The sequence below is a fragment of the Micromys minutus genome (assembly GCF_963924665.1).
Source record: "Micromys minutus genome assembly, chromosome: 3".
Taxonomy (NCBI): Eukaryota; Metazoa; Chordata; class Mammalia; order Rodentia; family Muridae; genus Micromys; species Micromys minutus.
Genome location: NC_137972.1, coordinates 79,649,375 through 79,720,566, shown reverse-complemented (window position 1 = coordinate 79,720,566; position 71,192 = coordinate 79,649,375). Strand labels below are relative to the sequence as shown.

Genomic DNA, 71,192 nt, shown 5'->3' with positions numbered 1-71,192 from the left:
TCTTATAGCACCAGAACCACAAGCCCAGAGGTAGCATTGCCCACAGTGATCTGGGCCCTCCCACATCAAGACAATTCATCCGAGCTTGCTATCTGGCCAGTCTGGCGCGGGCATTTTCTCAACTCTAGGTCCTAAATGACTTTGGCTTATGTTCTACCCAGCACACTATGACAAGGATCACAAGGTGAGGTTTATCATATTTTCCAAACCTTCCTGATCCCAATAACCCAGAGACATTAAATAGTTCTATTCTAATGCTTGTTTTGAAAAAGTGAATTTGTTCCAATACAACTGTGATAGGACACAATTTCAGAAAGTGAATGTCACCTTTTGTTTCTGTGTAATTTACACCCGACTAAGTGCTGCACGAATGCAGGAAACTGCTGACAGCTAAACAGAACCTGGAGCACACAGTACACATCTCCACCATCTGCCGGCAACTGTTTCGTTTGCCTGGGCGCTGAGCCACACCAGTCTAAAACAGTGTCAGATCCAGAAACTCTGCTCCCCTTCCCACCGCTGCGTCCTCCTGCCCTTCCTTCCACAAGCCAACTCAGGCCTTTCCTCATCATGGCTCTGATTTCTGTAATCATTGCCCTTCCCAACCATAGGCAAAAACAGTGCCAGTTTTCATTCGGTCTCTCTTTTCTGTGGCAGCACCAAATCTTTTGAGTGTTGTACCTAAACACCATTTCCTTATAAAAAGCCCTGTGGCATAAAGCAGGTGCGGAGGGCCAGGAGTCAGCACACAGATGAGCAGGGGCAGAGACCTGAAGACGGGACTGCAAGCCTTTCAGGGTTCCTCTTACCAGCAGCAGGAATGGTTCTGTTGCTATTATCCCACAGGTGACTAATTAACCTTGAGGCCTATTTATAGGGCATACTTGCTTAACCATGATTTTTAGATAACCATGGCAGAACCCTAGAAATCTAGGGGAACAGATCTTCATGGAAGACCCAGGGGGCAAGGCTTTTAGTCCATTTATATGGCTTCTGCTGTTTCCTATAGCCAAACCCTAATATACAGGGGAATCCCAACTACTGGTCATTTTTCCAAGCACTGAAGAACCACAAGGAGATGGAACAAGACGGTAGGCAGTGTATGAATTCTGAACATTCTGTAAGTTACCATGCCCTTCCCTGTCATATGACCTTCCTACAAGCAGCCCCTCGTCTCCCAGCTGGCAACCCTTCAGAGTAGCAGCACCTGATTTATGTTAACCTATTCTCCGGAAAAGGAACCGCATGTTTGGAGAATTACAGGGACCTCTGAAGATCCTTCACTCCCCAGTCACAAAATGTGCCTAACACCAGGGCTTCTCCCAACAACTGTCATTCAGGCCAAAGAAGACCCAGGGTCCTTACCTCCTTCTGGGCCATCTGAAAGGGGATAGCCTTGTGCATGTGCTGGCGGGTAATGCCACTCCAGCGGGTTCGATAGTCCACAATGGGCATTTCAGGCCGGATGTACTTGTCATAGAGAACATCACCACTGTAACTCACCACAGAGCAGCGGGCCAGCTCGCTCACCCGCCCTTTGGGGCCTGTACCCACCATCTCACAGTCAATGGCCACACACTTGCTGGGCCCAGACCTCGGGGCTTCTCTGGAGACAGGCCTTTTGCTGCACAGGCCGTTGCTCCCAGACTTGGCCTTGGGACGTTGCCTCCTGTTGCCTGCAGCTTCTGTGCCTGCTGGCGTCTGTGATGGGGAGGGCAGAGGGCAGAGTGGTGGCCCTGGTACCATGCTCAACAGCTCCTGCTCCTGAAGCAAGGCCTTGCGGGCCATGAACCGTTCGTGCTGCCGGCTTCTCCTCTTGTGTCTTCTCCGAACCACATCCTTGGCATTCAGGCTGGTGAGAGATGGACACTGAGAAGACTCAGCGACTTCCCCTGGCACCATGCCAGCAGCTCACAGGCAGGGGTAGAAGCTCTGGAGGCTGTCTGCCAACCAGGCAGTGTGCTGAAGAGAGAGCACATAGGAAGAGGGGCTGGGGGGAGGAAGCCAGGATGCCCTGCCTCTCATCCCCAAGCACCTGACTGAAACTCAGACACCTCTACCAAGAACTGCACTCAAACACTGCACATGCCATCCACGCCTCCTGAGAATCCCTTCAGCAAGTGTTACAACAAGCATATTCCACCTCCCACCGACACCACAAAGTACCATCGTTACCCTTACTGTATAGAGAAGGAGGCCCAGAAGGTGAGTAGCCCCACTGTGCTTGCTGTCCCTCTCTCATAGTAGACTTGCTTCAGAAGCCCAAGCTGGGCCTCTCAGTGGCAGGCCTGGAAGGCACTACAGAGCTCAAGGTCTTCCTAACCACAGACCACAGGACTAATAGGAAGGGAACTCAAGAACCTGGGCAATCACCAGGAAGAAGCACGAGTTGGGGAGAGCCTGGCAAGAGGAGATGCTGCAGGATTGGCCACCAAGCCCAGGCTGGGGGAGTGTCCAGAAAAGAGAAACCTGACAGGCACAGAGCTAAGAACTTGGTGCAGCCAGTGAACAGCTAGGTTGCAAGGGGGGCGTGGAGACAGGTGGGATGGAATGAAGGATGCTGAGTCACTGGAGGACTCCAGGGGACATCACAATTACCTCATCAGAGGATGAGGTCAGACTAGGAGGCCAGCAATATTACAGGGGTTGATGTTTGCATAGGCTTGGCCCAGGGAGTGGCACTATTGGGAGGTGTGGCCTTGTATGTCACAGTGGGCCTGGGCTTTAAGACCCTCATCCTAGCTGCCTGGAAGCTAGTCTTCCGTCTGCCTTTGGATGAAGGTGTAGAACTCTCAGCAACTTGAGCCCCACATCTGCCTGGGCACTACCATGTTCCTACCTTGATGATAATAGACTGAACCTTTGAACCTGTAAGGCAGCCCTAATTAAATGTTGTCCTTATAAGAGTAGCCTTGGTCATGGTGTCTGCTGACAGCAGTAAAACCCTAACTAAGACACAGGGGTAAGCAGCAGTAGGAAAGGAGGAAAGAACAGTGTTGGTGAGCATGTGTATAAGGAGGCCAGGGGAGGCTCAGTGACCTGTGGCGACTCAACCACTCTCAGCTTGCTCATTAGCTCTCCAGGTAGTACCCCCTCCTTTAAAAAGAGGTTGTCAGCAACTTCCTCATTTCCACAAACCACATCTCACAACTGACAAATCCGGAACCTCAATCTGCCTTAGCCCAGCAAAGGGAGAAAACCTGGCCTAGAAGACCTGTGCTAGCCCTGCTGATCAAAGACTTTTGGGGTGAATTGGGGGCAGGAGGATGGACTTTCCTATCTCTGCCGGCAAGGTTTTAAAGAAGCCAAAATTAGGTTCCCTTGAGAACAAGCTTCTGTATTTTTGGATTTGTCTGAAGAGATAAAAGCAGCCATTTCTTATAGTCCCTGAACCTGTGGACATCTCAGAACCAACAATTATCAAGAGAACACTTCCACAGTCTGCAGCCCTGAACAATGCCCAGTTTAGCTGGAGAGAAGTATTCTGAGGACACAGACTTTTCAGGAAGGCCACGTACAAATATTCCACATCTTAACTCTGGTCAGGATGGCTGGCACTTGGCCTTTTTGTGAGACCCAAGAAGATTACAGATGAGAAGGCTCCAAAGAAACTGCAAAGCCAGAATCGTCACTGGCATAAGGGCCCCACTTGCCATGCTGGTAGACCAGGTCTGTCAGTAGCCTGTCTAGACCCGGTTCTAGCACGAAATAACCATATGACATCAGAAAGTCACTGTCCCTTAACCATCAACCACCCTGGGTAGAAGGCAAAGTTTGGGGACAGGACCCGAGACCCCACCCTTCAAGTCACGTTTGTGATAATCACCCGGCTTGAGAAAGGCTGGCGCAATAAGGTCCCCGACACTACCCAAAAGCTTACCAGACTAAAAAAAAAAAGTATGGGACAGCCCGCTCCTCACCAGCTGAGGAGTGTAATGGACGCTCAACGTCCGCGCTGTCCCCTGAGGCCCACCGGCTCGGCGTCCGGAGGAACCGCGTGAGGTCGCGCTCGGGCCTGGCTGCACTCCACCCCGTCCCGAGAGGCACGTGCGTCTGGCGACAGGAACTGGGGTCCGGGACTCCTGTGCCTGTCCCCTAGCTCACCTGAAGACCCGGTCGCACGTTCCAGGCCTTCACGTGGAACCCTTGCCGGCACCGGCAGCAGCTTGCCCAGACAAGCCCCGCTTCGGCTGCCTGTCTATTGGTTCGCTGGGGCGTAGCGCCCGCCCAAGGCCTCTTCTTATTGGTTGATCCTGCTTCTCCTCGAGGAAGCGTGCCAGCCAGAAGGGATGGGGCTACCGAAGAAGAAGGGCGTGGTCTGTGCCGGGAGAGGGCGGTGTTTAGGAGGTCAGTAAAAAGCTGAATGGACCGTTCGGCTTCTGACCAGACGCCTTGTGAATGTCAGCCTTCAAAGACTTAAGGCCACAAGGATATGCCTAGAAGGAACAGTAACCCCTCCAGCCTTGGGGGATCTGAGTACCCGGTGAAATAATGCAGTATTCGTAAAACTTGGGGAAAAAAAAACAGGTTTGCTTCCTCTGCACTACTTTTTCCTTTTTAAAATTTCTTTAAAAGATTTATTTATTTTATTTATATGAATACACTGTAGCTGTCTTCAGACATGCCAGAGAGGATGTCAGATCCCATTACAGATGGTTGTGAGCCACCTTGTGATGCTGGGATTTGAACTCAGGACCTTTGGAAGAGCAGTCAGTGCTCTTAACCACTGAACTGTCTCCCCAGCCCTGCATTGCTTTTTCAATATTTATTTAATCTGGGTTTTTGTTTATCTTTTGTTTTTGTTTTTCGATATAAGATCTCCTGTAGCCCAAGCTGTCTCGTTTTCTTTTCTTTTTTTTCTCCCCAGTGTCAAGTTCACATAATGTCCTCCTGTTTTCTGTGTGGCTGAGAATGAACTGGAACTAATCCTCTTGCCTCTGACATCCTAGTGCTGGGATTGCAGCGTTTTGCCACCATACCCATCTTAAGTATTCCTTAGTAATATATACTCATATACTCATTTCCCTATGAAAAGTTTTTTAAAAGGAGTGGGAAAGCTGACTCAGGGGGTAAAAAGGTGAATGAACTTGAATTTGATCCCTGAACCCTCTTAGAAAGCTGATGCAGCTGGGCATGGTTGCGCACGCCTTTAATCCCAGCATTTAGGTAGACGCAGGTAGATCTCTGAATTCCAGGCCAGCCTGGTCTACAGAGCAAGTTCCAAGATAGCCAGCAGAGGAGAGAGAGGGGGAGAGGGAAAGACTGAGGGAGGGAGGGCAGGCAATGTTGGGATTCTGTAAGCCCCACCCCACAGTGCTGCCAGGTGTGCTCTGCCCCAGTTACCTGACACTCTCTCCTGTGTCCCTGCTCTTTGCTCTCCCTTCCTTGCCCCTCCTCACTCCATTCCCTCCCCCATCTCTCTCCACGTGCTCATGGCTGGCCTCTGCTTCTCTACTCCTCTCTTTTTCTCTGCCCCTACTACCTCTTAACTCCCCTCCCCATGCCCCAATAAACTCTGTTCTGTACTATACCATCATGTGGCTGGGCTCTCAGGGGGAAGGGATTCCCAACATGGGTCCCCCAGAGGCATCTCCCTTGCTCCCAAGCCTCACCGTACCTCCATGGGGCATATTCCCCCTACTCTATTCATCTTTTCCCTAACGTTCTCTTTTCTTTCAGGTGAGTCGGATGCAGTAGCAATGTATCTGTGATCCTAGAATGCCTGTGGTGAGATGGTATACAGAGACGGAAAAATTAACTGAAGCTCTCGGGCCAGCTAGGGTAGGCAGAAACAAGATATGCCAATCAACAAGGAACTCCCTGAAGTTGTCCTCTAACCTGCATGGTGTGCTTACCTTCCAACCCCCACCCCATTCCTCAACACACACACACTTACACACCCCTACATGCACACACACACACACACACACACACACACACACTAGGTTTTTTAAAATAAATTTAAAAAGAGAAAGCTAGAGGAGCTCATAGGCCCCAGAATCAAATTTACTACTCTTTTGCTAAACAGTGTGAGACTGCCCTTAAATCTGTATACTCATACATTCGGTTGGTGCAACCCCGGACCACATTAGAGAAGATTCTTTGTGCCGTGGGCAGCCCTCAACACAGATGCTGCAACTGGTCAAGCTGCAAGTGAGCAATGTTCAGCCATAGAGGAGAGATCTATGGCCCACCAAGGCTCAAGACCATCTTGGAAGACTGGGCAGAAAGACTAAGAGCTGGAGGAAGAGGAGGACTGGGGTCATGTCCATGTCTCCTGGACAAGGCTGAATGGCTGCACTCTTAACTTCATAGCAGCTGGGGCTCCCTGTGCAGGATCAACAATCACCGTTTCAACAGCATGGAGCCTGGACTGACTCAGGAGCCCTCCCCATCCTTGGCTACCGATAGTTGATGGTTGCTAGGGGCGGGAAGAGTCGGCTTTCCTGGATGGATCAACAGGATGTGACTGTTGATAGGTCGACCAACCGTGCTCCAGTGGGTAGCTCCACATCCGTGCACCAACTGGAATCAGTGGGTTGTAAAAGAAAAACAACCTGAGATTGGAAGGGAGAGGGTGGCAGATCTGGGAAGAATGGGAATGAGTATTGTACTGGTTGGTCTTGTGTCAACTTGACACAAGCTGGAGTTATCACAGAGAAAGGAGCCTCAGTTGAGAAAATGCCTCCATGAGATCCAGCTGTAAGGCATTTTCTCAACTAGTGATCAAGGGGGAGGGCCCATCCCATTGTGGGTGGTGCCATCCCTGGGCTGGTAGACCTGGGTTCTATAAGAAAGCAGGCTGAGCAAGCCAAGGGAAGCAAGCCAGTAAGTGACATCCCTCCATGGCCTCTGCATCAGCTTCTGCTTCCTGACCTGCTTGGGTTCCAGTCCTGACTTCCTTTGGTGATGAACAGCGATATGGAAGTGTGAGCTGAATAAACCCTTTCCTCCCCAATTTGCTTCTTGGTCATGTTGTTTGTGCAGGAATAGAAACCCTGACTAAGACACATATGTTTAAAACACATTAAATGTTTATATGTTTAATTCTCAAAACATTAAAATATATGAAAAAATTAAGTTAGGAATGGGAAGATGGCTCTGCTCAGCCATAAAAGGCAAGGCTCACAACCAAAGGGACAGAATAGAAAATAAAAATTTAAAGGAAAGCTAAGTTAACTCATATCATTTGTACAAAGCAGGGGGCTTTGTCGATGTGTTCTTACCTGTGCACAATATACTTAGATCCTGCTCCACTGTGTCTTTACCCTCCCTCAGCAACCCATGGCATCCCCTTCTTTCACATAAAACCCTCATAGATATGCCTTTTCTTTTCCAAAAGAAGTGAACAGGTGTTGTATGAATAGAACATAAGTATGGGTACCCATGGCTCTGGGCCCTATAAGTCAGCAGACCAAGGGGCATTTTTCCTTCCCGAGTCAACCTACTCCCCAGGCTGTTGGGAAGAAATCTAAGCTGCCCAAGTTGAGGATGGGCCTAAATTCTGAGACCTTAGAGAGGACAAACCAAATTTTAACTAACAAGCCATTTGTTCCAGTAGATCTATGGGACAAGGCAGCAGGTTGCCAAGGTATCAAAGAATGTAAATGTGGACAGTTCTTCTTCTGTCAGAGGCCAGAGTGGGAGATCCATGAGTTTTAGCTCATTGTATGGGAAGGAACGATTCTTTATTTCCAGAACTCCAAATGGTGGGAGAAGTTCTTAACCAGCGTAATTTTCTTACTGTGGGAAGGTAAAAGTCAACAGAGTCTGTTCGAAGAAGTCTTTCCGTGTACTTTTAAAAGGTGACAATGTGGTGGGCATGGTAACCAGCCAGAGCTACGCAGGGAGCCACTGTCTGAAGAAAAGAAGAAAAGATGCCAGTGCTAGATAGCAGTGGCTGGCACACGTGCCTGTAGCCCCAACACTTGAGAGGTGAGGGGTACAGTCGTAACCTAAAAAAAAAAAAAAAAAAATCAGTGGGTAAAGTTGGAATCAAAATGGCTCTGCTATGGGGATTTGGTTCTGCTCATTTGGCAGTTAGGTTGTGTTGATTTGGGAATGTTTGGGGCCTTTTGTTTCTGGATTCATTTATTCTGTATGTGTGCAGGTACGAACATGCTACACAGTGGGTGGAGTCGGGACAGCTTATGGAAGTTGCTTCTCTCCTTCTTCCATGTGGGTCTGGGGATGGAACGCGTGCCATCAGCCATGGCAGCAAGCACTTTTACCTCCTGAACCATCCACTGTATCTTTAAGAGTCTCATGTAGCCCAGGTTGGCCTCCAACTTGCTATGCAGCCAAGGGTGACCTTGGACTTTTTATCTCCATCTTCCAAATGTTAAGGTTATAGACATGTACCATACCCAGTGTATTAGGCACAGAGGATGGAATTCATGGTGTCCTGCATGTAAGCACAAAGTGTGTCTTCAGCACAAAGTGGTGTGTGTGTGTGTGTGTGTGTGTGTGTGTGTGTGTGTGTGTAAGGCAACTCAAAGGAGTTTTTCTCTCTTTCTACCATGGCCCTGGATGTTCAACTCGGGCTTATTAAGAAAGGAAGCAAGCACATTCACTAGCTGAACCATCTCACTGGCCTAAAAGAAACATTTGGGATGTCAACATTTCTGGAACATCTTTTGTGACTACTTGGATTATGACGGAATATTAGCAAACAACAGCAAAAAAGGAGGTCCCAGTCACTGGTGACAGATGGCACTTTGATGGTTTGATGCCAGGGACCATGTTCACTTTGTAAGGGGAGACACTGGGCTCACTTTCCTAACCCTGGAGTCAGACCCTGAGGGATTGGAGGGATTGGAGCTTTTCCATAACAGAAACTCCATGGGCTTGGGACCCTGACTGAACCCCACCTCTAGGGACCCCTTCCTCTCCATCTTCTCAGTCTGTAACCTCGATTTGATTCCCAGCACCACCTAAACCAGGTGAGTTTGGAGTGCTGTTGGGAGGGGCTGTGTGAGTAAAGTCATTAAATGATTTAGTCCCTCAGACCCTCTCACAGCAGATCTTGAACTTGGTTCTGGATCAAGTCTTCTCGACCGCTGCTGTCACAGCACTTGGGAGGGAGGTGGAGGCAGGAGGATCAGAATTTCAATTTTACCATGAGCTGCACAGCAAGTGGGAGAGTGAGAAAGGAAGCATTTGGGACGAGAGACTTGATGTTTTGCTTTGGCAAATGAATGTGCACAATGTGTAATCCTCCCTGCCCTGTGGACCCTTTCTGAGAACACCAGGGGATGTCCCCGATGCTAGACTGGGTGCAGATCAGAAAGGGATGTTCATCTATTTGGCTTTCAGAATAATGGTTCTTTATAAGTCAGGGCCGTAGGCATCACCAGAATGGACTCACTGAAAAACGAGGTGGGACGGAGCAACATGTGTGTGTTGCTGGGGATAGAAAACACACCCAGTCAATCAATATGTCTACAGGCCAACACGATGTTTACCAGTGCTCCAGGACCGAGGTAGGGGGACTGAAGGGACACATACAAATCATTTAATTGCCTTACTCACACAGCTGCCCCTTCCAACAGCACTCCAAACTCAACAGTGGCTGGACTTTGAACCTAGATATTTGAGGTATCATTATACTTCTCCCAACTCCTGAGAGGTTAGTATCACACTTTTTTTTTTTTAATCATGGACCACTGGATAGGTGCACCGCCAGGGTAATCTGGAGAATTTTATTCTCCCCGTTGCTTGTTCTGTTCTGAGGCACGTCTTTTTCACGTATCAAACCAAACCTTAAATCAGTGGTCCTCAGTTTCGACTGATCCGGAAGAGCCTGAAACACTACCAAAACACTTGGGTCACAGCCCTAGAGGCTGATTTTCCAAGGTTTGGATTGGTTCTTGGACCCATCCTACAACCGTTAGAGAACAGCCGTTAAAGAACGGGAACCCTAAAGAACCAGCAGAGGGCGCCATGGCCCTGCGTATTACGGAAACCGTGCTGCTAAGCGCTCTTACCAGCGCAAAGGTCGGCGGCCAGACACTGGGAAGAGGTTGATGGAGTTAGAGAGATGATCCTTGAGTGAAAGGCTCCTTTGTGTCCTAGCGCTCCTAGAACGTTGCCTTACTTTAGAAGGAAGGTAAAGAACTGACCATTTTGCCAAGGAATTTAGAAGCAAGTTGCAACCACTCTAAGCCTTGATTTGTCTTTAAATGAGGAGAGGTTTGGCCAATCTTTTTTTTTTTTTTCTTAATTGTATATTGATTGACTTGAAATAACCATGGTGCTGCTCAGGAAAGGGGAGGATTAATATTTAAATGGACTGATAGAACTGCATGTAAAGAGAGGCTCATAGTTCTCACTTATTCTGACGTCAAAGCAATGACTTGGGCTGCCTGGTGGCCAGGGAAACTGACCAGAGACCCTAAAGCCTTCCTGTGTTCTGATTCCTCCCCTTGCCTAATTATCATAGCACAGCACAGTTGAGACAGCTGAAGCTCAGAGAGGCAAGTGCCTGGTTCGAAGTCACACAGGGACGAAAGCGTGAAAGGGTGGCTTGAAACCGAGGTGTTTGATTTCGGAGGCAGGACTGCTCCCCACACACAGATATCTTACCCAGCTCTCAGATAAGACTCCCTTCCCTCCGCCTTCCTACTTGTTTGCTTCATGAATACAACTACCCCAGGCCACCCCTGGATGTTGAGGGCAGCTGGGGAGAGAGATGAGTACTCCTCTCCTCTTGTGAGCTCTGGGCACCCTCCCTGCCCCCCCTCCACTCCAGGGTAAGTGCAAGTTCGCACTGCCACTTGCAGGTCCAACACCTGCTGAGTGACCCAATTTATAGACTTCTCACGTGTGGATGAGATTTTCAATAGGACAGGCTGCCTACTGGCAGGGTTGGAGCAAGGAGAAACTTGAAGAAGCTGCAAACCGGAAGGGGCCATGTGCGGGAGAAGAGGTGATGGACGGATGAAATGATCTGGTTCAGAGAGGAGAGGCTAAGCCCTTTGCCCGACGGTTGCACAGCTTCCAAGGGTTCGTTACTGAACTTAGTCAAAGATTACAGTTTCGTGTTCTCTAAAAGCCCATGGCTCCCGAGCCAATCTAAGTGTCAGACTCTGTACCGTGCTCTGCTTCATGGGTTGGGGATGACGGTGGGACTCAGCTTGGAAAGAAACAGAGGAGGCACTTGAGTTTATTGCTCAGAAATTTATTTCTACCAAGGATGTCAACATTAGGACTTGGTGGCCACCTTATGGCAAGGTGACCTCCAGACAGGGCAAGATTACCGCACTTGCTTAGCATGTGTAAGGCCCTATGTTCTATCTCTAGTACTACAAAAAAAAATGAAAAGTAAGTTAGGAAAAAAAGAGGGAAGGAGGGAGGGAGGGAGGAAGGGAGAGAGGAGGGAGGGGAGACAGAGAGTGGTAGAAGAGGGGAGTAAAAGAGGAAGCAAAGGAGCGGAAGGGCTCAGTACGCGCCTGCTTCTCTTGTGTGAAGCCTTAGGTTTGTTTCCCAATTACGGTTGTGCATATGCATGTAATTCCAGCGCTGGGTATGGAAGCTGGAGGATCAGGAGTTTAAGACCACCCTCAGATACATTGGGAACTCAAGGCCAGACTGGGCTACATGACACCCAGAAAAAGGATGGGACAGGCTGTGTGTGTGTGCTTGCGCGCACACTCGTGCACGCACTAGGAAGTGTTCTCTCTTTCTTCCACTTTGAGACAGAGGTTGTGGGGAACTGGCTACTTCTGCCATCAAGGTGACCTCCGAGCACAGGCTGGGGACAGGGTTTCTGAAATTCTGTTTATTTGGTGATTGAGAAGTTGTACCCATGACCTTCCTTCCCACAGGCAGGCACAGACACTTTAGGATCCCGTGCCCCCCTTGCACCTGGACCCTAAGGTTAGGAGCACACACTCCCATGCTGGTCCTCACTGCCGTCTGTGGTGGCCTTGTGTGGTGGCCTCTCACGAAGGTTATGGGATGAATGAGGGTCTGCAGGCGCAGAGCAGCCCACTGCTCCCTGAGGACAGGAATCCTGTCCCCCGGGGACCACTCCAGAGCCCATTCCCTTGTTTCTGGAGAAGTCCCTCTGAGGTGTCCCCAAATGAGGTGTGAGAGAGATGGATATTCTGCTCATTTCTGGAGGTTTGCTAGGAACTGTAGAAGGCAGGAAAAAAATATATCCAGAAATGGGGCTCCCCGCACCCCCGCAGCCGCTGAAGTGACCCAACACCGTGCGGCAGACTGGGACTTGTTGTTGGACACAGAGACACAACAACAAAATCACTAGTCTTCCAGACGGGGCTGGCCTGTCCCTGGCCTTGCTGGCCACCTCCTCCAGGCCTCGGCGCACCACCTGCCACCAGCCGGACACTCCTGCAGGGAAGGCCAGCTTTTGTGCCCACTCCCACTCCCACTACGTTGTCCATGTTCTCATTGCACCCTGCTTGCCCCTGATCATACACCTAAGCATTCCCTGGAGTCTCTGCTCAAAATTGGGGCACCCCCACCCCCGGGGTGTTCCATTTTCCACCCCGAACACAATTCCTTTAACCAGAGGGAAATCTTATTCCTCACAGGAAGCAGCTGGGTAGCTCGTTTCTCTATATCATCTTCACGAATTATAAAAGCCTGCACTGTCACAGAGAAAAGATTTAAAAAAAAAAAAAAAGCAAGCCAGGTAGTGCCCATCCTGGCCTCTTCACCCCTTCCCAAGGGTCCCCGGGGCCCAAGATGAACATCCTCACAGGGCTCATGAGTCACAATTCAAAGTCAAGTGGGAGAGTGGGCAGGGGATGTAGGCTGCACAGCTAATCTCCCTTTCACTATGCTGATAGAAGGTAGGTGAGGCCCACACTGCCTGGGCCAGACTCTAATTGCATGGGCAGGGCACATCCGCTCCTTAATTAGGAAAAGCCACAATATCCTGGCAGCTCCAAGAGCCGCATGGCCCTAATTGTATTTCTGCGGCAGCTGAAAGATAATTACTCTTCCCGATTGGTGCTTTTAATTCTTTTGCTTTTTAATTGCTTGCTCTTCCTCTTTGCTCCACCCCTCCCCCACCCTTTGATGCATTCTGTTCATCTAGACTGGGGAAGAGATTGCCCAGACATGAAGATATTCAGAGACAGATGAGGTGGGGATGTTTGGAGAAGGTCCAGTCCCTTCAGAGCCCATAGCCTGGGTTTGGGCTCAGTTCTTCATGGGCCTGACTGAACTCTGAGTTCTTTGAAGATGATGTAAGGGACTGTGTCACTCGACCATCTGAACCCAGGACCACTCTGAGGTTCAAAGTCTGCCTCCGTGCATACTACAGAACAAGTCTGGCTGAGCTGCTGTGTGTGAGTGTGTGGTAGGAGAGGCTGATACTTACAGTATTTCTGGGAGAAATGGGACTTTCTTGGGAACCTTCAGGTGATAAGAGACATACTTGAGGACATGACAGAAGACTTCGGAGAGCATCTCAGAAGGTCTAGATTTGAGCACCCCTGACTCAAAAGCTGCCAACTGAGTCACTGCCCAATGCTAAGCTCCCTGAGCCAGTGGGCGTTCTTACTAACTAGTCTGGCAAGACAGTGGCAAAGAGGCCGAGTCCAGAGACAGAGCAGCAATACATGGGGTGATTGGGACCAATCCATTCCCATTGGTTTTCTCCTTATAGATCTAGTGACAATGGTTTTGGCCTGAGAATGGGTGATTCGGAGTCTCTGGAATTCTTAAGCTCCGGCTTCTCTCTGAGTTGGAGAAAGATGCCCAGATCAGATGATAGAATTTTGGAAAAGTGACCTGCCCTTGAGCCCCCACTAAGTGTCACTCCCCACTTCTCATTTCTATCCTCTGAATTTAGTGCTGTCCCCTTAGCAACCCTGGTTTCCATGGTTTCCTCCATGACAACCATCCCCAAACCCCTCCTCTCTTTTACTTCATGACAGTAATGGGTGATAGGAATCCTCAGTATGGCCACTCCATGTAACCATGGAAACAATTAATTGAGCCTTCGTGTATCCTTTTGTGAAGCAGGCTGGAGAATATGAAGCTTTAGATATGGAGGAAGAGTCTGAGGTGGGGGTGGGTACTGAACTGTCGTGCTCACAGAGAAGTTAGGGGGCTTTTCCAGATACACTCCAGGAAGGTTGAGTCTTGAGCGTCTGTTTCTAACCTCTGGGGAATCAGAGTCCCTAATACAGAGGTGTAGTACAGTCTCTCATTGGAACCTGGGGTCCCAGTTGAATTCAGCAGAGGGTGGGAGGTGGGAAAAGGAGGTGACCCTTCATGTTAACATCCTGCACCTTTGGTGTCTGTGGACTCCCAAGAACTAAGGGGAGACAAACCAAGGAGTCTATACTCACATTCAGGCTCCTGCAGGCTGTCATCAGAATGTGTGTCCAAGATGAAGAGGATCTTCAGTGGGCTCCCCTGTCCCCTCTTTGCCCTGAGGAGTGGAAATATACATCAGCATTTCAGGGCTTAGAGCAGAGAGAAAGGAAATAAACCGCAACAGGAAAGAAGAGCAGTCCAAGTACAGTTCCATGGACTCAACTTGGCACCTACCTGCCCGCACCCTTCCTAGGAAGTGATCCGTCTGCTCCTCTCCTGTGTTAGGGTCCTTGTCTCTGGCGGTCCTTGGCAGCTGCCAAGACTCAACGTTTGCAAGAGCAAAACCTCCTCAGTGTTCCAAGGCTGGACGGAGTGAGTCCAAAACACTGAGCTGCTTGCTCCTTGCAGGTGAGGGGGTACTTCCATCTTCTACTTCTCCATCCCACCCCTGCCAAAGTTCCCCAAGCCCCTCGCACTAAAAGACCAAGTCTGTATCTCTAGAGATCTCAGAACCCTGCACCCCCTGATGTACTGATCCCCGAGAATAACCTGTGCTGGCTTGGAAATAGATTTAGGATGCACCAGAAAATGGGAAAAGAAAGAACAATGTAGGCTGCGGTTATGCTCAAGTGAGCCACAGAAAAGTTGGTTCATGGAAATCTAGTGCGATCTCAACTGGCTAAAGCAAACCCTCATCCTGGGGTCCAGAATTCAGAACCTGTCCTTTGCTCCTGGACAAAACTAAGGCAGAGTCAATCATTCTGGGCACCCTGCTCTCGCAGCTAGTCAGGAAAGGATAAATGGCATCCTCTTATTGGTTGACGAGCTAATACATACCAACCAATGAGAGACTGGCTTTTCCTTCCTGGCCAATAAGGTCTCAGTTATCTTCTTGAAAGGAAAGTAAACCCTTTGTCCATAAAGAAATGAGGGGGGGGGGAAGGAATAATAAATTTTTAAAAGAAAAAAACGACTGTTGTTGCTATGGCGCATTACGGATGTGATCAATGATAGCTGGCCCGAGAATCAATAAAGGAGGGCCTTTCTCTGAGTAGAAAACTCGAGTAGACCTGCTGTCTGGTTTGGTGTAAATGAAGTTTCTATAGTAACATGTAAAGGAAAGACATTTTGATATAAGTGCCTATATTAATATATTTAAACAGGCTTTTAGGGAAATGAGAACTTAAACATAGACTGAATACATTAGCACTATGTGGAGAGAAGGAATTGTTGGTGTGAGGCATCTTCACAGTTACCGCCTGAAACAGGTTTCCCCTGTGTCGGCAGGTGTCTGACATGTGGAGGTAGCAGACTGTTGCTCTCAGCGAGAGCTATTCTAGATGGTAGATGTATAAAACAGGTTGATCTGGTAACCCCTGGTCTTTTCTCTCCTCCATCCAAAAGAAGGCTACAGTCACCTTTGACAATGTGTGGGTGCAGTGATTTCCCACCCGTGTGTTACAGACGAATACAAACAAGAGAGGTTGACGTGGTAAGAAGTAGTCAGCGCTTGTCAATCCCGGGAAGGGGGAAAGGCCCGAGGACCTGAACCTTCAAGTGCTGGTTTCATAAGACGGCCAGTGCAGAGGAGGAAGAATAGATAAGCATTTGGAGAATCTAATGCTGTAGGGTAATTAATTTCATTTTCTGTAAAGTCCCAGTGGTGAGGAAATCCAGAATCGAGACCCGTCTCTCAATGTAAAGAATGGGAGGGGCTGCTGAACCAATGGAATCTATAGCAGACATGCTTGAAAAATATCCTCTGGTCTCTCTTGTTCATCATTTAAGGGAGAGAGAATGTGGGGGTGGGGGTGGAGGGAACAAAGTAGAGGAGATCAGCTCCACATATAAAGAGATAAATTAAAGGACCCCATACTGCAAATCCCAAGAAAGTGACTGGGCAGGTTATGATTCCATCTCAAATGGGCTGCGCTATGGTTGGGAAAGATTTCAGGGGTCTCATTTCCTTGACTTAGGGAAAAATCACCTTGTCCTCGAGTATTACGTGAGCATGGCAGTGACTCCCACGCAGCCAGGACTGAGACAGGGGCTGCCAGGAGATATTTAATTTAGAGAATCAAGGTACTCACAGATAAACAGCAGCCAAAGCCCCTCCATTCACTGTTACCAAGGCAACAGGAAGCAGGGGCTGCGGGTGGTTGCTTGGTAACCACACTAGAGCTGGCGTCCTGTCCGCTCTGCTCTCCTCCTCCCCCACCTCCATTAGCCCTTTTGTGACAGCTCTCCCCCCTCCCCCGGCTTTTTCCTTCCTGCCAAAACAATTATCTGTGCTCCTCTACAAAGGCTTTTAGGGCTTCTTCAGATTAAAATGTGTGTGTGTGTGTGTGTGTGTGTGTGTGTGTGTACCTGGATGCTCATTTTGAGTAGACCTCATCTACACCCAAAGGTGCGGAACCCAGACACAATGTACTACTTTTTACCACAGCCTCGGCATCTTTCTCTCCAGCCTCATGTTCTTTTTCGTCCGTTTACCTCCAGTAAGGTTTGGGGAGAAAACAGACTCAAATGTGGCGATTCCCCTACGGTTTTAGGTAGTGAAGGTGACATAGAATGCCCTAGACACCAGAACCCCTGGAGAAATGAGAAAACCGACCCTCCTCCCCGGACCTCCCTCCCACCCCATTTTTCTACAAACCGCATCGCACCTCCTAGCCATTGAAATGGAGCCTGGGATTCTGAGGGTCCGGTGCTGTCCAGCTTCTGGTGCTGAATGGATGGCGCTGAAGCTGTATGGACCTTAAAGTTGCCGGATCCTAAAATCCTGAGATCCTGACCAGTGGAAAGGCAAGGCTGGATTTATCTGCCCCCTTTGCACCTTTTCATCAGTCAATTCCCCAGCCCTCACGGTCCCTTGAGGCTCGCTCTCTCTCTCTTCCCTTCCCCCTGGTAGCTGGGCCACCAACTAATGTCGCAAAGGGTTGGTTGTCCTGGGATGGTTACCCGCTGATTTCCCCAGCACTGTGTTTTCCTCCCGTGGGCGCTGGACTCTGCGGGTGCTCGCCAGCAGGATCGCGGCTGACTTCAAAGCGGACTCCTGGCGCTTTCATCTTGTGGGACGCGTTTCCGCAGGCAACAGGTCGGCTAAACCTAGAGTCTGGGCGAAAAGCATCGGGAGACCCGGGGGCAGCGCCGGGCTTTGCTCGCGTGCAACCCCTATTACTCCAGCTGGCAGGAGAGCCCGGTGCCAGCCCCAGAGCGGCGCGGCTTTCCCAACCACCACCACCACACGCCTCCCCTCCCACCTCTAGTTTGGAGAAAGGGAGACTTCGCACCTGTGGCTGACCAGCTCCTTTCCCTTTCCTCCAGGGTATCCAGGGATTTGATCTCGTGAATCCTGTTGAGACTTGGTGTTGGCAGCCCTTCCAAAAAACGAGCCCTTGACCAGGGGAAGGGACGCGGCGCGGGGGGGGGGGGGGGCACTAACTGAGATTCTTTTTTTTACCAACTAAAGCTTGAAGCAGCCGAGGAGGAAAGTCTCTCCTCTGCTTCTTTCTGGAAGAAATCCCTTGCCCCAAGTGAGAGCGTGGGTGCGGGGACTGGGTGGGTGTAGAGGATGCTCTGTGGTGAAATCCTCCGTGGGTACCTGGGTACCTGCCTGCCTCCGGTCGTCTGTCCTGTCCACTGCAGCGTTCACGCCGAGAGAAGGTAGGAAGGTCTGGAGTCCCGGCACACTCCCAAACGTGGACACAGTGGCCACCCGTCGGACTTCGAGGGGACAGGGGCACAGCTGCTTTAAAGCCGAGATCAGCCTGCAGGTGGCCTGTCAGGGACGCGGACGTCTGTGACGTCATCCTGAAAGCGAGTGGGGTGGGGAGAAAGAGGAGGGGGTCATCGCGCTTCGCATCAAAAGTCCCCAGTGACCATGGCAACAGCTTCGGAAGAGAGGCGGAGGGGTCCAGCACCCGCCTGAACACACACTCTCTCTCTCTCTCTCTCTCTCTCTCTCTCTCTCTCTCTCTCTCTCTCTCTCTCTCTCTCTCTCTCTCTCTCTCCTCTCTCTCGTCTCTCTGTCTCTGTCTGTCTGCCTGTCTGTCTCTCTTGTCTCTCTGTCTCCCTCCCCCCTCTCCCTCCCTCCCTCCCCTCCTCTCCGCTTTCTCTCTCTCTCTGCCTTTTCTCTCTCTGCTCCCCCCCTTCTGCGGTTGTCCCCCCTCTTTCTCTCTCCTCCCCCAACCTCCTTCGTGCGTTGTTGCTACAAAAGTCCTAAATCTAACCTTGCTGTTACCTGGAGCGAGGCAACCGTGTAGGGTCCTCCTGGCTATCTTTTCCCAGGTTGGTGAGATTTGAGATTGGCTTGCCCTTTAGGCTCCCTGAGGGCGACCTTGCAGAATCCTGCATTTCACGAGGATTCTAGCCTCCCACCCCATCCCTATGCAACCGGTGAGGTCCAGTTCACCTGACCACACACAGACTCGTTTTTTTCTTGAATTCAAGGACTTGAAAGCTCAAGGCTCCTACTCCTTGTCTACAGACCCGCGCCTGAGCTCCCCCCTCCCCACGAGGCGGCGCCCACGCAGAGACACCTGTGTCATTCCTCATATCTGTCTTGGAAGCTCCCCCAGGACTCCAGAAACATCCAACCAACCCAGGAAATAGCAAGCCCTCCCAGGATCTCTGCCTTCAAACTCGTGACAGACAACTCCATAGTCTAGAGCATTTGCTTGCCAGAAAGAACGGAGAAAAAATCTTCTGAAAAGCTGGGCTTTCCTCTTCAATGAAGGGGTTGATGTGCTGCACGCTTCCCTTTCTGACAGTGCGGGGGCTCAAGGCTGCCTCTCCTGTTTGTCAGGGTCTCCAAGGCTAGTTTATCACATGCATCTCCCCTTAAAGGAAAGGGGAAGAGACTTTTGTCCTCACCTGTCTCACTTCATGGATGTTTCTGGTGGGGTCTTGTATGCATGTGGATTTTCTGTCCCACGCTGCTCAGAAGCTCATGGTAGCTTCCCTCAGGAGCAATTCCCATTTCACACTTGGGAAGTGCCTGCAGGCCCAAAGTTAGACCAAAACATAGGTATCCCAGCTGCCTCCACCCTGACTTCCAAATCAGCAGGATGTGTGTGTGTGTGTGTGTGTGTGTGTGTGTGTGTGTGTGTGTGTGTTTGTGTGTGTGTGTGTGTGTGTGTGTGTAGATGGGATTATTTCCTTTTTCCTTTTTTTCCCCACTATATCATTAACCAGGCATGGTTGTATCTGTCTATTGTCCTAGGTTCAGGGTATGGAGTGGGTAGGACCATAATAAATTCAAAGTCAAAATATCCAGGTGCTTGGGAACACTTTAAAAATTATGTTTTTCATTTATCAGGGAGGCATTTGGTCAAAAGAACATTCTTCTGTATTGTTGGGGACTGAAACCAGTCTTAAGAAAGAACATTCTTTGCATTGTTTAGAAAATAATCTCTTTCATAAATAGGTGGGCAGAAAAAAGAAAAACAATTCTGCACTAGATCATCCCAGTGTGGAGTCTTTGCAGTTTGTCCTTCTCAGATGGACCTTCCTAATTCTCTTGTAGTAAGTAGAATCTACCAGCTCTTTTATTTTGTTTGCTTTGTCCCTTAACACAACACCAGTTTCTTGGAGGCACTGTACCTGTGAACCTAAGGGCTCACATGTCCATGTTAATCCACTTCAGTATCTTGGGGCACTAGATAGTTTACCAACATTTCCAGTGTCTGGTGGACAGGTCACCAATATTTTCAGTGTCTGGTGGGACACCTCACCCACATTTTCACGGTATCTGGCTGTTCGCTCTGTATATGAAAAGGCAGAGCAGTCTGTCATCTACAGTTACTGAAGCTCTTTTTACTAAAAAGACCCTGTTGTCACCTGTATGAGTTATGGAATCATTTATTAAATAAGGATGTGGGCTGGGATTTAGCTCAGTGGTTAGGATATGAAACAGGCAACCCACAAACAAACAAACAAGCTTTCCAAAACAGCAGCAAACTCCCAAACCCTGCTTTATTTAAAATTGGAATTCTGGGTCTGGAGAGATGGCTCAGTGGTTTAGAGCACTGACTGCTCTTCCAGAGGTTCTGAGTTCAATTCCCAGCAACCACATGGTGGCTCACAACCATCTGTAATGGGATCTGATGCCCTCTTCTGGTGTGTCTGATGAAAACAATAGTGTTCTCACATAAAACAAACAAACAAACAAATGTTTAGGGGTTGGGGATTTAGCTCAGTGGTAGAGCGCTTGCCTAGCAAGCTCGAGGCTCTGGGTTCGGTCTTCAGCTCTGAAAAAAAAAGACAAACAAACAAACAAATGTTTAAAATAGGAATTCTCACATACTGAATTTAAATATCTGTTTAATTTAATGAAGGCATGGTAAAATGAAGATTTAACCCTTATGAAGGTTGTAAATTGGTTAGTTGATTTATTGGAAAATAAATTTACAATTTGCATAAAAACTATTAATTCATTCACACCCTTTGGGTTAGTTCTGAATATTCTGGTAATGCAATGTTAAATTCATGGAATGATAAATACACAAAAGAGCATGTGTTAGTTGCTGTGAGGAAGTGTCTGACAAAAGCCTCTTTAAAAAAAAAAATTATATAGAAGTACACTGTCGCTGTCTTCAGACACACCAGAAGAGGGCATCAGATCTCATTACAGATGGTTGTGAGCCACCATGTGGTTGCTGGGATTTGAACTCAGGACCTCTGGAAGAGCAGTCAGTACTCTTAACCATTGAACCATCTCTCCAGCCTGACAAAAGCTTTTTAAGGAGGAGGGATTTGTTTGGCTTACAGTTCAAGCATATCGGTTCAAGCATATTGGTCTGTCATGGTAGGGAAGGCAGGGCAGCAGGAACCTGAGGCAGCATCTCCCAGCGCATCCACAGCTAGGAATCCAGGAGAGATGGATGCTGGTGCTCAGATCACTCCCGATTCAGTTCAGAAGCTGTCAGTGGAAGGCTGCTACCCACTTTCAGGATGCATCTACCCACCTCAATGAACCCAACCTAGAATCCCTCGCTGATATGCCCAGAGATCAGCCTCCTTAGTTTTCCAGGTTTAAAATCAATATTAACCATCACACTGTGCTTGGTAGCATTGCTTAATGACTTTAAAATGGAAACAAGTGCAAATGTCCAACGCTCAGTGATACAACATCAGGGGTTGGATGGATGGAGTACTGTATCGAGTCTAAAATCGATGTTTAGGCCTGGCAAGTTGGCTCAGTGGGTAAAGGTAGTTGCTGCCAAGCCTGGGAACCCGAGTTTCATCCCCATGTGGTGGACAGAGAGAACCAAGGCTTCTGATCTTAGCCTTTGTGCTGTGGGATGAACACATCTCCCTTCTCGGCACCTTCCCCACCAAGTAAACAAGCAACATGTGATGCATTTAGGTTTATATTGAAATAACTAAATACAATATTTATGCTAGAATGTTATGGAAGGAAATGAATGGAATGCAGACTTTCTGGCTCAGCAATAAAGTTCTTCTGGTTTGCTTGTGAGATGCCAGGAATATTAAACTCATTGCACTTGCTAGGTAAATGTTCTACCTCTGACCCACAAGTGAAGCCTAGGTCATAGTGAGAGGATGTCATTAAACTGCACACACGGGGCTGCTTGATGTTTGCCCCGTGGGTTCTAGCTGCAGCATTTTAAAAACAGCACGCAGTCCTAAAACTCTAGAAAAGGGGCACATGACAATGTGGCCGTTTATATTACAGGAACCACAGCGATAGCAGGGACTTTTACTTTTTTTTTTTCTTTTTATCCTGTTTCCCAAACTTTCTAAATCGAGATCATGTAGTTTCTATAGTGAAAATTTGCCATGGCAAAAATGGGGGAGGGAGTGGGACTGATTCATTATGAAGCCACCTTGCCCCGTTCCAGATGGCGTAAGTGGGACAGATGTGGAGGTTGCTTCAGATCTTGCCTGGGCTGTTCAGTGTCCATGACATAGGTTGCCTTTGTCAGCAAAAAGGCTGATAAGGCCCAGTTGGTCGCTAGTTAACTAAGATATGCCATCTGCCCAGTTGACTTTAGCCTTTTTTCCAAAAAGCTTCTCTTTGTTTCTGACCACACTTCCCTCCAGACCTGAAAAAAAATGAGTCTGTGGTGACAAGGGCCTGTCCCTTGCTGGTTTTGGAAACAGGGCATGTTAGATACTTTTCTCCCTGTCAGAGGCAAAACATCAAACTTTCGGAAGGGAATACAAGAGAAAACCTAGAGAAAATGACTTTTAAAAATTTGTGTTTGTGGGGCTAGAGAGATGGCTCAAAGGTTAAGAGCACCGACTGCTCTTCCAGAGGTCCTGAGTTCAATTCCCAGCAACCGCATGGTGGCTCACAACCATCTGTAATGGGATCTGATGCTCTCTTCTGGTGTGTCTGAAGACATGCTACAGTGTACTCACATATATAAAATAAATAAATCTTAAAAAAATTGTGTGTGTGTGTGTGTGTGTGTGTGTGTGTGTGTGTGATATGTTCACACTGCTATGGTGAGCACATGGAAGCCAGGGAACAACTTTTGGGTGAGACCTGGGGATGAACTTTAGGCCATCAGACTTGCTCAGGGAATGCCATCAGACTTTCTCAGGGAGACCTTTAACTGCTGAGCTAGGTCACTGGCCTGGTGCTGGCTTTTAAAATACAACACAAAAGGCTCACTCAATTCATGCAAAACAAATATCACTGATAAACTAGACCTACTCAAAAATTATAAGCTTCTGCACTATCTAACCATGGGAAGAGAAAGAGACAAGAAGCCATACATTGGGAGGCATACTCACTCGATTTTGTGGGTATGTAATAGAGATCTGTTGTCCAAAAAACTTACAATGAACTCTTAAACCCCAACAAGAAGAAAACTGCCTGATTCAGCACCGAGACAAAGACCTGAAGAGACACCTCTCCAAAGCGGAGATCTGTAAAATCAACAACCTTCATATCATGTTCTTAGGTGAATGTCATTTAGGACAACAGGATACCACAGCATGCCTATTCAAATGCCAACATTTGGAACAGTGGTGACACTGTGTGCTGGTGAGGGTAAGGTCCAGAAGCAGCTTGTTACTGATAGAAAAGTGGGATGACACAGTTCGGAGGGAGGCCCATCATTTTCCACAGGACTAAACACTTCCCCTCTATTTCTTCTTTCCTTGCTGAGACATGGGACTGAGGAAGGTAGCTTAAGATGGGAGGAGTTGGTCTGGGCTTACCATTTGGGGGTGCAGTCCATCCTGGTGGCAGGAGAGTCACAGTTGGTCACATTGCTTTGCAGTCAGGAGATATCTGAGATGTGTGTAGCTGACCAGCTAGCTTTCTCTTCTGTTTCAGGCAGGACCCCAGCCTGGGGCTTAATGTCTTCTGCATTCAGAGTGGCTTTCTCTTTCTCAAATATTTCTGGAATCACCTCTCAGACATATCCAGAGGTGTGCATTCATGATGATTCTAAATCCAGTCAAACGAACAAGCCTATACCTACCACACTTGCATATGACCTTGTAGCCGTGTTCCTGAGTCCACCCAGAACCTGTACCCATGTTTATAGCAGACTTAGTTCCTCAGAAGTGCACTTAGCGTCTGGAGCAATGAGTCATGTTTTACAGATAGGGAATGTTATTTCAGAGTGAAATCCTGGCCAGGGCTGCCGGGGTTGTGGGACACCTCCCAACAAAGAGAAGGGTTCCTGGAACACTCAACCAATCTCTCCTTGAAGATGGGAAATGTTGCTTTTACTGAGATTTGCCCTGGCCCAGGGACCTATCTTCCAGACAGGCTGAGGACATCTGATAAATTCTTAGGACCTGAAGCAGTAGTGGGGTGTGGGTACGGGACCTCTCTGTTACCTTCAGAAAGGCAGGCAACACTGAGCTGCTTCGAGGGGATTCCTGTGGCTTCCCTGTCTCAGGAAGGTCAACGGCTCACCCTCATCCTTTCTAGAATGATTTACCTCAGCATAACTCCTAGCAGCCGCCTTGGGTGGCTTCCTCTGTAGGTCTCTAGGAAAAGGTTCGGTGATGGGCGGTGCCATGGAGTGCTGGTACTGATGATGTGGGCCCTCCTCCCTGGGCAGGCAGCTTTTATCTGCACTATTGGAACACCCTGGGGAGCACAAAGGGAGATTAAGTTCCTACTCCATAACCTAATTCAAAATTGGAATGATTGTGGGTATAAATCTCAGACTGACTTGTCTGCTCGTTATGGTTTTGCCATTTCATTTCATGAGATAACAGTAATCATGCATTAGGCAGAACTTATGGTCTTCCACGTGTGCTACCTCCATCTCTCGCTCCCTCCTCCCTCCTCTGCTCTCTCTCTCCTACCCTCCCTTCTTCCCTCCCTTTTTTTCTTTCTGCTCTCTCTTTTCTCTGCTCTCTCTCCTCTCCTTTCTTCTTTCTGCTTTCTTTCCTCTCTGATCTCTCTCTCATCTCTCTCCTCCCTATCTCTCTCCTTTCTGTTCTCCCTCCCTCCTTCTCTCTCTTTCTCTCTCTTCTCTTTCCTCTCTCATTTCTCTCTCCTCTTTATCCTCTCCTCTCTCTCCCTTCCCCTCTGCACACATTTGGTTATCACCAAGGCCCTGCTCCACTGCTCCATAGAAAATGAAAGGTCACCATTCCGTTTAGATCCTACAAGATCAAGGAGAAAGAACTCCCAAAGATCATACACCAATTTCTACCACCAAACAATCTTGTGTGAAGATCATACCTGCTTTTTAAATATGAGTTGTTAGGGCTGACCCAGTGTCCTGGCAGGTAAAGGACGCCTGTCACCAAGCCTAGCAACCTGAGTTCAATCCCTGGGACTCTTGTGGCAGAAGGAGAGAACTGGGAGGCCCACAAGTTGTCTGCTAACCTTGGCATGTATACCATGGCAAGTGCCACCCCTCATACACAAATAATAAAGATGAGACTAAAATTAATTGTTAAGACTTCTGAAGATGTGAAGGCTATTCCCATTTGTCAACTTGACTCTATCTGGAATAAACTACAATCCAGAAATGGAGGGCCTACCCGTGATCTGGATCTTGAATCTGGAAGACACAGGCTTTTGATCCAGATCTTGAAGCACGGTAGTTGTGAAAAGCTTAGGCCCAGGCAAGGTGGTACACATCTTTAATCCCAAGAGACAGAGGCAAGCAGATCTCTGAGTTCAAGGCCAGCCTGGGACAGAACGAGTTCCAAGTAAAAGCAGTTTGGGTCCAGGTGTGGTGGTGCACAACCTTAATCTGGGCCATACCTTCTGCTGAAGACCTACATAAGGACAATGGAAGAAGGCTTTCTTCTGTTCTGCCTGCTTGCACTTACTTGCCAGCACATCTTTTGGAACTTACTTCTTCAGGATTCCAGCTTGTACAGAAGGTCAGCTGAAACACCCACCTTCGTGGGACTGAGCAACTACTAGATTCTTGGACTTTCCCATCCACAGCTGCCCATTGTTGGGTTAGTGGGACTGCAGACTGTAAGTCATTCCAATAATCTTCCTTACTCTATAGAGACATTCCAGAAGTTGTGTGACTCTAGAGAACCCTGACTAATACAGGAGTCATTTAAAATAGGTGCTGAGACTGTGCGTTGATTGAAACAGGGCTTATCTGGCAAGCATAGGCTAGGCAGGTGGCTCCAATCACAGCCCTTGAGAAATGCAGACCAGAGGATGGGTCATTTAAGGGCATTCTCAGCTACGTAGCGAATTTTAGGCCAGCCTTAAGTAAATGTCCCAAAAACAAAAACAAAGAAAGAAACAAAACAGAAACTAGAAAGGTACCTATATATAGCACTCTGTCCTCCTTCCTTCCTTCCTTCCTTCCTTCCTTCCTTCCTTCCTTCCTTCCTTCCTTCCTTTCTTTCTTCCAAGGATCTAATCAAGGTTTAGCCATTTTGCCCTCTTCTGGGCTAAGGGTTCCAGGCACACATGTTGCATAAACATGAAGGTATGAAAAATATCCAGAGAGATAAACCTAAATTATATTGCGTCAAATTAAATATTTTTAAATAAAAATATTTATTATTAAAAAAAAAAACTACCCCCAAATAGCTTTCTGGCAAGCTAGGTACAGAGCAGCTCATCCTGTCTGTTTTTGGTGGTAGTGGTAAGCTGAGGTGCCAGGGTTTACCTCACAGAGCAAACTGCATCTGCTTAAGCTCTGCGGATGCTAGGATTGCTTCCTTTACAGTGAGTTTCAGCAGCTGCCAAGGGGAGGAAACTGATCCTCAAACTACTTCAGCCATGTTGCTTGCCTGAGGATCATATACATCTGAAAAAGAGAAAGAAGGAATCATCCAGATCCAAACCTATGGGGGCAGAGCATGTCAAACCTAGAAAGCCTCATTTCATCTTTATTTGTAACCATTAGCACTGTTGGAGTTAAGGGCGCACGTCATACTTTCCTATGAAGTCACAGTTTATCGAAGGTGGTGGGGGTACAGGCTCTTCCCACTCACTGTGTGACTAAAGTAACATGTTTATAAGGAAACAGTGGACATCCTTATTGTTTTGTGTTGTTTTAAGCATACTGTAGTGATATGCTTCCGTAATATATGTACATAGATTACTTATACCATTTCTAACCAAACATACTGCATGTCTGTATAATTCATTGTGACTGCCCATTCGTGTAAATCCTTAGGACAACCAGGGGCATATATCATGTTAATTGGTTTTTCCTTAAACACTGATAATGTGATTTGGACACAATATGCCCTTCTTTCCCATACCTCAGAACAGCAGCCTAGTCACATTGTTGCAAGGTGGAAGACAGGAAGTAAAGAGACTCTTCAGAAATAAAATGTTACCTTAAAAAAGAAAAGTTTATTTTATGTGCATTGGTGTTTTGCCTGCATGTATAGCTGTAGGTGGATGTTGTATCTTGGATTTACAGACAGCTCTAAGCTGTCATGTGGTTGCTGGGAATTGAACCCTCTGGAAGAGAACAGTCAGTGCTCTTAACTGCTGAGCCATCTCTTTAGCCCCTAAAAAACCTAATCATTTACTTGGCTATTTATCTCAAATATTTATTTATTTATTATAAGTATACTGTAGCTGTCTTCAGACACACCAGAAGAGGGCATCAGATCCCATTACAGATGGTTGTGAGCCACCATGTGGTTGCTGGGAATTGAACTCAGGACCCCTGGAAGAGCAGTCAGTGCTCTTAACCACGGAGCCGTCTCTCCAGCCCTGGCTATTTATTTTTGTTTGTCTGCTTGCTTTGTTTGCCTGAGACGGGGTCTTTCAATGTAGTCCTGGCTGAGCTGAAATTCACTATGTAGAGCAGGCTCGGCCTAAACTCAAAGATCTGCCTGCCTCTGGCTCCCAAGTGCTGGGCTGAGAGGCCACCACACTGTCATTTGTTACACTTAAAGACTCTTTACAATTCTTTTTGTTCATTTTTACTTTATGTGCATTGGTGTTTTGCCTGCATGTGTGTCTGTGTGAGTGTCAGGAGCCCTGGAACCAAAGTGACGGACAGGTGTGAGCTGCCACGTAGGTAAGGAATTGAACCCAGGTCTTCTGGAAGAAGAGCCAGTGTTCTTAACCGCTGAGCCATCTCTCCAGCCTCCGACCACTGAAGATTATTGACTCTTGCTAATCTGTTCCATGTGATTTCCTTTGGTGTTCTTCACTCTCTTGGCCAAAAGTCTAGCACATCCTGCACATCCTGCAGCCTCCTTATTTTTCTTAGTGTGTTGTTTCCTCAGAGCAATGTATCAGCATCTGTGTTGTTGCAGAACACACTGGGTATCAAGACAAGGAACCTTGGGGACTTTGGCCCTGGGGAATCTTTCTTTGTTTAAGGGCTTTCTGACAACACACTGGCAGATACCATCTTTAGGGAGACTGAAAAGTTTTCAGATTCTTCAGTTCTTTTGGGTCTCAACTGCCAAGGCACAGTAGTATCTGTCAGTACAGGGACAGCCTTTTCCCTGTAACCATGTACAGGGAACAGGGACAGAAACCATGTTGAGAACATTGGCAGCCACAGCACATACTCAAACAAATCTGTAATTCCTCCCTCCAGTTCTCATTGATTTATAACAAGAATTCCCCTTACTCAAAAGCACACATACTCTGCCATGGACCAAGACACTCTGATTTATGGGAAAATCTTGTTTGTCGTTCCCAGCATCTATTCAGACCACATAACCCTTTCACGCTTTAGCTAGAGCATCAACAGCAACTTCTGTGGCGGTTGCACAACTCATTGAAAAATACCTTAACTACGTCATCCACTTCAAAGAGTTGGCAAGAGAAACATGTTCATTTTGATGCAGCTGACCACCTAGGATGTGGCAGGAAAAAAACTCTACCTCCCTCTTCTGATGATGACTAACATATTTGCTTTAGGTACTTTATTTTATTTTATTTTATTTTATTTGGCCTGGAACTCACTTGTAGAACAGGCTGGTCTTGAACTCAGAGATCTGTCTGCCTCAGCCTCCCAAGTGTTGGAATTAAAGGTGTGTGCCACCCCCACCTCAATGCTTTAGATGCTTTTTTTAAACGTAAGAGGAAAACATACAAATGTTGATGCTGCCATCCCATCTTCTCTCTCTTGTCAGATGTGATGCTATCCTGAAGGTGAGCCCTCCCTTGCTGTCCATGTTATTAACCATTTAACCACACTGATACTTACCTCAAATAGTCTACGTTAATATTATGTGCTGTTTATTTGTTTGTTTGTATATTTATCTAGCTACTTGTCTGTTTATTTATTCTGAGACAAGATCTGACTGTGTTTCCCAAACTGGCCTGAAACTCTCAAGCCTCCTGTCTTTACCTCCCTAGTGCTGGGATCAGAGGTGTGAGCCTTCTTGACTGGCTTTGGCCTTCCTTTTTATTTTAACACTACAGCTTGTGGCTTCCTGTAACATGGTATTTCCTGTATGTTCGAGTTCACTCTAAGATCCATAGTTTATTGATCACTCTATTTTCTGCCCCTGACTATTTTGTTGCCTAAGTAGAAAGTTATTTCCGTGTCTTGATTGTTTACAAGCAGTGCTACAATGGACACCTCGCTGTTAGAATGTTCCTAAGAGGATAACATTATTCCAGGATACATCTTAAGTGGATGTATGAGAAGGAGAGCTGATGGATCTTAACTACTGAGCCATCTCTCCATCTTTTTAGAATGCTTTAAGTTACATTGTCTCCATGGCTAGTCAGTTTGGGTACTATTTACTTCTTTAACCGCTATCCTTCATCCAGCCTGGCTTCATGTGATGCTAGGTATGGAACCCAGGGATTTGTGCACACTAGGCAAGCACTCTACCAATTGAGCTACCTTTGCGGTCTCCCTAGGCATCTTTTATAATTTTGTTGTCCTTTGAGGTATCCTTCTAAGAGTTGCATTCTTGTAACCTTTACTGAGTTTTCAATATGCTTAGGGCTGGAGAGATGGATTAGCAGTTAAGAAAGTCTATCGCTCTGATAAAGGACATGAATTTGGCTTCCAGGATCTATGTTTGGCAGCTCTCAATAGTCTAAAACTCCAGCTCCAGAGGATGCAACAATCTCCTCTGACTTCCATGGGTACTGGCATTCATATGCACACACCCCACCCTCCCAATACACATAATTTAAAATAATAAAACTTAAAAAATATCAATACTCTCCTTTTCTTATCAATTTTACTAGTCTTTTGGGTATTGTAAATATTAATTTCTTGTTGACGATAAGCTTTGCAAGTATTTTCCTTGGTGTGTTGACTTGATTTTACCTTAGGTTTTATGTTAGTGACGATCTGTTTCGTTTGTGTCTTATTTAAAGGTATGGTAGTACATACCTGTGATCTCAGCACTCAGGGAACTGAGGGGAAGGGTAGAGAACACTGGGACAGTGGGACAGCCTGGGCTACACGGTGAGGTTTTTAAAGACATGAGGAGAGAAAAGGCAAGGAATATGGAGAGGGAAAGAGGAAGAGAGAGAGAGAAGAGCTAGCAAGGATGCCCTTCTGGAAATGAGGTCTAACCATGCTGTTCACACCGCCCTTAAACTACTCAGCTAGAGCAGTTCTCTGCTCTTAGCTTCCCAAGTAGTTGGTAACCACGGGCTCATGCACCCATGCCCAGTGGGGTTTCTTTCTTCTTCTTTTCTTAATTTCTTTCTTTCTTTCTTTTTTTCTTTCTTTCTTTCTTTCTTTCTTTCTTTCTTTCTTTCTTCCTTCCTTCCTTCCTTCCTTCCTTCCTTCCTTCCTTCCTTTCTTTCAAGATTTGGTTTCTTTTTAAGAGTACACTGTAGCTGTCTTCAGACACACCAGAAGAGGGCATCAGATCTCATTAAAGATGGTTGTGAGCCACCATGTGATTGCTGGGAATTGAACTCAGGACCTCTGGAAGAACAATCAGTGCTCCTAATGACCAAGGTATCTCTCTAGCCCTGGATTTCTATCTTTTAAATCACTTTATATGTCAAAAACTTAACCTAAGACTTAGAAAAAGGGTTGTAGAGATATCTCAGCAGTTAATAGCATGTACTGTTCTTCTATAGGACCCAGGTTTGAGTCCCAGCACCCATGTTGGGTGGGTCACACCTGTCTGTAACCCCAGCTCTAAGGTATCTAACTTCCATTTCTGGTTTCCAGGTACACACATGCACATGCACACATACATGCACACATACATGCACACATTAAAACATAGAGAGAAAGGGAAAAGCAAAGCATGTGGTAAAGTTGGCTTGTGTTCTGTCAAAGTTAGATCTTCTTGCCACCTGTGTATGTGGTCATGGGATTCCTCCCAATAGATCATGTGGTGTTTAACTTCTAGCTCATTGTCTGTGACCCCAGCTTGTCTATTGGCTTTGTTCAGTGTGTTACCGGCTCATGGACATCCCGGGCACGCACTCCTATTGACAGACGTTTGTTATCGGCTGGATGAGCAGGGCAAGAAGCTCTGTAAGGTCTGTCTCAGAAGCAGTTTTAGTGATGGTGGATCCAGAACCACACAGATCTCAGATTCAGAAATTCATGATGACTGAGCTCCTAGATGCTGTACTAAATGTGTCGTCCAGTCAGGCGTGGTGCTGACCGTCTGTAAACCCAGCATTCAGGAGATGGAAGCAGAAGGAACAGGAATCCAAGGTCAGCCTTCTAATGTATCAAGTACGTGTAACAAGTCTGAGGCCAACCTGGGTTACATAACCTCATGACAGAAAATCTGAAAACATACAAAAGCAAGAAAACTCGTTTTTATGAATGGGAACTCTCAAAGAGAGATTGGGTGTGGAGATCCAGTTAGTGTGCTTTCCTTCCCGCGGGCAGGTCCATGAGGTTGCATAGCAAGTTTTGAGAGAGACCTGTAGTTTTTCTTAAAGACTCAACACCAAGTAGCCTGGACATCTATCTCCTCAACAGGATGAGACCCTTAAGTGGCTGAGTCATTTCCTAGAGTGGGGATATTGCTCAGGAAACAAAGGTTACTTAAGGCACTATAAAATTTGGATTTTTCTGAATCTTCTCGCTTTAATTTTTTTTTCTTCTGCTGACTCTATCTTGGTCCAATTTCTCTTTCCTTTTAAACTCTTTTCACATTTAAACAATATTTGCAAGAACAGCAGAAAGAATCAATGTCCATTTCTCTTCCCATGTGTCAATAGTGTGATGTCCTTTTATTGAATGAAGTTGATGACAAATATTCTCAGGAAGAGATAGTGTGTCTTACAGAAGACACAAAAAGAGAAGAGGTGGCGTGTTTTTCTCAGCCCACCATTTCAGGATGTTCATCATTTCGCTATCTTATTGCTCTGGCTACTGTTTGCTTTGAACATGTGGTCAGAGTGGTCCTGACATGTTCTCTACTAGAAAATCATCGACACTTTTGTGATCAATAAATATCTCAAACAGATGCTTTCAAAAATTGCATTTATTTATTTGTTTATTTATTCATTTATTTGTGTGGGTGTATGTGTCCATGCTTTGGTTCTCTCCTTCTATCATGTGCATCTTGGGGTATGGAATGGGAAGATGGAAGGAAGGGAGAGATCCGACTAGGATCTTCAGATTTACCGGCAAGCACCTTCTACCCACTGAGCCAGCCCCTTGGAGAGATACTCCAAGGTTCTCCTACCCAACATCCTCATCAAACTTTTGTCCCCTGATTTTAGCTACGGGAGACATTTGATTTCTTAAGGCAATGCTTTGTTTATAGGTACTGTATAAAATATAATCTCAGGCTCAGTTTGCAGAGGACAACGGTGAAGTCGTTTTTACTCTTACCATACAGCCCAGAGAGGGAAATCTGCCCAATGGGGTCTTTCTGGTATGATGTTTATGCACATTAGGAAAAGTCCATCTGGTTCCTGTTCTGCAGAGGTGTCTTGCTCTCTCTGTAGACAACATATGTTCTTAGCTTCTCCACTACCTTTCTCAAACATTTATTGTATCTATAACTACTGTTGATGTTTTTCTTTCCTATACCAATAGTGGTATGACTTACATAAAGTCCTATGCCTTATTTTATGCTTTTGTATAGTGCACCTTAGAGAGCATTCTACGGTAGTATATAGGACTCATTGGGTCTAATGGCAGCAGAGCCTTTTTCAGGAAAGATTCCATTGAAAGTTAACAGTTTCCCCTGTTCAGTTAGTGTTCCATTAGCTTTCAATCTTTTGGGGTCAACCGTGTGGCAGTACATTAGGCAGATGCCCAGGGCTGTGACAGATTGCCTTTTAATAAAACCATATTTAAGTTGAAAACATTATAGATAGAAAAGGTACCTAACATACCCAATCTACTGACACTTTAGCTCCGCAGAGCAGTGTTGGGGACAGGGCTTGCTCTGTCTCCCTGTGACTACTGACTGCACGTGCCTGACTGACAGACACAGCTTGCTGCAGCTTCTCAGAATCACAAGAGATTTCATGTTTCCTGCCTAGGAAAAGATCAAAATTCAAATTTCAGAGTATGGTGTCTTTGGGGGCAGGGTGGCGTAGGCAAAGTTTTACAATACTCAGGATGGCTTCTCCTTCGCTGTGTAGCTGAGGATGACTTTGAACTCCGAGCTTCCTCCTGAATCCACCTCCCAGGAATACACACACACACACACACACACACACACAGTGTTGAACTGTGATTCCTGTTGAGCGGATATTATTCTTGTATCATCATAGGGTAAAACATTAGAAATTTGACCATCATGGTAGGTGACAGCCTTAGTACAAGTATTACGAACATTGAGAATAGTATTTGATACACGGTCTCATTGTTTCCCCAGGCTGCCTCAAACTCATGACCCTCCTACCTGAGTTTTCTGAAGTTTGAGACTACAGGGGGATGTGTGTGTATGTGTGTGTGTGTGTGTGTGTGTATGCATTTGAGAGCATGTGAGCATGCATGTGTGTGCGAGTGTGCATATGTCTGTGTATGCATGTGTCTGTACATCCATGTGTCTGTGTGTGTCGACTGTGTATTGGGTGTGTGTGTGTGTATGTGTGTGTGTGTGTGTGTGTGTGTGTGTGTGTGTGTGTGTGTTAAATCTTGGCACTAGAAATGTATGCAGTCCGGGACTGTGTTCAGTATTCGGAGCAGTTTTCCTGATCCAGATACCTTCACTCAGATAAAGCTGGCCCTTCACTACAGTGCAGAAAAGAATTTCAGGACACTGATTCCGAGAGATGGCTCAGCAGTTAACAGTGCCTGTTGCTCTTCCATGGGACCTGAGTTTGGTTCCCAAAACCCACACAAGGAAGCTCAAAATGGCCTGTAACTCCAGTTCCAGAGGATCTGATACCTTCTGGTCTCTGAGGGTACTTGCATACACACACACACACACACACACACACACACACACACACGAAGGAGCAATTAATATAAAAAGATAGTGAGACTTCTGTGTGTGCTTATACACGTGTAATCCCACATATATATATTTCAAGTCCAGCTAGACCTACATGAGAATCTATCTAAAAGCAAAAGAGAGTGGTTCAGCGGGAGCCAGTACCATCCAGAACTTCTCGAACCTCTTAGCGGCTTAGACTCATATTTCAATAGCTACTAACTAGGCTCACTGGCCCTGGCATGCTCACATAAGGGTTTGCCTTTACTGTAGGATCATCCAGGTTGCCTGGCAACCACCAGCAGGTCGAACTCTCACATGGTTTCCTTAAAGCACATGGCAAAACTCTTCTTCCTGTTACAGTCCAAGAAGGGCCTAATTAGTGTGAACCAAAACCAACGCTGGGAGAGGGAGGGGCGCAGGATGGTTGAAAAGTGTGAAGAGCACAGGCGGCTCTGCAAGGCACACTTGGGAGCTGGCACACAACTTCTTAAAGGTCTGTGTGTGAAAATCACCCACAGATAAATTCTCTCCGTACTGCCTCCATGATAGAACAGGGTGCAGGGCCCCAGCAAAGGGGGCCCTTTGCAGCTCATGGCTGACCTACTGGGAAAAGACTACAGCCTACAACCCGGACAAGGTTCCTGGTGAGGTTGGGATCATGATTGATTTAAATTACTTAGAGCCCAAAGGAGTGACATGGCAATTTTGGGACTGTATGTTCAGAAGCATGTTCTTGTTTTTATGTCAGGTTTCTCGGAGGCCAGCCTGGCCTTGAGCTTCATTTGCAGTTGAAAATGACCTTGAATTTCTGACTCTCGTGCCTCCTGAGTACTGGGGTTACAGTCACGTGTCGTAACACTAGTTTATGTGGTGCTGAGGATTGCATTTAGGGCCCTCATGCCTATCAGGCAAATGTTTAAACGAGTGAGCGACGTCCCCAGCCCAGGAGTGTTTGGAAATGAGGGTGTGTCTGTCTGTCTGTCTTGGAGTTAGAGAGTACATGTAGCACAGACCCATGAGCCTGAGAAGAGTAGGCACCAGTGGGCCCCATGTTCTTGATTCATTCCTTGAGTATGAGCAGGCTCGGGAATACCTCACCTCAGACAGCCCCATTCCTGAATGCGCATAAATATTCAGTGTGAGCAAAGGATCTGCCCCTGCTTTCTCTGTCTGTTTGGGCAGCTATAATAAAAGGCTCCAAAACTAGGTAGTGGATCAACAGTAGGAATTTGTTTCTCATAGTCCTCAAGGCAGGGACATTATCAAAGCATTGGCTGTTCTCGTGTCTAGTGAGAGCTGCTTCCTGGTTCTTAGGTGGCTTCCTCATCACAGTAGCCTGATATATCAGAGGGTCAATCGAACTCTTGCTGGTCTGGGGGTCTGAGGATGCAGCTCAAGTGATAGGATGCTTGTCTTGCATGCTGGGAGCCTTGGATTCTGTTTGCAACACCACATGACACTGGCCATGGTGGCACACACCCTTAATACCAGCACTTGGCTACCCACAGTCCCAGCAATGGGCTACCTAACAAGTTAGAGGCCAGCCAGGGCAACTATGACTCTATCTCAAATGGGGAGAGGGCTCTTAAGCGTATAGTTTAATGACTGAGGGTGTAGCTCAGTGATAGAGTGTTGGCCTAGCATGACTGAGGTTCAATCCCCAGTTCTGAAAAACATGACATACAAGTATATCATGTAATTTGTAATTTGTAATGTTCCCAGCCATTCACTGGTGACTTTGGCTCCTTCCTAGAGTCTCACAAATCCGAAGAACCATTATCTGGGCTGGACATGGCTCATACACAGCAGACTCCCTTGTTTTCTGTAACACATATCAGATCTTTATTAAAACAGTTAAACGTATACATTAATGGCTCATGTGGCGCTGGACAGAACCTAACATAATTTGCTAACATAGGTACCAAGCTCTCTTCCTAAATGCTATGGTTTCCAGAGAGCAGAAAAGGAGGGGACGTGGAGATTGTACCATAGATAAGCTTCAGAAGCCCAGCTTTTGAGATGATTAATGGTCCCCGGGCTGCTTCTCTGATTCAGTCTGATATGGCTAGAAGAGAGGGGAGTCTTGTTTAAACTATCCCTGTTCCCGACCCACACTCTCTTATCTCAGCAAGGTCAGAATCAATCCGTGCTTAAACTATCAGGGTGGGGGTGGGTGGCGTGTGCAGGCTCCACCTCCATCACTTCACAGCTAGGGACAGCATCTCCTGACAAAGCCAAGAAGCAATTCCAAAGTGTTACCCGGGGACCTAGAAGGCTGCCTTCCAACACTGGGGTTTAGAAAGCCCCCCCTTTTTTACTCAGCAGGTGGTTTGGGACCCCTCCAGCCCTGACTTTTGAAGAGGTGGGCAAAGGAGGCCCAGGGTAGTTTGTCTGCAAAATTGGTAGTGCCAGATGGCCAGGCAGGTGTGCCTGCTAACACAACAGCCTTATCAGATGCGTGCAGGGCCCCGCCCCCACAGACAATCCTGATTAGCAAAGGGGAAAGGTGTCCCCTCTCCTCCTCCCTCCTCTCCTCCTCTCCCCCTCCCCCCTCTCCTCCCCCCCCCCCATCCTCCCAGGCTGAACAGAGGACCATCCAGGGGTGCTCAATTGTTTACTATTACCTTTTTCTATCCTGCTTGGTCCTTAGGAGAACTTCAGTGGTCTCCTAAGCTCCTCACTCACAAAGTGACTGGAAAATGGGGCTGTGGGGGGGAAACACTACCTGGCTGACCAAAAACAAAAACAAACAACAACAACAACAACAAACCCAAGAGTCCTGGTAGGGTCTTCCGAGTGCCTGACCTCATCGAGGTCACACTGTGTGACTTTGGCGTGGCTTTGGCATCCCCCAGCTTCTGCCCTTCCACTCCTCCATCCTCCTGTGCTAGACGTGGCCTCTGCCTTCTCGTTGGTCACTTGAAAATTCTGGGTGGGTGCAGAGGGGGAACAACTGTAGATGGCCTCACTTTTGGGAGGGGAACCAAGTTTCACGTCCGCTTACTGTAGTTGTTGGGTATCTATCGCAAATATCAACTCTGTGTGGTTCACACAGCTTCTTAGTGGATATACCAAAGATGCTTGGGTTGTTTTGTTTTGTTTTTTTGTTGTCGTTGTTTTCTTTTTCTTTTTTCATATGTAGGCATTTACCTGAATCCCAGTCACAACCCCTCCTGGTATTCTAGCTCCCAAAGCTGCTGAACTGCTGAAGGGGAATCCGAGGTTAGTTAGGTGGCGCTGTGAACACACACTTTCCCCTTTTCCCCATTGACTCTACTAAAGGGAGTGGCCTACAGAAGGAGGTAGATATGGTAGGAGCAGGGCCAGGGATGGGAGGATAGGGGATGGGGGAGGGCAGAAAGTTCCAGGCTATAGTGGGCAGAGGCTACTGAACGCTACGAATCCTGCAGTGGACCTTGTCACTTCCCCTAAAAGGTTCCAAATTCAGGCTCAGATAAAGAGCAACCTACTCCCTGGTGTCTACTCCAGGCAAAGATGGGGAAGCTCATTTGAGACAAAGCCATGGAATGGATCTAGGTGTGTTGGACAGTGTACTAAGGCTCCAAACTGCACAGGAGAAGCTGTGGAGGTCCTTCAGCGAGCCCTGGGCTGAGGCTGGAACTCGGGTTGCCTATCTGCTCTCCATTTTTCTTTTTGAGCTGGAGTCACATGTATACCAGGCTGCCCTTGAATTTACTGTGTTGCTGAGCACAATCCTCCGCCTCCACCTCTTGAGTGCTGGGATTGCAGGCATCTACCAGCACACCTCAGTTTTATTCGGTGCTATCTATGTAATCTAATGATTCATGCAGGCTAAAAAAGCCCTTTACCACTGTACTACAGTCTCAGTTAGGACTCAGTATTTTAAATATACTTCCTCTGAGTTCTTTTGTCAGCCAAGATTGGGAACCACCACCCTCTCACACCTTTCCAGCACCAGGAAGTGGATGAATCAGCCAGCCCCATGCCTGCTGCCCTAAGGGAAGCCTGCTAGGCAATCACAGAGGTTGCTAGGATACCTCCCTCTGGAGCCCCTCTGCTTCCAGCATGCCAGGATCACCTAGGATGCAGAACATCCTTAGCTTTTGCCTCTCTGAATGGTGTTGTGCTGAGGGTGAAGAGGAAGTATCCATACTGGCTGTTCCAGTGTTTCTGGGGGGTGGAGGGTGTGCCTGCTCTTCCCGACCTGTCCCCCACACCCCTGAACTCCTTGCAGTCTTCGGAGTCCTAGCAAGGACTATCACCCACCGTTCTCGCACTTATTTTTTTTAATAACCAAATTTCCTCCCCTATCCTGTATGTCAAGTCAACTGGATGTGGGGCCTCTTGGTCTTCCTGTATCCTGGCCTCAGCCCCATCTCTAGAATCCTATCTAGCCAGAGGACTTAGTGCTTAGCATAGCACAGGGAGCCTGGATTGCAGGATGGAAACTACACACACACATACACACACACACACACACACACACACACACACACACACACACACACTTTTTCCAAATCTTCATTCTTTTACTGTTTAAAAGCATTCCAAGCATATCTAAATCATTTTACTGGTTACTGAAATAGGCAGGCTGATCCCAGGGGTTCTCTGGCTACCAAGCTTGGCCTAATCAGATTGCGCCAGACCTGTGTGGGACTCTGCCTCAAAAAAACAAGGTGATGGCTCCTAAAGAATGGCACCTGAAGCTGTCCACCATGTACAAGTGGGTACATACATCGTTGAGGTCCAAAAATCTAAAACAACCGAAGCAGGCACAAGAGTCCAGCCAAGCAAGATTTTGATTTGAATTAGGCAGCAAGACCTGAGCAGTCGGGGACAACAGCAGCGGAGACTTGGGAGCGGACTGAGTCTTTGAACTTGATCTCAGTGAGTAGTTAAACAGATGACAAAATTTTATTGTACTCAGGGCTGGTACTGATTGATCAGGGCCACAGAACAGACTCGGGAGCTGAACTGCCCCATGCCAGAATGCTACAGAGCTTTAAGGCCTGAAATTCACAAACATTTGTGTCAAGTTATCCCACCAATCAGGATTTAGAGATAGGGGGCTTCCTTGGGAACATGTCTTTGAGGTACATTTATCCTGTTCCCATTGGTTGGGCAACCTCTGTGATTGCCTAGCATTCATGCCTCAATTTGTCAGTTACCCACATACATGTCTTTCTGCCAAGCAGGGTATCAGCTACCCAGAGAGGTCTTGGGAACTTACATTTTACTTGACCCCTATTCAAAATGGCTTGAGTTTGGTTTCCTTCTTGCCACATGTACCCTCCTCACGAACACACATGCATCCATGCACGTGTGCACACACAAAGACAGAGATGTCTATTAAGTGGAAGTAACTCCCGCTCTTCTGCTTGCTGGTTATAATCAGTCAACAGACCCCAGTCTAAATGTGCTGACATTTTATGACCCATGTGCTGTGAAACAATATTTGGATGACCTCCCAAATCTATTTGCTTAGATCTTAATGTCCAATACACTGGTGGTGGAAGGTAATTAGGCCATGAAGGCAGCACCTGTGACCTTGTATGAAGAGACAAGAGAACTTGATCCATTTACTTCCTGCCCTAGTGATGTTAGGTCATAATTTCCAATTGAGGACTATGCTTTCCAGCTTACCTTTTCAGACTATGGAAGTCATTTATGCACCTCTAAGGAACCACCTCCCGTTTCTCTGTAGGCATTTTGGCTATCCACACATGGGTGACAAAGATAGCCCTTTGCTGTAAATAAACATGATTGCCCTAAGGTCAGACCAAGACTGTTTTTTTTTTTTTTCTATCTAATTGCTCTACAGCTGATGTTAATCCTGAGATTCGATGGGAAAAATGCCCAATTCTACCATTTTGGACTAAATTTAAAGCAAGCTTTTTAAAATATCAAATACTGATCAAGAGATGGACTTCGGTCAGGACCACTCTCTGGAATTCTCCTAGCTGAGTTGCCCCGAGACACTTGTTGCAGGGGTTGATAAAGACAAACTTACAGGTCACCATACTTCCCCATGAAGCTTTGTTACTTTCCTGGAACTACAACCCCCAGCATTCCAGGAAATTACCTGGTCCTTGGGCATGTGGGGCTCAAGGGTTAAATTTGGACATTCCACTGCCTTTTAGAAAAATAATCTAACAATAACCAGGAAGAGGATCCAACCACAAATGAGATCTTGGTTTTGATTTTGATCTCAGACTTTCCAGCCTCCAAAACCATAAGAAAGAAATTTCTGGTGTTTAAGCTACCTTGCCTATAATACCTTGTTGTAGACCTTAACTAAGACCCTTGATGGCTCTACCCTCACCCTTTTCTTTTCTTTTTTCTTTTTTATTGGATTTTTAAAATTTACATTTCAAATGTTATCCGGTTTCTCCTTTAACCTCCTATCCCATCCCCTTTCCCCCTTCTTCTATGAGGGTGTTCACCCACCCATTCTTTCCTGCCTCCCTGCCCTAACATTCTCCTACACTGGGGCATTGAGCCTTGGCAGGACCAAGGGTTTTTCCCATAGATTCCCAACAAGGCCATTCTCTGCTACGTATGCAGCTGGAGCCATGGTTCCATCCATGTGTGTTCTTTGGATGATGGTTTAATCTCTGGGAGCTCTGGTTGGTTGGTATTGTTGTTCTTATGGGATTGCAAACACCTTCAACTTCTTCAATTCTTTCTCTAATTCCTCTATTGGGGACCCTATTCTCATTTCGATGGTTGGCTGTAAGCATCCACCTCTGTATTTGTCAGGCTCTGGCAGAGCATCTCAGGAGACAGCTACATCAGGCTCCTGTCAGTATGTATTTCTTGACATCAGCAATATTGTCTTGGTTTGGTGGCTGTATATGGGCTCAATCCCAAAGTGGGGCAGACTCTGGATGGCCTTTTCTTCAGTCTCTGCTTCTAACTTTATCTCTGTATTTCCTCCTGTGAATATTTTTGTTCCCCCTACTAAGAAGGACTGAAACATCCACTTTTTGGTCTTTCTTCTTCTTGAGCTTCATGTGGTCTATGAATTGTATCTTGGGTAATCTGAGCTTTTGGGCTAATATCCACTTATCAGTGAGTGCATATATCATAGGTATTTTTCTGTGATTTGGTTACCTCACTCAAGATGATATTTTTTAGTTCTATCCATTTGCCTAAAAATTTCATGAAGTCATTGTTTTTAATAGCTGAGTAGTACTCCATTGTGTAAACTTATCACATTTTCTGTATCTATTCCTCTTTTGAAGGACATCTGGGCTTTTTATAGCTTCTGGTTATTATAAATAGTGTTCCTGGAACATGTGTCCCTGTTAAATGTTGGAGCATCTTTTGGGTATATGCCCAGGAGTGGTATAGCTGGATTCTCAGGTAGTACTATGTCCAATTTTCTGAGGAACTGTCAGACTGATTTTCAGAGTCGTCGTACCAGCCTACAACCCCACCAGCAATGGATGAGTGTTCTTTTTCCTCCACATTCTTGCCAGAATCTGCTGTCACCTGAGTTTTTGATCTTAGCCATTCCAACTGGGATGAGATGAAATCTCAGGGTTGTTTTGATTTACATTTCCCTGATGACTAAGGATGTTGAACATTTCTTTAGGTGCTTCTCGGCCATTCAATACTCTTCAGTTGAGAAATCTTTGTTTAGCTCTGTCCCCCATTTTTTAATAAGGTTATTTGATTCTCTGGAGTCTAACTTCTTAAGTTCTTTGTATATACTGAATATTAGCCCTCTATCAGATGTAGGATTGATAAAGATCTTTTCCCAATCTGTTGGTTGCTGTTTTGCCCTAATGAAGCTTTGCAATTTCATGAGGTCCCATTTGCCAGTTCTTGGTCTTAGAGCATAAGCCATTGGTGTTCTGTTCAGGAAAATTTCCCCTGTTCTTATGTGTTCTAAGCTCTTCTCCACTTTCTCTTTTATTAATTTTCACTCACCCTTTTCTGTTGTCATGTTGTGATGCCACAAAGTCCACAGTGCCTCTGGTGTCCTGTAGCCTATGGAGGGAAAGGATATTACTCACTCCTGTTTGCTTCCTGCCCCAAGAGCAGGTCCATACTCTGGGGGTTCATAAGTGAAACGTGGGGTAGTGTTTGGAGGAAGATTTATGTTTTGTGAATACCCAGATCACCCTGCCTCCCCTGATTCTTGGAGTTGCTCCCATTATAGGCAACACTGATGCTGATCCAGAGAGGACTATTTTTTCAGTCTTCATAAGAGAGGTGATTATCAGTCCCAAAGGGGAAGAACAGCTGCCCACTGTCCAGCCAGTCTTGGCTGCCCTCACCTGAAAGCCTCTCTAGCTCTTATCAAATTTCAGTGTCTCACAATTGCCTCTAATGTCATTGTATAGAAGAGAGCGCTTCCCTGCAGCAAAGATTATTTTATGTTCTCTGCTCTTTGTCTCTTCAGCCCCAGCCTCTTCCTTCCCTTCATAGGCAGAATGAGCTATCCTTATCCTGGAGTTCTACCCACTCCCCATCTCTGGGTTCTTAAGATTCTGTCATTATTCCTCATTCTGTTCCTGAGAGGGGAAGGGGAGGAAAGTCCCTAAAGTTCCCTGGGACCCAGGTTTAAGTAAAACACTTCACAGGATTCTCTAGAGACCTTTTTTTCTATACTGTATCCCAAGTGGATCTAGAAACAGGTGAGCAGCAGGCTTCAAACTGGCTTCATTGGTCCGTCTGTTTGACAGGTGCCTGTTAAGCTGTTTAATTATGACTTTTTGGAACAGGATGTAAGCCAAGTTGGTCTCCAGCTTGTAGCATCCCTCCTGCCTCTGCCTCCCAGATGCTGAGATTACAAGTGACCCACTATGCTGGGGTTCTGATTAGCACTGTCAACTTGACATTCCCCGGAGTCACCTGAAAAAGGAAATTTCAACTGAGGGATTGCTCAGATCAGATTGGCCTGTGGGCATGTCTGTGGGGGCATGTCTTGATTATGAGTCGATCTAGGAGGGCCCAGCCCATGGTAGGTGGTCCTAAGCTATAGGGGGAGGAGAGGATAGCCAAGTGTGAGCCTGAGTTAGCCAGCAAGAAGCATTTATTCATCCATAGGTCCCATTTCAAATTCCTGTTTGATTTTCTGTCTTGACTTTTCTCAATGATAAAATGAAACCCATAAGCAGCAATCAACCTTTTCCCTAGATTTGCTTTTTGGTCGTGGCATTTGTCACAGCAACCAAATAAGCTAGAAGACCTGCCACACCCCCTAATAAACCTTAGAGGCACCAGCCAAGCAAAAGCCCCTTAGCACAAGTCATGGGCGGAGCAAAGTCACAGACTTAACTTTAAGACTTGTTCTCCACTTTGGAGATGTTTCAAATCTACCAGGACGAACATCTATTAATAGTTTGGCCCAGGACTGTCAAAGGCAATAATACTACCTGCTTGAGTTGAGGAAGTTGAGCTTTAGAGAGCGAGGCCTCTCTCATACCTCGGTCCAGCTCACTTCAGGAATACATCTGTACTTCCTTCTCCAGGGCTCTCAACGTCTTCTTTCCCATGCCCCCTTGTTAAGACAGAGCTCCAAGTATCCTAATCTGACCTCAAATCTGATTTTGTTTCCATCCTGCTGGGCGTGCGTACTGTGCCCCACCACACCCAGTTTTACTAGTGTGAAGGGTAGACCCAAGGTTTCATGAATACTAGGTAAGCGTTCTACAAATGGAGTCATCCCTCAGCCCCCTTAGCATCTGTTCTGGAGCATTAGACTAAATGGCTATCTACCCACCGACTTTGCTATAAGTACCTCTGGTCGGTGCTTTCCACCTGCTGATGGAGGGGAGCTATCTGATGTTAGGTCTGAAACCCGGGGTAAATGACTGAGATGGCTGGCTATTTAGTGTATCCAAGTGGACCTGGTTGCCAGGTTCTCCCAGCATCCCTTGGTCCCTACATGTTACAGCTGATTACAGCTGTTACAGAGACCTTCTGGTAAGTATATGCTGCATCACCCTCCACCCCAACCCCTGAAAGCTTTTCCGGCCCAGGATCTGAGCTGCCCTTTTCTATATAATCCAGCCATTTTGGTTACCTGTCCCCTTTGTCCACCCTTTCCTCTCCTGGTCAGCATTTCCTCTCCTCTTCCCCTCTCAGCACATGGTTATACTCATGTTCACTCTGGGTTTTCCCAGATGTCCCTGCCTCTGACAATACTCTTCCTTTGAACCTCCTTTACCATACCTGGGAGCAGCCACATCCTTCTTTCCTTTTTATTTCTTTGTTTTTATTCATCTGCAAGTGTCCTTCCAAGGTAGGAATTATGAGCTTCTCTCTCTTTTCTGCCACCTCAGCCCAACACAAAGCCTGGCTTCCAAAATTATGGGCTAAGCAACCAAGAGGCGAAGTCACTGGCTGTTTGGAACCACAGTTGTGCGGCATGCTGGAGTTAATGGAGTAGATGGACTGACTGCAAAGCAGGTTTTTTTGGGGGGACCAGTGGGTAAGGTGCACCTTTCCAAGCTGATGCATCCCTGGTCAGACCCCAGACTTGGTTGAACCTGCATAGGCTTAATTTCATTCCTAATGTAGTTAGGCCAAAGCTCCCATGTAAGGGATGGTAAGAGGCAGCCTGTTCACATGCCACTCAGCTTAATACTAAAGTCCACGCTTTTCTTCTCTGCCGTGAGAGCAGAGACAATAAAACAGCCTTTGACGGGTCTCTCAGACTGTCCGAGTGTCCAGAAATGAGCTCAAGCTCAGTGGATCAATAAAAGCCAGTATTTTTCAGGGACTTGTGAAACTGGTTCCCAACTGCTAAAGCGAGTCATTTCCCTTACCTTTGGCAAAAGGGACATTGACATATACTGGTGGCTGCATACTGAAGCCCCTGCCGGCTTCCAGGCTCCTCCAGGCCCTATTCACATATTATATATTTCAAAGCTAGCACTGTCCTTCCGACTCCTCTCATCTCCCTCACACCCCCATCTTCTCCCCCATCCAGCTCCCTCCCAGATGCCCATTCTTATTCCCACTCACTCTTAGTGTTTCCTGCCATGTTCTAGTCCCTGTCTCTTGCTACCTCACTATCACCCCATTTCTCTCCTGCTCCCTCACTTCTCCAGCCTTGGCTATGTCCAGTCTGCTGGTGATGTAGCCACATGCTGATGTGCTGTCTACTTCTCCCTCCCTCCCTCCTTCCCTCCCTACCTCCCTCCTTCTCTCCCTCCCTCTCTCCCTCCCTGCCTCACTTGCGCTCTCTCTCTCTCTCTCTCTCTCTCTCTCTCTCTCTCTCTCTCTCTCTCTCTCTCTCTCTTACAATAAAAACCTTAACCAGATCATGAAGCAGTCATATTGGCAGTTTCTTTATTGTGCCCCCTCAAATACAGCATTTTCCAGAGAAGAAAAGTGTGTGTGTGTGTGTGTGTGTGTGTGTGTGTGTGAGAGAGAGAGAGAGAGAGAGAGAGGCAGACAGACAGACAGGCAGACAGACAGACAGGCAGACAGACAGACAGACAGAGAGACAGATAGACAGACAGAGAAATAGTATCAAGGGAAAGCAACTAGTAAAGTAATAAATGTTCTAACCCACTGTTACCATGTTCCCTTGACCCCCATACCAGATATTATTCTCCCCACAGAACAAACAGAGCAGAACTCATCTGCTTTCCCTGAGCACCGATAAATAGAAGACATGGGATGAGGGTATCTGACAAAGACCAAAGTCTCAGGGTCACTAAACATAAGGCAAATCAAATCCAGGGCAAGGAGCATTGAGCAGAAAGAATGTCAGGAAGGAAAGTCTTCATACGGCGAACAACAATTTGTTTTGAAATCTGAAGGCGGAGCAATTGCAAGCAGAAGCATGACATTTCCCACAAATAGCAAAGAAGAGATGAGTCTTTCAAGGAGGAACAGGGCAGGCAAGCAAAGCAGGGTCAAGTGTCTGGCTCTTCTAGAAAGACAGACAGTGCAAGAACCTCTTACCCACGGCTCCCATCTGCCCTTTGAGTAGTTCTTAATGCTTGAAGTGAGCAGGGTAGGGGCCAGGTCCTGGTGGGTCTCCCCTCCTCCTGGGAGAGAGGACAGTGGTGAGACGGAAAGGAAGCAGGGATAGGGAGATCTGGGAGAGGAGGCTGGAGAGGTGCATCTGTAAATTGGGGATAATGACACCCACTTTGCTAAGTCATCAAGGGGATTAAAGTTGATAATGTAGGTGAGGTAATTACAGAGGATCCGGCATCCTGAAAATACCTACTAAATGCTGGTTGTAAATATTAGGACTCAGAGACTTCTGAGGGCTGTGGTGGTACCATAATGCTAAGCAGAGAAGTAGGGAGAGGCAAGAAGCACTCAGCAGCCTCTTCTAGAGAGGGAGGAAGGACAAGAGCCTCTTACCCTGCTGTTCCTGTCTGCCCTTTGTGAGGCTAATGCTGGCTAAAAGCCTTGGCGGAGGATGGAAGTGAGCATAGAAAAGGTTTGCAAGTCCTTTAAGGCCACCTTGCCACCTCCTCCACCATTCCTGAGGCTGGGGCATCTTCTTGGCACAGAGGAGGAAGCAGGAGGGATGCAGAGAACCCTGTGTCACCTGGTGTGTTTGAAAAACATTCTGTTGCATGTCTGTACAAAAGGCTGTGGTTTAGAATCTAGAAAATATTTACTGAGAGTCTGTGTGCCCAGGATTGTATTGGGCTTTGGAGTATGCAGCTGAAAAGGAGGGTGGGGGACAAGCTTCCAGAAAGTGACATCAAATTTAGCCAAAGGAAATATCCTACTCTTTTTCTGAGTCAGAACTATCGTGGTTACCTAGGCCAAGCGTTGGAATGTTCTTGACGTCTTTCTTTCTCCAACGCTGTTTATCCAATTCATTATCAAGTCCTGATGGCTCCATCTTTACTTCACCAAAAACCTGGACCACTTCTCACTCCTCTCACCCTAATCCTGGTTGCCAGCATCTCTTGGACTGTTACAGGAACCTCTGAGATGGTCTTTGCTTTTAGCCTGTTCTCTCAGGCCCCCTGTTGCCATGGCAGCCAACATGAATCTCCCTAAAACACATGTTCTCATGCCGCTTCCCAAGTCCAAGTCCAAGTATCCTCATGACTCCTTCTCTTACTTCCTCATGAAGGCAGTCCCTACACTGACCTACAATGTTCCCTTGTCCCTGGTTGCCTCTCCGGCCAGCCCCATTGTAACTCTGACAGCAGTAATATCTGTTAGAATTACATGAAACCCTCTTCCTGGAAGAGACAGGGAGCAAAAACAGTGTAGGCCTCCCCTACTGCTAGCAGACTTCCAAGAAGTATAGCACTGTGGTTTCCCAACACTGGGCCCTGAATTAAACTGGCTAGCAGTAAGACAGGCAATAAGAAGTCAGATGTTTTAAACAGATGAATATAAGCTTCACATAGAAAACTGTGCAGTACTAACACATCTTAATATATAAATAGCTCCTATAAGCCTGTAAGAAAAAGATGTGTCACTCAAAAAGTGGGGAGAAGTCAATGCCAAAATAACTCTTAGGAGAAAAATTAAGTGTCCTGAATGTATCTAGGAGATACCTTACCAGAAACCATGGAGGCACACATTTGAATAATAACATGTTTTCTTTTGCTAATGCAACTGATGAAAACAAGGAAGGTTTATGACATGGGGCTGGGAAGATGGCTCGGTAGATTAAGGTGCTTGCTTCCAATTCTGATGACCTGAGTTGAATCCCAGGGACCCATGGGGCAGGAAAGAAAAGACTCCTGCAAGTTGTCCTCTCACTGTGGCACATAAACTCACACACACAGACAGATGATACAAATAAAAGTGATACAGTTTTTAAAAGAAAGATTTGTGATAGAAAGAATGAGCAAGAGCTATCGAAATGAGAGTGAAAATTGGCTCAATCTTTTTGCAATTATCACACTCAATTAAGGTTATTATCCTTGCTATAACTGTATCTCTGGGGGACAATTTTGTGGTTTCCTTTAAACATCAATAAAGTGTATGTGTGAGCCATCTACGCATTTTCTGTGCCGCGCTGCCTGGTGTTGGGCTCCGCGCTGACAGTCAGCTGGGCTGTCCTTTCCATGATGCTCTTCGGTTATTGTGCATGATTTCAGCCTGTAAGACTTCACAGGCATCAGGGACTCTTCCAGCCCTGTGGCACCGTGGACCAATAACTTCTAGAAGCAGCCCGTGCTTTGTTTCCTTGTTTTTTTCTGTATCCAGTGTTGGGGGTCAGGCCCTTGAATCTTCTCTGTTCCCCATTGATAAAACCTCTGGGTTTCTGCCAGTTTTTCTTAATTTCGACATATCTGACTGACAGTGACAGATGACATTTTTGCTCCTTGTTTTGGTGCTGAGCAGCAGACAGCCACCACTTCCAAAGGCAGCATCGAGGGAAAGAGCTAGAACTTTGTTTAAATCTATATATTTCAGACAGATTCTCAAGTGTCCCATATTATGTACCTGAGGAGGACCTTGAACTTCTGATCCTCCTACAATGTTTTGTCTTCAGAATACTGGGGTTAAAGGAACGCACCATCATCTTGCCCTGTTTACGTGGTACCAGAAATTGAACCTGGGGTTGTATGTGCTACCAACTGAACTATGTCACCAGGCATAATTTCCTAACTCTGGGTCTATTAACTTCATTGATAATGGTATTTATAACCAAAGACACTCATTAAAAAGAAGAATGTTTAACAGTGAAAAATAGAAGAAAACTTTTTTTTTCTCCTTTCCCCCTTTTCCTTTGTTCTTTGGTTCCTTTTTTCTCCTCCTCCTCCTACTCTTTTTCCTTCTCCTTTTGTTTTCTTTTTTAGAGAGGGTCTTATATGGGTCAGGTTGTCCCTCACTCTGTAACTCTGTATTGGAAGATGTCCTCATGGGTTTGTACAGTGGTAGAGCTCCAACTCAGGGTTATGCACATGCTAGACAAACTCTCTACCAGCTGAACCATCTTCCTAGTCTTATAGAAGACATTTTAATGTTCGTAGGAGTTTTCTGTTTTCTTTTCTTTCTTTCTCTCTTATTTTAGAAAGAGAAAGGTGTGTGTGTGTGTGTGTGTGTGTGTGTGTGTTGGGGGGTGTGCATATATGAGGAAGTCAGATTACAGTTGTAAGGATTCAGGATCAACTCAGGTCCTCAGAGTTGTGTGTCAAGTGCCTTTACCCACAGGGAGAATTATTCCACCAGGCACATAGGCACTGCTTCTATAGAACAGCATGTTGAGCTAAGTCTCTATGTAACATCACAGGGCAATCTTAGCAAAAGGCTGTTGCAAAACAGTATCAACGTCAGAATCTTTTTCATATTTAAAGACAAACATGGAAGAAAACTATGAAATGGAACTGTCTGTGCTCATACACTGAGGTGGATAATTCATAGAACAGCCCGGAGGAGTAGCTGGGCAGAGGAAGGGGCAGGCCTGCCATGCGGAGGAGCTGGTCTATTGTCTCCTCTGCTTCTGCTTACACTTTTCGGGTGTAACGTAGTTTTGTACTATTTGTGTAGTTAAACATTTGAGTGGGAGCTAGGTACGGTGTGGCTCCCGACTGTAATCTCGGCTCTTGGGAGGTGGGTGAGGGTGAATCAGAAGTTGAAAGCTCTCTGGGATCAGACTGAGTTGAAGCCAATCTGAGTTACACAAGACGCAGTCTCCAAAGAAGAACAAACCTTTGCTAGCTGGACCTATCAGCATAACCTGTGATCCTAGCTACTCAGGAGGCTGAGTATCACAATTTCAAGACCTGCCAGGTCTATAGAGTGCATTCAAGGCCAGCCTCAGCAATATAGTAAGATTATATCTAAATTTAAAGTAATAATACATTTCTTTGTATATACAATGCCCCATGTTCAATCCCCACTATCTATAAAAGTGTACGTGTACTCAAATTTGACTAATTTAAAACTCATAAAAATTAGTTCCCATATATACAGTGACTCTTCCATACCCCACACGCACCGATTTCACAGAGGTGAAAACAACTAGGAGTAAGCGCTTTACTGAGGTGTCACATCTGGGAATATAGAAAAGAAGCCAATCCTCACAGAGGAGTCGGAGTATTTGGCCTGGGGTGACACGTGGGGTCTGCAGCTGTCTTGACCCGTGAAAAGACAGAGCTACACTGGGGAAATAAACTCTCAGTATTCAGAGGCAAAGTGGTCTAAACCAAATGAGAGTCAATAAGCCCGCTTAGGTGGCATTCCCTACAATGCTAACACTGGGGAGGCTGAGGCAAGAGGATCATGAGGCTGGCCTTTGCTGCATAACTAGCTATATCAGGCTGAGTACTAAAAGCTTCACATTCTAATTGTAAAGTTATTATTAATTAGTATAGCTAATTTTATTCACTGTCCCCAACCTTACGATATATGTCTTGTAGTTTTATTAACCTCATTGTCTAGGTGGAAAGGTCAAGATTCAGACAGGCTAAGGAATTCACAGGAGGCAGGAGGTTTGAAAGTCTCACTTCAAGCCCCACTCCTTTAAGATACCTTTTAAAGCACATGGGTCTAAAGATATAGCTCACTTAATAGAGTACCTAGCCCTCTCGAGGCCCTGGTTTTTATTGCCAGCAATATATAAATAAGGCATAGTAGTGCATGTCTGTAATTCCATCACCAGGGTGGTAGAGAAAGGAGGGATAGAAGTTCAAGGTCATTCGCTGTCACATTCTGAGCTTGAGGAAAGTGTAGAAGGCCATTGGTGAAGAGAAGGCCTACAATCCATCTCTCTGTTGTCCCTTGTAGCCATGAGCAGTGGAGCTTGGCTCTGTCTAGAGAGATGGACTTCCCTTCTTTCTGTCCCTCCCCCCACAGCCCCTCCTCCTGCTCTTCCTCCTCCTTTTGATGGAATCTAAAGCCTGGGTAAGCACCTCACCCCTGAGCTACATCCCCAGTCTTATTTGTTTAGTTAACTTATTTTTACTTGCACATTAGTTTATTTTAGCAACATTCACATTCACTAATTCATGAAACTAACCTGGGTGTGCAACAACAGAGAAATAGATTAAGGAAACATGACATGTGTGAACTAAGAACTTTCCCCAGCCATAAAGAAGAACTGAATTATTTTGTTTGCAGAAAAATTGATGTGGAATCCCATCCATGGAGCTGGAGACACCAACAAATTCTTTTTGAGCTACCTAGAGATTACAAAAATTCACTTTTTTAAAATGGTCAGTTCAATGGTTTGAAGTATATTCAGAAGAGTAGGTGTCACCATTACCCAATTCTAATACATTGTCATTTTCATATGAGTGTCAAACAGTATGTGCAAACTGTGTCAGGTTCCCTTCGCTTGCTAGGCCCACCCATGTTGTAGCATGAATCAGTGCTTTGTTCTTTCTGGTTTTGTCTACAGAGGCTCATGTAACCCAGGCTGGCTCCACACTTGCTACACAGGCCAAGATGGTCTCAAATTCTCAATCCCCCTGTATCTGCCACACACAGCATTGACTTTCCCTTTTCTAGTGAGTGTCCTTCGAAGTTCCATAAACACACAGAAGGGAGAGTTTGCTTTCTAATCCCAAAAAGCTGTCATTAAGGAAGTCCCTACCTTCAAACCTCAGGCCCAGAAGTGAGGAAGCAGGCTTAAACTAGTTCCGAGTCTAAATGTATTTTTCTATTTGACCTCTCTACAACCAAGTCAGAACACTGTATAGATTAGAGATGAGAAAACAAGCAGCGACAACAAAAACCAGACTCAGAGGAGCTGATGCATGTCTTGAAGCCACACAGGAACCTGCCTGTCCAAGCCAGACTCTGACCTTGGAGGAGGCAACCTTGCTGAGAAAGAGATGGATGTCCGGAGTATTAACACAGCACTGCCACGAGTTTGTGTTGCTTTGCTTTGAGGCAAGGTGTCATGTAGCCAAGGCCAACTTGGTGCAGCCAAGACAGGCCTGAGCTACGGTTTCTCCTGCCTTCATTTCCTAAGTGCTGGGGCTATAGATCTGTGGCCACTCCCACTCGCTCGAATTCTTGTGTGGACTTGTGCAAGTGATGTATGTTCCCCTTTGGGTCTTGGTTTCATTATGGAGAAGGAAGAGAGTTGTGGTCAGATAACTTATTTTATCAAGACTTCAAGTATTTAGGGAGAACAGATTTAATACTTTGGATAACCTTAAGAGGCAGATATAGTCATTTCCCAGAATGGAGTCTCTGAATCCGGAACCTGAATATACAGAGCTAGGAAACATTAGGACTGGGCCAGAAACCCATCTTTCTCTTCACAGCCAGTCTGCATCCCCAAGTCACCCCCCACCTCAATTTCCCCCTCTCCCTGGTAAAGGTCAACAAACATCCTTGTCTGAAGAAATATTCATTCTCTCAGTCTTTTGGGTATCAGAGGATTGGGGGAGAGAACAAGGCTCCACCTGGCCTCTAATTCTATATCCTATGCCCCAGAAGAGCTGGAACAGAAAACAAGACAATCCCTGTTCTCAGTTTATAACCTACCAAAGGGAAGAGAGATACAACAAAGCAATACACAGCAATAGGAACAGATATTAGACAGTGACGGGGGAAGAAACAGTGGTGGTGGCTATCCAGGACCCTTAAGAGAAGACATTTTGCACGTACACACACACACACACACACACACACACACACACACACACACACCACACACACACACAGGCACACAGGCACACATGCACAATGGAGAGAAGACATCTATGTAAGGACTTGAATAATCCAAAAGAGGTTTCTGTGGGACAATTTGAGGTTAGACTGCCTGGAAGAAGCCACAGGCTCACAGGGAAGAAGTAGCTTGTATGGAAAAAAATTGAATTAAGTAACGTGTGGCCAGTAAACGTTAATTGGATTCATTTAGTACAGAAGCTTTTATTGCATCTCCATGGGCAACCAATTGTATGGAGAAGTCATTGGCATGGTGCATGTATAATCCATCTTCCACCATCACGCAAGAAGCAGGTGAAAACTTAATTCCTATTCTTTTTAGTTAAGAATGTGTCTTAGATCAACCAGGCCCAGGGTTTATCCAGCCTCTACAGCCTCGATCCCGCCTCCCGACGCCAGGGTGCGCTGCGCCACTCCTCAGCTGGATGGCGCCTCGCTCTTTCGAACTTCCCTTCTCTCTGCGCAGCAGTTCCGGTAGCAGGCGGAAGCAGGGGCTGGTGGCTGCCGACGCCGGGGTCCCGAGGCATGGCGGGGGCGGGGCCGGGGGAGGTGTGCACCGAGCAGGCTAGGGCGACCCTTGCCCTGGCCCCATGAGCCAGGACTCGACAGGTGAGGACTTGCACTTTTCGGCCGGTGAGAGCTCGGCCGCGGGCTCCTCCCCGCATGATACCAGGGTCTCTGGAGCTCCGGCGCCAGGCTTTGCCCCGGGAGGCCCCGCCCTGGGCTTTTCTTCCCTGGGGCGACCCATGAGCTTGTGTCTCTGCCTCTTGGCATCCCTTTCTTGTTTTGGAAGCAGTCGCCAAGAGTGAGGGGACATGTGCACTTGCTCTAACGAGGAATAAAACTTGCTTTCACACATTGAGTGACCCGGTTTAGCCAGGCTTTCTTTCGTTTCAGACCGCACCAAAGCGTCTACCACGTGCCAGCCCCAGGGCTAGATGACTGTACCGCGGTGGCTGACAATAGACCTGGTTACTTCCATTAGAGTACAGTCCACGTGAAGACTCAAACGTTAAACACAAGCGTGCAAGCGAATGTGTAAATAAAAGTTGTGACAGATTACTATAGAAAGAACAAGAAAAATGATGAGTCCTTCAGGTAGGGTGGTCAAAAAGACTTCCTAAAACTCGACAATAAAGTTGTAGCGAGAGAAGTTAAGGGCACAGATCTCGGAAAATGAGTTTCCCCCGTGGTTACCCGAGTTGATCAAGAATATGGCTTGAGGTAGGCCCACTGTTTAAGAAGGAAGCTTGCTACGTGTCAAGCACTGTGATGGGTGTACAGAAGATAAGTGTACATCTGGCCCAGAGAGATCACCATAAATATACACATTAGTAAAATACTGGGAGTTGCAAAGGAGTGGCTAGTGTGTTGGGATGTATGTCTCACAAAGTGAAGGAAAGCCTTCAAAGACACGATGAAGCTGATATCGGAGACAATTCTCAAAGGTGAAGACTTTAGTTTCTACAAAAGACAAGATAATATAGTTGAGCGTGTGATCAGTCAGTCACTCAGCTCTTCTTTCCTAGGGCTAAAGTGGCTGTAGGCTATATGCAAATGAGTGGGTGTGGTGGTGTTCCAGGGAAAGATTCTTCCCACAAGAGAACCAGAGGTAGTATAGAGCCCTGACTCCCTCCCGTCTGGCTCTGCATTCCTTCTAGATCCTTATCCAGTGGATGTAGCTTGTACGAGGGGAAACTTGAAACAAAAGGATTGCAAAACCCCTTACTATATGTTGTTAGGGTTTTGTTTTGTGGTCCTGGGGAATCTAACCCAGGCTGCTTCTTATGAAAGTCTTTGCCAGAACACTACTCTCTCCCTCCCCTACCTCCAAGTTTTGATTTCTCTCTCTGATGATTATTGATATGCATACCTTCTTTGTTGGCCATTTGTACTTTATCTGGGTTTGTTGAGTTCCAAGAGTTCTTTAAATGTGTTGAGCATTAACTCCTTATCAGATACCTGGCCAGCAAATACTTCTATGAACTCTGTAGGTTGCCCTTTTCCCTTTCTTGGAGGGAAGGGGCTAGGAGCAGTGGGGGTGTTGAGTCATGGTCTAACTGTCACTCTGACTGTCCTGGAACGCACTATATAGACTAGGCTGGCCTCGAACTCACGGAGATCCACCTGTCTGCTGTTTGGTCCTGGCCTTATTGAAAACTAAATGGTGTTTGTCCATGTATTGACCCTTTGGCTAGATTATCTGAGAAAAGCCCTCATAATCTATTTGTCTCTGGCACTGATTTATAGACACCCAGAAGTATACTTCACTGATCTGGAGGTTGCTAATCCAGGCATATTGACAAGATTAATCACGGCAAGTGAAGGTTTATATTGAGATTCTATATTTTTCTATTGGCCTGTCTATGCAAGTGTTATAGGTTTTTATTAATTATTTTGATTGTGGTGTTATAGTAGGTTCTGGAATTAGGAGGTGTGAGCTCTACTTGTTTTTCTTACTGTGTTATTGTTTATGTCATTTTAGCTATTTTTACTCTTTGAGCATGAAATTTTATGTTTTTCAAATGATGCCTTTGGGATAGAGATTTCTTTGAATTTACAGATTACTTTAACCTAACAGCCCAGTAAATGTCTATGTGCACATTCAGTGTTAATTTTTTTTTTAAAAGCAAAAGCAAAAATTTTGGGAAAGAAGCAAAGGTGACTCTTAGCCCAGCATGTGCAAGGCCCTAGCTCCAATTTCCAGCACCCTGTATAACTCTGTAATCCCAACGCTGGAGAGTTGGGGCAGGAGGATCAAAATTGAAGGTCATCCATGGCTGCATAGCAAGTTCAAAGCCTGCTTGAGCTCCTGTCTCAAAAATAAAGACAAGGTTTCAACCTGCATTCTAGTCTGACCTTGAAGTGATATCCCTCCTCGCCCTCCTGAATGGTGGTGGTGGGGTTTTTTTTTACCGTGTGCCCTTATACCCTGGGAATGGGATTTTTGTACTGTCCATGTTTAATGGACTTGCTGGCTTATTCTTTGAAGATTCCTGTTTATACTTTGGAGGTATTCTTGTGTCTTATATCTTTTCTTTCAGACCTTAAAATTTAAAATGTCAGGATCACTGCAGTACTGTAATCCCAAGAGAAATGTGGGTCACCATTGTCCTGGAAGGCCTTGGGTTCATTTAGAGGTATTAGCACGTTTTCTTGAGTTCTGCTTTTTTTTTTTCTTCTTACAGAGATGTTATAATGGATCATCATGTTTCCACGATTAAACCTCGAAGAATCCAAAATCAAAATGTCATTCACCGCTTAGAACGCCGGCGCATCAGTTCCGGCAAGGCGGGGACCCACTGGCATCAGGTCCGAGTGTTCCACCAGAACGTCTTCCCCAACTTCACGGTTGTCAACGTTGAAAAGCCTCCTTGTTTCTTGCGTAAATTCTCACCTGATGGGCGCTACTTTATTGCTTTTTCATCTGACCAGACATCTCTTGAAATCTATGAGTACCAGGGCTGTCAGGCAGCAGAGGACCTCTTGCAGGGATATGAAGGGGAGATCTTGTCCAATGGCAATGACCAGAGGTCGGTCAGCATCCGAGGCCGGCTCTTTGAGCGTTTTTTTGTCCTGTTGCACATTACCAATGTAGCGGCCAATGGCGAGCACTTGAACCGAGAATGTAGCCTCTTCACAGACGACTGCCGCTGTGTCATAGTGGGCTCTGCTGCCTACCTCCCAGATGAACCTCACCCTCCATTCTATGAGGTATATCGGAACAGTGAGTCGGTGACCCCCAATCCACGGTCCCCTCTCGAGGACTATTCCCTCCACATCATTGACCTTCACACTGGCCGTTTGTGTGACACACGCACATTCAAGTGTGACAAAGTGGTCTTGTCACACAATCAAGGGCTTTACCTGTACAAAAACATCCTGGCCATATTGTCTGTGCAGCAGCAGACTATTCATGTCTTTCAGGTGACTCCTGAGGGCACTTTTATTGATGTTCGGACCATTGGCCGCTTCTGCTATGAGGATGACCTGCTCACCGTGTCTGCCGTCTTCCCTGAGGTGCAGCGAGACAGCCAGACAGGCATGGCCAATCCTTTCAGGGACCCTTTCATCAACTCATTGAAGCACCGGTTGCTGGTTTATCTCTGGCGCAGGGCAGAACAGGATGGTAGCGCCATGGCGAAGAGGCGCTTCTTCCAGTACTTTGACCAGCTGCGACAGCTGCGCATGTGGAAGATGCAGCTTCTGGACGAGAACCATCTATTCATCAAGTACACCAGCGAGGACGTGGTGACGCTGAGGGTCACAGACCCGTCTCAGGTACGGGGTGAGGTCTCCTGCCTGTGCCGTGTGTGTATCAGGAACACACGCCTTAATGTGTCGTTTTTTTCCTATGCTTGGGATCAGATTTAAAGTTGATTCCCTTTTATCTGGCGTCACATACTGAAATTGGCAAATGGAGGGTCAGTGTCAAGCCACTGCCGTGTGGACAGCTAAGTCTGTGGCTATGATCTCAGTTTTTCCTTAGGACATTCTCAGCGCCTGTCATTGGAGCCCAAATGCTGTAAGCTCAGGGTTTGGACCACACATTTATAATCCTTCCTAAACTTCATAAGACTGATTATTGAACCAAACAGGTTCTGGCAGCAAGAATGAGCACTCCATGCAAAAAATGGAAGTCCTTGGGGCTCGGTGGTAGAGAGCTTATTCAGAATATGAGGCTCAGCGTCCCCGGCACTGAAAACAAAAATCTAAAAATCTGCCATTGCAGCCAGGTATGATGGCGGGCATACCTCCATAATGCTAACAATCCCAGCAGTGGGACTGTGGAAACTGAGAGCCTGGGTTTGGGGGCGGTGAGTTCCAGACTTGTCTGTGTTATGAAACCTTGACTTAAAAAGTTAAAGGAGGGAGCCTGGAGAGGTGGCTCAGTGGTTAAGAGCACCGACTGCTCTTCCAGAAGTCCTGAGTTCAAATCCCAGCAACCACATGGTGGCTCACAACCATCTGTCATAAGATATGATGCCCTCTTCTGGTGTGTCTGGAGACAGCTAAAGTGTACTTATATATAATAAGTAAGTAAATCTTAAAAAAGTTAAAGAAGGATAAGTGGTGACAAGAGGGACAGACAGAACTGAGCTGACTTCAGATATCTTTTGGAAATCCAGGGTTTTGTCTTTGCAAAGCTCTTCACTTCAGTGTGGTCTGAGTAAGAGGCCTACCTCTCTGTACCTTTGGCTCCCTTGCCCCAAGCCAATCCTCCTGCTTTGGAACAGAACAGTGAGGCGGATAGTAAACTAGGAAGTCAGCCGCCTCTACCTTTAAGGGATACTATACATAGTTGGGGGTTGACTCAGTGGTTAAAGCATCTGCCTTGTAAGCATGAAGGAAGTTGGATTTCCAGCAAATGGCAGATGGGTGTGACGGCCTGCTTATAATTCCAGAGTTCAGAAGATGGAGACAGTCCCAATCCCAGGAACAAGCTGGCTCATCAGCAGGCTCTGGGTTCAGGTGATAGACACTTACCTTAATGCCTTAATGACTAGGACGGGACAGTGGATGAAGAAACTAGTAACATCAGTCAGCTTCGGGGATTCATGTGCCCAGGTTTGGACATAAAGTACACACACACACACACACACACACACACACCATATATGCATGAGAAACTAACTAAATAAGAAAGAGATGGTATACGGTATATCATTTCTAAGCCCTTATCTAACCTGTTGTAAAATATCTTCCAACAGTGACCTCTCCAAAAAAAAAAAAAAAAAAAAAGATCAGAGCATGTATATTTTAAAAAGGGGAAAGTGATCAGATTCGAGTTTATTTTGAAAAATCTCTTCTTCCTTGTTAATGATAGGTGGTGTCACTGAGCCATCACAGGTGAACATCTAGTTCATCTTATGCGTCATGGAAGATAGGTGGTAGAGTCCTGACTTCTTTCCTCTCCTGTCCTTAATTTCCCAGTCTGCTGTAGAGGGAAAGCTGGTAAATGTTTGTGTAATTTTATATTCACATAATTATGAAAGATCCTGTAAAAACCCTGATATGATCAAAGTGGTGTCCTGGTCTATAGATGGGGCATGAGTCACTCTTTTATTTAGGTTTCAGCTATAATTACCTTTCTATTTTGGAAGGAATAAGTTGTCTGTTATCACTGCACTGAGATTATCCTCTTTTTTTTCTTTTACTAAAAGGTGACCTATTTTTTTCCTGGTAGTTCCAGTTAGTTATAGCTAAACATGCTGCTGGGGCTGTGCCTTCTGCTTACGGAGTTGGAAACTGGAAACCCAGCCTCTGTGCTCCAGTTGTCCTCTTGTCTCCCCTTCCAGTTTCATTTGATAAGTTCCAATAAGGTTAATGAGTAAGAACTGCATCCATAGACAAAGCCTTGGCAATATTGTGGGTATTATTCTCAGGTTGTCTCCAGCCTCTTTAATTTCCAGGTGACTGCAAAGTCATGTAAGAGGAGCTCTGGGAAGAACTAATTACTATGAGACAGGTGGGCCAAATGGCTGCAGAGATGGGTAACAGAGATTAAAACTCAATCAGAGGAAGATGAAATGCGAATCCATGTGTTCTGGACATCTTAGGCTCCTGCCAGAAGCTTGCAGATTTAGTTCACACTGTAGCGTTCACTGTGACAAAAAAAAACTCAAGGTACCCGGAGCTTCCTGCTAGGCAAGGCAGAGCACTCAAGGTGTCAAGGAAGAGGCCCAGTCACCAAGGGCTCCATTCAGGAAAAGTGACTGCCACCTATGGCATTTGAATGCTTTTCAGCACCCCCTCCCCCATCCTAATTGGCAGAAATCTCAAATGTATCTTACAAAAGCTCTTGGCTGAAAGAACATTTGTGGAGAAAGAAATGGAAAATGCCTGTCTGATTTTTCATTTGTTCATCTGCAGTATCCTGCGTGGATACAACTTGTTCAGGCAGTTTTGGCACACAGTGTACTTAAGGCGTCTCTCTGCATGCTAGAAATATTAAGAGGGAAAAATAAATGCCCCTAAATTGAACTTTCAACTGTACACACAGAAGAGAAATCATTTACCAACAGGCAGCCCTGGGCTGCAAATCACCTTCTCAGCAGGAAAGAAAATTAAATCTGGCATTTTTAAAACTTTAAAAAAAAAAAAAAAAAAAAACTTAGGGTAGATTGGGGAACAAGTAGCGAGTAAACACTTTGAAGGAAAAATATTGAATTTGCACAGTTTGAAATGAAAGATTGAAAGCCTTTTTCTGTATACACACTGGCCAGCTCAGTAATCTTAGCAGAGCAGTGGCACTGGAAACTTGGTGGCATCAAAGTTCTCAACCGTGGAGCCATTGCTGCTTCCTTCATTCCCAGGACTTGTGGAGCCTCGCTCCCTGTCTTGTGCCAGGGCGGAGGTCTCTGAGTGGGTTGTTGGGTGGTGTGTATTTCTGGTGAAGTGGGAAGTTCCCTGGGCGTGACCACCCCATTGGCTGCCTCTCTTCTTCTGCAGGCCTCTTTCTTTGTGGTATACAACATGGTGACAACAGAGGTGATTGCCGTCTTTGAGAACACGTCAGACGAGCTTCTGGAGCTCTTTGAGGACTTCTGTGACCTCTTCCGCAATGCCACCCTGCACAGTGAAGTCCAGTTCCCTTGCTCAGCTTCCAGCAACAACTTTGCAAGGCAGATCCAGCGCCGGTAAGCTGTTTCGCCAGACCTCGCAGGCTTGACTTTAAATGGCTGGTGTTAGACTGGTAGCCATTTGCTTCAGGACACTTTGCATTCTGTTTGCCAACTTGGCCTCAGTAGGTTTGCCTGCTCAACCAACTCCTCTGTCATCCTGACATTTTCCCATCTCTGAGGACCTGTGTAATTGTTGGTACATCTTCTAGGTCCTTCTTAGACCACGTGTGAGCTGCAGAAAGACAGAAAGTATGTCTGTTTATTGCTGTATTCTCAGCGGTACGTTAAATCTTTGAGGAATGAGTGACGGAAATCATTTTAGAACTTCTGGTTAATATGGCGTGTTGAACCCATCCACCTATCTCTGCTCCACTGGAAAAACCTCTGTAAAAGTAAAGCAAGCGATAGAGGGGTGGCCGTTAAGAACAGAAGAGAAGACAAACCAGAACTAGAGATACGGTTTTGGAAGTAGAAAGTCCGTGGTATCTAAGAACCTTCTTAGTATTATTAGCATGAAAGGAATAGTTCCTTTGGGCTAAAAGCCCCTGGTAAATCTGGTAAGTCAGGTAGGCTTCCTCAGCTTTCATACCTAAATTGCTCTAACCTTAATGAGGTATGGAAAATATCTGGTTTTGGTCCCCAAATAGGTCAGACCACATTGAGTGGATGAATTAGAGCAAGCATTACTGTTTCTGGGAAAGATGTGAAAAAGGTAAACTTACTGCAGCGGCTCTGCTTGTACACAGGGACAGTTGTGGGTTAGACAGATTCTGACACTCACTCGCCTCTGCTTTCTCTGTCACACCTGTCTTCTGCCTTAGTAGCATCATTCTCTTCTCAGTTTGAAAGCAGGGTCTCACTGCATAGCCCAGGCTGGTCTTGTCCCCATGATGCTTCACCTTCCCAGGCTTCCTAGCTCTCAGGCATGGAATACTTCCCTCCCTTTTTGGTGACAGTGCTGGGACTTGAACCTAAGAGTCTTCTTTGAAAATTGACTTGTAAGTTAACCATTTCATTAGCAAGTTACAGAAGGTAGGTGTCCTAGTTTGCTTTCTGTTGCTTTGATAAACACTGTGACCAACAGCAGCCTGGGAGGAGTGGGTTTATTCCAGCGTCTACTTCAGTGTCATGTTCCATCACTGAGGAAAGTCAGGGCAGAAATTCAAGGCAGGAACCTGGAGGTAGGAACTTGACAGAGACCAGAGAGGAATGCTGCTTACTGTCTTGTTCTTAGCTCACTCCTAGCTAGCTTTTTCATCCAGTCCAGGATCATCTGCCCACAGTGGGCTGGGCACCCTTCATCTGTCATCCGCTAGGACAGTTCTCCACAGACATGGTCACAGGTAATCCTTCAATGTGGTTCCCTCTTCCAAACTAGCTAGTACAGGGGTAACCCTCAGTCAGAACATCAAAGAGGCACGCTCCGTGTGGTCAGGAATGTTGGTTTCTGTTCACTGTTGGGTCCACACTAAGGCTAGTGTGTTATCAACTAAGAGGAGCTGCAAGCTCATTTAAAGAGCTTAAATATTTTTTCATGCTATTTAAGACTGAAAAGTTATAAATGCCCTTGTACATCTTACCCACTGCCACTATCTTGAGTAGATTTTGTAAGCCACGGAATTATAGTTTACTTTATTGAGAGTATGATTTATTTGTACATTGAAATTATTTTTTGTTTCTTGTGAATACATGACTCTTAATGCAAAACAAATAAACATGTAGCTTATGGGTTTGCATAACGCATGCAAACAGACAAAATGGACTCAAGACCTGAATCTTTAAGAAGTGCCTTTATCCTAAAAGAGACCCCCCAAAATAAAAATAAAAACGAAAAACCAACAGACTAGGAAAGGAAGAGGCAGAATGGTAGTCCCTGAGACAACTGGAGGTGTAAGCAAGGGTCGTCCTAGAATGTGGATGCTCTAGGAGACCTAAAATGTTTAGCTGAAGAGCTCTCCAAGGGAAAAGAGGAAGTGAAGGCATAGGGAAATGGAAAAGAAAAAGAAAAGTTGAGTTCTGTACCTGCTGTTCCTAAGAAAGAGAAACTGAGGACTAAAGAGTTAGAAACAATATGACTACTTACTAACCTGGAGGGATTGAACTTTAGAAACAATGTGAGTACTTCCTAACCAGGAAGGATAGAACTTTCTAGATTGGCAGGGTCTTCCATGATTATTGGAACCAACTGTTAAACTTTGAGGAAATGTTGCAAGATGATTGTTAAACATGGGCATAACTAAATTGTAATTACTCTCTTTGACATTATCCCTGTTTCTGAGGTTATGTTATCTGGGTGGTGGATGCTTCATAGTGCTGTGCCGTGGCTCATCTCCAACTGTGTTTGATGGTGTTACGTTGGTGCCATGAAATTGGCCACAGCAGGAAGCTTGACACTACAGAAACTGGCAAATGGGACAAATTATGCCTCCTACTAAGAAAGATCACCCACTTTACCAGAATTCTGGTACTTAGTACAGTCAGTGAGGAACAGCCCACATGGAGGCATGCTGTTCAATTCTGAAACATTGAGATAAAGGTAAATTATAAAAACCTGGAGCAAGAACTTACATTTCACATGCAAAAATGTTATTAGAATGGTGTCAGATTGGTCAGTGATAATGCTAAGTGCTTAAAGATGTTAGAATCTTGCCTTCAGCATTTTTGAAAAAGATGATTTCAAGGGATTGGGATGTCATTCAGTACATTCAGTACTTGTCTGGTACTCACAAGGCTCTGGGTTCAATCCTTCCTCCTCATATAGAGCCACCCAAAAGAGTCAGTCTCCCTCACTCCCTCCCTCCTTCACCCCTCACCCCACCCCACCCCCCAGTCCATCTCTTCAAGAGAAGAGCAGTCCAGGCTGGTCTTGAACTTGCAGTTCTTCTGCCTTGGGTTCCCAAATGCTGGGATTAGAGACTTCTGTGCCTGGTGTATCACCACCGCTGTTCTGGTAGGGATGTCAGTGGTATGTAAGCAGAGCCATTGAAGGAGGCCAGGAGCTACTCATGGTTGATTAGGAAGACAGATGACACTATCAGAAGCAATAGCAAGCCCAAAAGCCGCTGAGGATACTAGTGAAGTCAGGTGGCTGGAGTGAGCAAGGAGCAGTGGCTGGAGATAGGGCCAGACACACAAATGATTGGTTGTTCTACAACTTCAGGGGGTATAGTAGTGGTGAATGATGCTGGTTCTTCTGTCTGCCTCTCCCGCTCCCTTTCCCTCTCTCCTTCTGCCTCTGTCCAATGAGAACTGACCCTGGGGCCTTTGGTATGTTTGGCAAGTCCTGTGTTGCTGAGCTATGTCCCCAGCCATCGTTTTACACTGTTATTTTAAGGATGTCTCATCAAGTTGCCCAGGCTAGTCTAGTCTTGTTCTTTCAATAGCCTCGCCCTCACCCTGCAAGCACTACTTCCAGGTGACCATCTCATGTTCCAGCCAGACATCCTCTCCTGACTCTCCAACACTGTTCTTCCGTCTCACACACCCATTAAGTCCGCTTTCTTCTGTAGGTATCTTGGAAGTTCATAGACTTGAAAATTTTCAGTGTCCCAAATAGCAGGAGTCACAGGCTCATATTACTAAACCAGATGGCTTTCCTTATTTTAAACTCGGAAGTAATAATGGCATGTTTGTGTGTTGATGGGACTGATCCTGGAGAGATCCTGCCTAGTGCGTGAGAGGGCATGAGATCTGCCACCCAAATAGAAAGATAGGAGTGCTGTGCAGGGACAGATGCTCTGTGGAGACCTTGAAAGGTCCTCTTGTGCCTTCCTATGTTTGTCGGTGACAAACTAGGGGGGATAAGGTAGCTATGGAAGAGAGTGGGAACCAAGCTAAACTGGAAATTCAGGTGAGTATCCTCCGTATTTGGCTTTGTGGCCTTAAATTTGGAGTGAGCATTACTGTTCACTTTTCTCCAGCCACAGAAAATGGAGCAGAAACAGAATCAGGAGAGCTGAACCTCACCAGAGTCCTGCTGTAAAGCAGAGCTGAAGCTTGTTGAGATGTTCCATAATTGTCTATGAACTTCCAAGATACCTACAGAAGAAAGCGGACTTAATGGGTGTGTGAGATGGAAGAACAGTGTTGGAGAGTCAGGAGAGGATGTCTGGCTGGAACATGAGATGGTCACCTGGAAGTAGTGCTTGCAGGGTGAGGGCGAGGCTATTGAAATGCAGGGAAGAGGCTCAGAGGAGAGTCAGGCTAGGCTGTGCTGTTAGAAGAATCTTTACTGAGAGTTTTGGAGTCCCCTAGAGTTAAGAGACGTTAGTTGGGCTGAATGACACAGATAAGAGCTAAGAGCTGCAGATTCCAAAGAGTGCCTTCTTTATATTTCAGGCAATGGGGTGCTGGGAGAATAGAGATTAGGGGGGTGTTGCTGAGGAATAGGATGGCAGTGTACAGATCATCACTCAGCCACGAGCCTGTTCCTGTCGTGTTACCGTCAGTGGTGGCAAGGACAGAGAAACAGCTTCCTAAGGACTTTCCTTATCCTTTGGGGACCTTCACTGCAGCTCCATGGTGTGGCTACAGAAAAGAGTCTCAGGATGTGGCAGAAATGAAAGTTATTTAAAAAACAGTCTTAAGATCAAGGGTTAGTAGAGAGGCACTCGGGAAATGGTGACATATACCTACATGGATCCGGGCTCTTCAATGATAGTTGTGATTAAATGTCTAAAGTAGCTATATAAACTGTTTTGGAGGGCTTCTGGTTATATCTAAAAGGGTTGCCAAGGAACCTTTTGTGGCAAATGAGGTTTAGGGTGGTCCCAGAGATGCATTGAATAGAATAGCTTGTAAAACTAGTTCACAAGAGCTGTAGGGAAAGTTAGGATTTTAATTGTTTTAAAAATAATACTGTATGTATATAGTGTGTATGTGAGTGTGCATGCATGTGCCATGGCACACAAAGACTATCAGAGGACCACGTTTGGGAGTCTGTTACCTCCTTCCAATGTGGGACCCAGTGACTGAACTTAGGCCAGGTTTTCAGACCAGTGTGGCAAGCACTTTCACCTGGGGAGCTCTTTGGATTTCTTAGATGCGTATGTAAGGGTTAAACTGAGGCAGCTGCTGAGAAAGCCTTTCTCCCTGGTGCTTTGTTTTAGATTCAAAGACACGATTATAAATGCCAAGTATGGCGGGCACACAGAGGCAGTGCGCCGACTGCTGGGCCAGCTCCCCATTAGTGCCCAGTCTTACAGTGGGAGCCCCTACCTGGATTTGTCTCTCTTCAGCTACGATGACAAGTGGGTGTCAGTCATGGAGCGACCCAAGACCTGTGGAGATCACCCAATCAGGTACTTTATCACTACAACAGCTACAAACTGTGCTCCCTCTCTCTCCTTCTACAGTGACTGACACTCTCTCCGGGGCTTCTGCTGGATGGGCAGAGCAGGCTGTCTGTGTTGTGTGGTGAGAGCTTGGATCACTTAGGTAGTATTCTCAGAAGTTAGCCCATGAATAAAACTTTTATTCAGATAAGTGCTGTCTGCTTTTAAAAGTATCCAAGGAAGCCCACATGGTGGTGCACACCTTTAATCCCAGCACTTGGGAGGCAGAGACAGGCGGAACTCTGTCTCTCTCTTGAGTTTGAAGCCAACCTGTTCTACAGAGTGAGTTCCAGGACAGCCAGGGCTACACGGAGGAACCCTGTATTGAAAGCAACAAACAAACAAAAAAGCAAAGGCATCCAAGAAAAGGATAAGTCGTTTACATTTTTAATATCCTAATGGCATTTCATCACAGATTTTTGTAGTATATCTTACTCAAGTTATTTTATCCATGTTACTTAGTAGAAAAAGCATTTTTTTAACTGCTGGATCCTTCTGTTTAAGATTATGAGTGTAAATGTTTTCTTGCATGTGCATATGTGTACTCTGTGTGTACCTGGTGCCCACAGAGGTCAGAAGAGGGTGTCATGCTACCAAGTGGGTGCTGGGAATTGACCCCAGGCTCTGCTAGAACAAACGTACCCTCAACCACAGAGCCATCTATCTTTTCAGTTCCTTCTGCTGGGTTCTTAAGGCAGCGTCGAGGGCAGCCTGGCATAGGAGACCCTACCTTAGAACAAGCAAACATTTTCTAATATCACTAACTGATTAGTTTTCCCTGTGTTGCTTGAGAATATTATTCATACAGTTCTTTGACTCACGTGCTATGCAAGGCTCATATCGCATGTGGCTGCTAGCCTCAAACCTTCGGCTCACTTTCCTCTTTATTTTTCTTTCAATGAAATTGTTGTTCATCACCAACACATTCATCCTGTCGTCTTTCTCACCTGGGCTCTGTCCATTGCATGCTGGGATTACGGTATTCTCATCCCTCCTGCTTTCCTATAAATTGGTAGTTAGATTTAGAGGCACAGACAACTCATTTTAAATTATAAATCCCATGTGTGTTGGGAGCTGTGGGTAGGTTAATGTGCTTTTATGCATAAAAGCACATAATGGGCCTCATTTGATACAGCCAAACAGATTTTTGTCCTTGCTGAAAATTTCCTGCTTTTCTGGTTTGAAAACATGAGCCCAAGTAACAGGCCTGCAGTGCCATACCTACGACAGGAGGAGCACCTCTTGTAATTCCTTTGTGTTTTTACTTAAAATGAGAACTGAAAGGGCACTGAAGACATCTGAGGAGGCATTGCTGCCAGGCACCGTTGCTGTCTGTGCCAGTCTGGTTTTGCCAATACCTGTGTTTGTGCACATTTTTGTTTGTAGCATTAATCACAGGAGGCACCATAGTTTGCTGACTGCTTTAATTGTAGGGATGTCTTCCATTGGGTTACGCAGTCTCCACACTGACACTGTTCCATCGAGTAGATGACCACCCATCTTTTTATTTTTATATTACAGCAACTCTGATAATGCCATTGTTAATCATTTAAATTAAGTTCTGAGAATATGAATTCTTGGAGATGGGAATATTTTATCAAAAAGTATGAACGTCTTTGAGCTCAGGGCTGGCTCATTTCCCTGGTGTGTATATGGCCCTGGATTTGAGCCTCAGCTCTGCAAAATAAAAATAGTAATGAAAAGTATTCGGATCTTTAGATTTGCTTCTCTGCTTTCCAGAAAGGGTAATCAGAGCTTTTTAGTTATTATCCTCCAGCCTGTTCATTATCTGTAGTTTCCCAAACCACAAGTCATTCAGAAACATGTTTTGCTTCACTGTATCAGATGAAGGGTCCCAAACTTACCCATTCATCATTCCGTCCATACCTCAGTGCCCTGCTGTGAGCTGCAGCCTCACACAGAGAGAATGCATTTCAGTTTTTAGCATTTTGTTTATTGAGATGCACTCATGGAGCCCAGGTAAGCCTCAGACTTGCTGTGTAGCCAAGGCTGGCCTTGAGCTTCTGATCCTCCTGTCTCTGCCTCCAGAGTACTAGGGCTACAGGCATGCGCACTATACCTGGTGCAAGAATTTGTTCTTGAAACCGAGGATCTTCAAGTAGCCCAGAGTGGTACTGCTGTGTAGTCACTGCTAGCCACTGCTGGCTGCTGGGCAGTTACTGTGAGATAAGGCCAAGCTGAGCGTATGTAACGTGTGCAGGTCGGGTTTCAAAGATTAGTGAAGCAAAGATGTGCAGTAGCTGAGTATTTTGGATATATTGGATTAAATTAAATATATTGCAAGATAAATCCTACTTTTTTGTTTTCCTTCTTTTTAAAATGTGGCTCTTTGGAGATTTAAAGGCACACATGAAGCTTAGATATGCTGTTAGCATTTCATTTCTAATGTCAGCTTAGACAGTCTTTAGGCAGGAGCTTCTAGAAGTAGGACGTTGTAATTTGGAGTCTGATTCAGGGCCATTGTGAGAAGTGACCAGTGACTAAGATCAGGAGTTCACTTTGCAGTCACTGCCTCTAAGATGAGCTAATGGGGTAAATGACTTGGAGGTTCTGCCAGGCTGGGCTTTCACCAGAGGCTGTTTCATTATCTGATGAACTGTCCTGTCTGCATCCCCTGCTGTCCAAATTTCAAGATGGCAGTGATAGCAACACTGTGTTCCTTTTCTGTTTAGGTTCTATGCCCGGGACTCTGGCTTGCTGAAGTTTGAGATCCAGGCGGGCTTGCTGGGCCGCCCCATCAACCACACAGTGCGACGCCTTGTGGCCTTTACCTTTCACCCCTTTGAGCCATTTGCCATTTCTGTGCAGAGGACCAACGCAGAGTATGTTGTCAACTTCCACATGCGACACTGCTGCACCTAGTCACCTCATTACAATCGTGCTATCCAGGACTTTGCCCCCTGCTTCGCTCAGTGGACAATAAAGCAAAAGCTGCTAGCTGCCTGCTTTCGTTGGTAGTCGGTATTCCAGACTGGTATACCTCAGCTTCAACAGAGCCTGAGAGAGAGGATAGGGGTGCAGCCTGGTAGGACTCTGTTTTCCTCTTACCCAGCTGATCAGTTTTAAAGTTGTCTCGCTTTCCCTGTGGGAACACCTACCATTAAATCCATTCTATTTTGTTTACTTAGCATTTTATGTCTGTGCGGATAGAAGCCTTTACACCTTGACGTCACTCTTAGGCTTATGGTGTGGAGCCTACAGCAGGTAATCATGTTTACTCTGGAGAATTATCTACTCCTTTCCACTCTCTCAACAAGCAGGGCTACCTTTGTAAGAGAAAATAAAGCCTTGGTATTTTCTTAGGACACCGTGTCTTGCTTGATGTTTCCCTCATATCAGTGCTTTTTCCACACTTGGGTAGAGGGGACGGAGAGAAATGAAAGGCCCTGGATGCAGCAGCTGCTCTTGGGTGTGCTAAGTGGCCAGTGCCCTTGTCAAAGGCAGTCATTTGTTTCCTTCCCCCTGGGCTTTCTGCTGGTAATTGTTAGCACTGGAGAGGTGGGAGTAATCACACAGCCTCATGTGGAAGCATGCTCACATCTGCTGCCCGTGTCATGCTGGTGGGAGAGCATGCAGCCCTGGGAGTCTTGGCAGAAACAAACACTGTGTAGCACGTACTGTCCTTTGAGTAGCAGAAGCTGGAAGGCTCCAGGTGTCCTTAAACAGATCAAACTGGTTGTCCCTGGGTGGCTGAGCTCTCATAGCTCTCCTATAGACCCCTGCTGGCACCAGACTGCACCCTTCTGTCACATTGTCCACCAGGCTCTTCTGGAGGGTGTGTAAGCCTGTTTATATCTCATTTGCATAATGTTTTCCCCAGCCATAATGTAGTCAGCTTGTTTAGAAACATCTGTCTCAGAAGGGTCCTCTGAAATGTTTTGTACCAAAGCAATCTAAAAGGAGCCACGAATACAAGCAGCTGGGTCCCATATTCCTTCTGCTGGCCAGACTTCTGGGAAATCCAAGAAATATGATAGGAGATGCTGAACCCCATCCAAACCAGTTCCATTAAGGTCATCCTCCTAGTAGCCTAAACTTTGTGTGTTTTGTTTTAATTTTTATTTTTGCACTGCTGGGAATTGAACCTAAGATCTTGCCCACATCTGGCAAGTGCTTTATCAACTGAGCTGTTTGCACTGCGCAGTGTGAGTAGCTAATTTTATTCTCTGCCTTCAGTACAAGGTCTGAGCACTTAATATGAATCAGGTAGATCGTGTACTAAGACTAAAGATTGCGCTGGAGAGATGGCTCAGTGGTTAGAACACTGACTGCTCTTCCAGAGGTCCTGAGTTCAATTCCCAGCAACCACATGATTGAATACAACCATCTGGTGTGTCTGAAGATAATGAGAGTGTACAGTGTACTTAATAAGATGGAGGATTGCTAGAGAGATGTGGCTGTTAATTCAGCAGAGAGAAAGAGTACCAACAGAGCCTCTCTGAGGACATGGGGTAGATGGAGAGGCAAGAAAAGCAATGCTGGGGAAGAGCTCAGATTGCAGCGCTGACTTACATGACCCAGGATGGTGCCACTCGCCTTTACCATGAGTCTTCCCACTTCCATTAGCCCTGCCCAGAAACTGTCACCAACAATCCCAGGGCTTTGTCTCCTCAATGATTCCAGTTCCTGTCAATGCCAGGATGAACCACCACTACACCCCTGTATTACTTTTCTTGTCACTGTCACCAAATAACCTGACTGAAGCAACTGAGGGCAAGAAGGGTTTGTTTGACTTAGTTCAGTTACCCGGTGAAGAAGAGGCAATGATGTTCATGGGGCTGGAGACACGTTTCTCTCATTTTGGCTGCCAGCTCAGAAAGAGACACCTTAGGTAGGAAATAGCCAGCTGTAATCCATCGTGATGACCCTGCACATCTGCCAAGCCTCAGATGCAGAGGATTCCACAGCCTCCAAGACTGGCATCACCAATCTGGGGATTGAGTAGTTAAACATACAAGCCTGCAAGGGACATTACAGGCTGTACTCGGACTGTAAGAACCCCATCGGACCAGGCACATGTTTAGCCAGTGAATTAGTTCTTTCTCACAGCTATTCCAGCAACCAAAAGTCTTGCATCTGGTTTCTCATCTCTGGCAATCGTCCTGCATTGAGTTGGGGCGGTGGGGAGTTCAGAGAAGGCTCTGCTTGATCATAGGCCCCTGTTCATAAGTGGCAGACATCCCTTCTACACACATCCTGTTGTATCTGGCCAAATAGATACACCTAAGCAGGATACTCCATGTGCTAGCTTTTCTTGTTTCCAGAAGGAGGGAGGCTGGGTTTTGATAGACAAGTAGCCATTGCAGAGACCTGAGCTTCTTCATTAACTCTCACCTGCCCTCAAGGTCCTCGTTCTCCTTATTCAGCCTGGTTGGCTTGGTGTAATATGGACACTATCTTGCCAATGCCCTTGACTTTTTTTTTTTTAATGTTATATATTAGAACAGCATTATCCCTTGTCAGTGTTTGAATGGCTGAAAACCATGTTTGCTCTTGAGTTCACAATCACAGCCCTGAAGTGGATTCTCAGCGCTGCAGAGTTAGCCTCGTACATTCTTGTCTTGTTTTGCTACCACTGGAGGCTGCTGGTTTTTTTCCTTCTCTT

At 46.2% G+C, this 71,192-nt stretch overlaps 2 protein-coding genes across 6 annotated transcripts in view; one reads left to right on the top strand and one right to left on the bottom strand.

Moving 5' to 3' along the window:
• Positions 1–4,216, bottom strand: part of AEN (apoptosis enhancing nuclease) — a 7,744-nt gene extending 3,528 nt beyond the window's left edge. The window contains exons 1-2 of one of the 4 annotated variants that reach the window (XM_080914087.1): positions 4,105–4,216; positions 1,366–1,962 (exon numbers count right to left, since the gene is read on the bottom strand). In XM_080914087.1, the coding sequence (XP_080770213.1) occupies positions 1,366–1,902 (537 nt within the window). In that variant the 5' untranslated portion in view covers positions 1,903–1,962; positions 4,105–4,216. Of the gene's footprint in view, positions 1–1,365; positions 1,963–2,181; positions 2,300–3,880; positions 4,067–4,104 lie in introns of those variants that run through there. The other 3 variants (XM_080914090.1, XM_080914088.1, XM_080914089.1) reach the window with 3 other exon arrangements.
• A 48,861-nt stretch (positions 4,217–53,077) lies between these two features.
• On the top strand, positions 53,078–68,805 carry DET1 (DET1 partner of COP1 E3 ubiquitin ligase). Of its 2 annotated transcripts, XR_013974959.1 has the most exons (6): positions 53,078–53,217; positions 55,797–56,889; positions 60,061–60,248; positions 65,342–65,533; positions 68,260–68,612; positions 68,716–68,805. XR_013974959.1 is itself a non-coding variant. In XM_080913787.1 (5 exons), exons 2-5 carry the CDS (start codon positions 55,807–55,809, stop codon positions 68,447–68,449), a joined length of 1,653 nt encoding a protein of 550 aa, XP_080769913.1. In that variant the 5' UTR covers positions 53,078–53,217; positions 55,797–55,806; the 3' UTR covers positions 68,450–68,773. The 2 variants fall into 2 exon arrangements, 1 of the variants encoding a protein (XP_080769913.1); XM_080913787.1 differs by having other exon boundaries at positions 68,260–68,773.
• The last annotated feature ends 2,387 nt before the right edge of the window (positions 68,806–71,192 follow it).

Bases quoted from the DNA above. Each gene is read 5' to 3' on its own strand.
- DET1 (XM_080913787.1), top strand. From the start codon at position 55,807: ATGGATCATCATGTTTCCACGATTAAACCTCGAAGAATCCAAAATCAA. The intron at 56,890-60,060 runs GTACGGGGTGAG...CTTCTTCTGCAG, and splicing joins GGGTCACAGACCCGTCTCAG to GCCTCTTTCTTTGTGGTATA. The intron at 65,534-68,259 runs GTACTTTATCAC...TTTTCTGTTTAG, and splicing joins TGTGGAGATCACCCAATCAG to GTTCTATGCCCGGGACTCTG.